Below are 72,089 nucleotides of genomic sequence, written 5' to 3'. Positions count from 1 at the left end.
TAATGAAGTTATGGGTTTATTTTAATTAACAAATTTGTTTATAATTTCATATTTTGCGAAAATATTTAGAAGTTAAATGTTAATTGGATAGAACCGAAATCAAATCGAAACCGGTCCGGTGTGACGGATTGGTCATGGTTTGATTTTATATATGTAATGGTTCGGTTACGATTCTTATTTTTTCGAAACCTTTAAAAATAGTTCAATTACTGGATTCTTATAGAATCGGACCAATCCGAACCATTGACACCTCTACTTTTATCCTCCACAATTAATCAAAGTAAAAACAATTATCACATGTACCAACAAAATAAAAATAGTAATGAAATCTTCTTTTGACAAGGTACAAGTAGCAACTTCTTTTGTTAATTTTTTTTAATTATTTATATACATATATACATAAATTTAAAATAAAAATTATGCCCCCTCACGTGTGGGCCCTGGTAGCCCTCGCCCAGGGCCGACTCAGTTGTAATATAATATGATCCGTTTATATAATTATGGTATTAAGATATTATTTTAAATTATAATATATTATGATAATATATTATAGTATAACATATAGTTATATAAAAATATAATATATAGTAATATATCTTATATGCTATTGTATTATATTATATCATTAATATATTATGATGTTATAATAATATTTTAAATTATTCATTATTGTTATTATTATTATTATTATTATTATTATTATTATTATATTGCAATTATTTTAAAAATCTCTCGGTTATAATGTATTTAGTTAAAAGTTATAAGAAGAAACTGATAATTTCAAAAAAAAATTAAAATAGTAAAAATAAAATAAAATTAAAAAATGATAATTAAATTTACAACTTGCTACGACAAGTTAAAATGCTGCAGATTACTAGTGGCATGATTTCAATCTCTAGGGATCCAAAGTTAATGGTACCACAACAACCATAGAATTTTCCAAATTAAATCATTTTTTATTATATGGCCGGTCTACTAGCATTTTAGCAATAATTATTTTTTAATTTTTTTCATATAATAAAATCATTTAAATTTTATTTAATGCATTACATGTTGAATGTATACGAGATATTAACTCTTATCTCATGATTGTTAAAAATAAAGATTTTGAGAATTTTTGATTATCGAAAATGTTATATTTCTTGGCAACATAACATTTGTCCGATGCAACTCTCCAAATAATCTTCTTTAAATAATCTTCTTTTGCATGTTTGTGTTAAGCAAATTTGACGTGGGCTGGAAAATAAATTTGAAACTTCAAGTACTATATATTATTATTTGTAGAATTTTTTTAAGTAAATGTTTGGGTTTTTAATTAATTAATTAATTAAAAGAGCTTGTAAGAGTGCCACGTTGAGGAGATTGGAAAATAGTCTCCACGCTCTCCACCACTAAATTGGATACAGTTTATTGGATAGAAGTGCATACACCGATAAATTTAACATTGATTGCCTCATGCACTATATTTATAATGTGGAAGTCACTTTTGATGTTCTTAATATTATTATGGATATTAATTAACTGTCTGACTTTATATTAATAATATACAATTGAAATTAATTGGTTTTGTCGTTTTCAACAAGTGATTAACTTCTAAAAATAAATTTTATAATTATGATGATAACTTAAAAATTGGAAATGAGGTAATAATTAAACTTAATTGTAAACAAAAATAAGAAAAGCCCATTAATGGAGATTGAACCCTGAAGTCAACTCAGCTCTCCACCAACCATTTGCAGTTGAAATATAATGAATTAAAGAGAACAGGTTAGGCACAACTGAAGCCTGTCATTGATAGAAAAAGAAAGCAAATCGATTATTAGAAGGGTTGATGAGAAGTCCCATAAATTAATTACCTTTTAATATATATTTGTATTTTCATACATACAAGATACACATGTCATGCCAAGATAGAGGTATTTGTTTACAAGATAATTGTTTTTTATTTATTTATTTTTTCTGAATCAGGGAAAGAACGTAATTCAAAGATGAGAGGGGAGAGTTCAGAGATGATAAATGACAAGGTAGCCGGCAAACGAAGGAGGTAGAGTTGACTACTGCAGGAGCGAAAACAAATAATTAAGGAAGGATATATAACGAATCTAAGGAACTTAAAATTTTTTCCACCCATTGGAATATCTGTTTGTCCACTTGTTGACTAATTAATTAAGCCAATAAAATAAAATAAAATCTAGCTATGGCAATTTATAGAACTGTCTGTGTCCTCCTCAGGCCACAATGTCAATGCTGCCTACGGATAGCATATTCTATAAATGAGAGAGTTGAAATCCAGCAGACTATGAATATTATTATATTCTTCTCTGCCTTTATATATCAACCCGTTTCCCTTCCTTCTCCGGCGAGCTAGGCTTACAACTTCTTCTTTTTCTGCTTCTTCTTCTTGTTCATCTTCTTCCCAATTTCTCTCTGTCCTTCCCTGTGATTCCCGTGCTTCTGTTTTTCTTCTTCTTCTTCTTCTTCTTCACTTTCGTCCCGTTACCATAATAAGAAAACAGTCTATGAATTTGCAACTGACGCTATGAGCAACACTATGACTCCTAGGACGAAAGTCATGTTTCACTTGGACTATGACAGGGGTTAACACAGACCCATATATGTATATATATTTATAGCAATGGATCTGAGAGGTGTTGCGTGTGGTTTTTGAGCTCAACATCAATCTTATTATCTTCTAATTTTGGTCCTGTTTTTTGTACAACACTTCGTTTGAAATGGATGTGATTGACGGGAAAGCTAAGAAAGGGCTGATCGTCCAGACATGGGAACGGTGCAGATCGATCGGCCGCGGCGGCCCTCTCCCCCCTGCCGTGATGACGAAAAGCCGGTCGTGGCCTCGCAGCAGCATCCCGGCGGAGGACGAAAGGCGTTTGGGGAAACAGCGGGTGGCTCCGGAAGGATGTTTCTCCGTCTACGTCGGGCCGCAGAAACAAAGGTTTACGATCAAGACGAAGTACGCCAACCACCCTCTCTTCACCGCGCTTCTGGAAGAAGCAGAATCGGAGTATGGGCACAACAGTGAAGGGCCTCTTGAGCTGCCGTGTGAGGTTGACCATTTCTGCGAGATCTTGGTGGAGATGAAGAACTCCCGCGAGGTCCGGCGGGGCTGCAACTTCGCCAAAACTCGCAGCTCCTCCTATCGCCTTCTCAGTCCTTCGAGGTTGGTGGCGCGCGCCATGAATAGGTCTTAGTTTTGAGCAAGCATGCCGCATGCGTGTAGTTTCTCTTTAAAATAGCTTGCTCTGTGCCATGGATGGTTTCTGAACTTCCAAATCTTGTGAATATGTGAGAAGGGGAAGAAGATGAGCCGATTTGACAGAAGCTCTTTATGATCATAACAGAAGTATATTGTCAACCGTGTTTAATCATGGATGTTAAAATGATATTATAACCGTGTCATGATATTATTTGTATCTTGTTTTTAGATAATAGTATTCATTGTTTTTAATTTTTAAACCATTTACTGATAAATATATTTTATTTAATTGACTAATAGACTTATTTAAAAATTAAAAATAATGTTTAATAAATACATTTTATTTAAAAACAAAATAAATTTATTACATCTTAACTATTACTCTTAAAAAATAATGATTAATTTTATCTTATTATTATTATTAGGGACAATTATATTCTGAAATGCAAATCAACCTTATATATAGGAATTAGGCATCTTTTTAACATCTTAATCCTGACACCCTTTTCAATATACTTAATTATATTGTGATTAGTCACATTACTATACTTACCCTCTTGAGAATAATATTCTACTACTAACAATTTATTTATTTTCAAACCCATCATTTACTATCTATTATTTGATTGATTAATCCTTTATATTGGAATGGGTAAAGAGTCAAATATATTGACAATTCTTCCTGGGAAGATAAATCGAGAAAATTTTAAATTAGATCTTTGCAATTTATTCATCCCTTGTTTAATATATCTTGGGGTTTGTAATGATAACTTAATATATCTGTTATATGCATTTCCCGCATCACCCCGCATGGGCCAGACTCGATCCGATAGATCGGCCCAATCACCCAAGGCCAAGAAGGCCCGGACGATCTCGTTAAGGAAGGTCCAGCCCCCACCAAAGATCCGGAACTCGTAAAGCGAGCATATGGCGAGTTCCCGGTAATCCCCCAACGAGCTCGGAGCAATCGACTAACGAGCTCCTGAAATATCCTTCAGATCGCTGGACCATCCAGGTCGCTCGCCCAAAACCTCCAACTCGCATGAGTCGCAAAGCTGCTGAGAAGTCAGAGGTAGGGTCCGATCACTTTATCTGTAACAGCCCATGCCCCTCGTAATGAGGATCCCACTCCCGGTCTTGCGAAGGGGGTAAGAACTGTCTGTCCCCCATTATACAAACACTGTATTTTTATATATTATCTAGATTGTAAAAGCCCCTCAAGATAAATGGAAATCAAAGAGACCATGAGGGGCAAGAAAGACAAAAAAGAATAATCAGATACCGCCACTCTGGGAGAATAATCAGAGGGCGGCCGTGGATTAGGCATCGTTCTGGCCGAACCACGTAAAAGATTCTAGTGTACACGCTTGGAACTTTGGGGGGAGGGGTTTTCTTCCTTCCTTCTCGGTATTTTTGGATTGACTCACCGCGGCCCAAAACGAATCACGGTCGGCCGAAATCAAACGTCGACATTTTGGCGCTAGAGGAAGGGGCCGCTCTGATCAATAGCCATGGCTAGAGGAAGGCATACTAGAAGTTCCGAGGCGGCGGTCGACCCACCTGAAAATCACCACGACCGACCACGAGACTTACCACCAAATGGAGGACCCGTTGCCCCGACAGCCGATACTCCTTTGCCGCCGCCCGCCGAAGACGCTCCCGGCATACCACCACGGGTCCCTGTCCAGCCTACTGTCCAAATCACTGGGACAGGGACGATCCGGGACTGGCAGCAGCGCCAGGAAGCATTGGAGAATACGGTAATGCAACTCGCTGACGCGGTCAGAATTCTGGCCCAAGCTCAAGCACGGGCTGTCCACGACCCACCGGCGTCGCCTCGCAGGGTCCGCCAACCGCGGGAGGAGAGACACCCGCCCCCGGAAGAAGATATCGGGGATAACTATCCGTCCCCAATTCACCGCTCCCCAGTCCGAGAAAGAAGCAGGCGATCGCAAGCCCAGCAATCAGTAGGACCGGACTCAACTGTGGAAGAGCTGTATCAAAGGGTGCGACAGCTGGAAGAACGACAAGGAGTCCGCAGCCAGAATAATGGCCGTGGGGATAGGACGCCGTTCGCCAGAGAAATTGAGCTCGAACCCCTGCCCCGGAGGTTTAAGGTCCCGAGCATGCCACAATATAATGGGGACAGCGACCCCTATGATTACCTGGATGCGTACAACGTGCAAATGGATCTACAGACAACCAGCTCACTGGCTAAATGTCGCGCCTTCCCAGCAATCTTAGGAGACATCCCCCGGGCTTGGTTCAGGAGCCTTCCGCCTCGTAGCATCAACAGCTGGGAAGAGTGCCAACAGAGGTTCCTTAACCAATACAGGGCTCTAAGGAGGCAGCTCGCGCCACCTTGCCACCTAGCCACCGTATTCCAGAAAGCAAACGAGCCATTAAGGGATTACATCGCCAGGTTCAGGCGCGAGGTGAGCAACGTCGAAGATCCCTCGGACGAAAGTATCCTAACGGCGATCTCCGCCGGCCTCCGAAAAGACGGAAAGCTCTACGAGAGCATCTACAGAACCCCGGTCAAAGACCTGGGGGAATTCTATGAACGAGCTTCCAAGGAAATCCGATGGGAAGACGCCTTCGGGACGAAGAAGCCCGTCGGGTCGAGAGAAGAAGCTGGGGGCTCCAGCCAGAATAAGAGAAGGCACAACGGAGACGCCGGAAGAGAAGCTCGGGGGGAGCGCTCGAGCAATGAAGTGTTCAAGCGAGCTCGGAAGGCAGAGGGAGATGAGCGACCTCATAGATCACAGCGCTTTGACAGCTACTGTGCCCTGTCAGACCCCCAAGAAAGGATCTTCGCCATCGAAAGGAACAAAGAGGAATTCGGGAAGCCCAACCCGTTAAGAACCCCAAACAAATTTCGAAACAAAGAAAAATTTTGCGCGTACCACAATGAGGCGGGTCACAACACCTCGGAATGCTGGGCCCTAAGGGACGCCATCGAAGATCTGATAAGAAGAGGTCGCTTGAAAGATTACGTGGTGCGGCCGACTAATCAACCAAGCCAGCCGCCGGTACAGCAGCAGCCTCCCACCGATGATGACCAATCACCAGCTGTACGAACCATCTACACAATCCATGGCGGGCCCCACCTCGCTGGATCCTCCCACAAATCCCGCGATAAATACATACGAGAGGCCAACCATGTCTTGCTAGCGAGATCGGGCGAACAGCCGGTTCCCGCGAAGCGGCCTAGGGGTAACCCAATCCCAGAGAAGATGTTTTTCTCAGAAGAAGACGCCAGAGACGTCCATTGGCCGCACAACGACGCACTCGTTATACGAGCCCAGGTCGGCAACTCCGAAGTGCGAAGGATAATGGTGGACACGGGCAGCTCGGTAAATGTAATATACAGAGCGTGCTTCGATCAGATGGGTTTGGGACCGGAACAGTTGAGTTCGTCCCCAGAGCCACTCTATGGGTTCACGGGAGACGCAGTGATTCCTGTCGGTCGGATCAGCCTTCCCCTCACCATCGGGGATGCGGACCGCCAGGCCACTACTTTGGCAGAATTCCTAATAATTGACTGCCCCTCAGCATATAACGTCGTACTCGGAAGGCCGGCGATGAACGACCTGGATCTAGTCACCTCAACCAGGTCGCTTACGGTGAAATTCCCGACCCCCGACGGTGTAGGGTGTGTACGAGGCGAGCAGCACCTCGCAAGACGTTGCTATGAGGACGCCCTGAAAATGGGAGCGAAGGGAAAGAAAGTGAATATCATCGCAAAAGTCGGCCCGCGATCAACCGGCCGATGGGAGGACCTGGATCCAAGCGAGGTCGACTGCGAAAAGCCCACCGGTCCCATGGAAGAGCTCGAAGATATCTCAGTCGGCGAGGCAGATGAGGAAAGGCACCTCAAGCTAGGCAAGAGTCTAGCCCCCGAGGTAAAATCCCAACTTACAGATTTCCTTAAAGCTAACCTTGATGTATTCGCATGGAACCACGAAGATATGGTGGGAATCGCCCCAGAAGTCATGTCACACAGGCTCAACGTAGATCCAGGCTACAGGCCAGTGCGCCAGAAGAGGAGGCCAATGACTCCGGAGCGTTATACCGCTCTTAAAGAAGAAGTGGACAAACTCTTGGCGAATAATTTCATCTAGGAAGCCCACTATCCGGTCTGGGTGGCCAACCCGGTCCTAGTAAAAAAGAAAAACGGGAAGTGGAGGACCTGCATCGACTTCACCGACCTGAACAAGGCCTGTCCTAAAGACAGCTTTCCCCTCCCCAGAATCGATCAGCTCGTGGATGCAACGGCTGGTCACCGCCTCCTCAGTTTCATGGATGCCTATTCAGGCTACAACCAAATCCCCATGAACCCCACGGACCAAGAGCACACCTCGTTCATAACCGACCGGGGGCTCTATTGTTACAAGGTCATGCCCTTTGGATTGAAGAATGCTGGCGCGACCTACCAGAGGCTGGTCAATACGATGTTCGAAACACTGATCGGAAAAACCATGGAAGTATACGTTGACGACATGCTGGTAAAATCCGAGCAAGTGACGGACCACGTTTCCGATCTAAGAGAAACGTTTGGAGTCCTCAAGAAATATCAGATGAAGCTCAACCCGCTCAAGTGCGCCTTCGGTGTAGCCTCTGGAAAATTTCTTGGGTTTATGGTAAACAACAGAGGCATTGAAGCCAACCCAGACAAAATTAAGGCTCTGCTCGACATGAGGTCGCCCATAAGAAAGAAGGAGGTGCAAAGCCTCAATGGTCAGGTCGCGGCTCTGAGCCGTTTCATTTCAAAGGCAACTGACAAGTGTGCCCCGTTCTTCGAGCTTCTAAAAAAGGAGAAAGACTTCAGATGGATAGAAGAATGCGAGTTCGCATTCCAACAACTAAAGGAGTACATGGGACGGGCCCCACTGCTCGCCAAACCTAAGGAGGGAGAGAGGTTGACCTTGTACTTAGGAGTATCCCAACAGGCTCTCAGCGCGGCCCTCGTTCGGGGGGAAGAAGGGGTGCAGCACCCCATTTATTACGTCTCCAAAAGCCTAATCGATGCAGAAACAAGGTACGCACCAATCGAAAAATTGGCTTACTGTCTAATAGTGGCATCAAGGAAGCTGCGACCCTATTTTCAAGCTCATGAGATCGAAGTCCTGACCAAATACCCATTGAAACAAATCCTCCAAAAATCGGATACCTCAGGGCGTTTACTAAAATGGTCTATCGAGCTCGCTCAGTTCGACATAAAGTACAAACCAAGGACGGCGATAAAGGGTCAAGCGTTGGCAGACTTCATTGCCGAGTTTACTGGGCCAATTGACGAGGAGCCGGAAAACCTGAAAGGACCGTCCTGGGAACTATACGTCGATGGATCATCGAACGAACAAGGAGCGGGAGCCGGGGTTTGCTAATAAGCCCCGAAGGTCACAAAATCCTCTACGCCCTGAGGTTCGGTTTTTTAGCCACCAATAATGAATCCGAGTATGAAGCCTTGTTAGCAGGACTCCGCCTGGCAAAGGAAATACGAGCTGAATTCTTGGAGATCTTCAGCGACTCTCAACTGGTTGTCAACCAGGTGCGGGGAGAATACCAGGCCAGAGACACGAAGATGGCAGCATACTTACAGAAGGCACGCGAACTTTTGGCCACTTTCGAAAAATATGAAATGCATCAAATCCCCCGTTCCCAGAACTCTCATGCGGACGCTCTGGCTCGCCTAGCAACTGCCCGGGACGCAGAATTCTTGGGGGACATACTTGTCGATTTTTTGGCCACCCCGAGCACAGAACAACGAGATGAAACGCTACTGATCACGGTGCCCCAAAACTCATGGATGACCCCCATCTTGGAGTATCTGCAAGACGGGAAACTACCGGAAGACAAGCTGGAAGCACGTCGCCTGCGAGCTCGAGCCGCCCGATATTGCATCTACGATGAAAGACTGTACAAGAGGGGATTCTCAGCCCCACTCCTGAGGTGCATTGACGGCACCGATTGCCAGTTTGTGCTAGAAGAAATTCATGCAGGCCATTGCGGTAATCACGCAGGGGCACTCTCTCTGGCACAAAAGGCCCTCCGACAGGGGTTTTATTGGCCCACCGTGAAGCAAGATGCCATAGAGACGGTCAAGAAGTGCGAGAAGTGCCAAAGGTTCGCCAAGGTTCCGCGAGCTCCGCCGGCCTACCTGCAGCAGATGAGCAGCCCTTGGCCCTTTGCCATTTGGGGCATGGATCTAATCGGGCCGCTGCCCACGGCTCGCGGAGGATGCAAACATGCCATAGTGGCAGTTGACTACTTCACCAAATGGGCAGAGGCCAAAGAGCTCGCACAGATCACCAGCGCGAAGACACAAGCTTTTACATGGGATAACATAATCTGCAGATTCGGAGTGCCACAGCAAATAGTAACGGACAACGGAACCCAATTCACCAGCGAGCAATTCATCCAATTCTGCGAGTCAATGGGGATTCAAAAGAGTTTCACCGCCGTTGATCACCCCCAGGCCAATGGGCAGGTCGAAGCAGTCGACAAAATAATCAAGCAGACCCTGAAGACAAAGCTTGAGGCTAGAAAGGGGGCCTGGGTGGATGAACTGCAAATAGTGCTATGGACCTATCGAACAACAGCCCGAAGCAGCACTGGAGAAACCCCATTCTCAATGGCGTATGGGTCGGAGGCCATGATCCCCGCTGAGAATAAAGTGGCCAGCCACTGAAGGGCCACCTTCAGCTCAGATCACAATAACGAGCTACTGGCGGCTAATCTGGACCTGCTCGAGGAATCAAGAGACGTAGCTCGCGTGAGGATCGCCATTTATCAACAAAGAGTGGCACGATACTATAACAGGAAGGTCCGAATCCGACGTTACAACGTCGGAGATCCGGTACTACGCCTAGTACTGCCAGGAGCACGGGCGGCAAGCGATGGCACCTTAGGTCCTAACTGGGAAGGTCCATTTATCATCAAAGAAAATTTGAATAACGGAGCATATCATCTGGCAAACATGGACGGTCTCCCTCTCCCACGAGCTTGGAACGCAGAACACCTTCGTCCTTACTTCAGATAAATGTAATCGTTCTTGCCTATGCTCCGTCTTTTTCATTACGAATGACTTTCATGATTCTGGTCAGAATTTATGAACTTTCATTGCACTTTATTCTTATTGGTATTCGATTGAATGCCCCCGTAACGAGGGGTCGAGAAGCCATGGTTTGCGAGCTGAGGCCTAAATAACCTAGCCGCGGCGCTACGGTCAACGGCTTAACCGAGCATTCACCTTGGTCCCTCCCTCAAGTCGTGGTTTGCGAGCTGAGAACCAATCATCTTGACTTTATGTCATGGTTTGGAACCTACTGAGCAACCACTTCCACAAGTAACCCCGAGCTTGGGTTCGCTAGCCGAGGTCCTTTTATCTTGGCTTAAAGCCATGGTCTGCGACCTACCTGGGTGTTCCCTCTCAGTTCAAATAAAACTTGTAGAAGCCACTGGGTGTTAGCTGAGGACGTAACGCGACCTACCTGGACACATATCCCGGCCGTACAAGTCAAACAAAATAACAAGCCATGGTGTGTTAGCTGGGGTCACTCTATGACCCGCCTGAACATATAACTTAGTGCTACAGGCTGCGCTTTCACTAGCTGGGGTCCTCCTATCTTGGCTTAAAGCCATGTTCTGCGACCTACCTGAGTGTTCGCTCCCAATTTATTGAAAACTTATTAAAGCCTCAACATGTCGGCCGAGGCCATGACATAATCTCGTACCCTAGCAAACTTTGCGTATTGGACCCTATCAGCTGAGGTTCGTCTTAACTTGGCTAAAAATAAAGCATTCGCGACCTATCAGGCACACGCCCTATAACGAGCTTCTCAGCCACCACATGTTAGACAAGATCACAAGGCCATCCGACTTTACATATATCTCGGGAAGGCTCTCGTTATTTCGTCAAAATATGCCGAACGGGATTTCCTGGAAACTGCCTAAGTATGAGTGTTCGCGCTGATTATTACAACTATCATCAACGAGCTAGTTAAAGAGCGTTAGTCTACGAGCTGATAAAACTCCGGATCTACCTGGACCTATGTTCGAACAGTTTATTATCAAAAGTTCCTTATCAGTGGACCTTTCAAAAATACGGGAGCTTTGTTGAAGAAATTTTCAAGTTATACCATGAAGAAGTTACTTTCAAGTCATGATTCAAGAATCGTCATGCCAAAACCTCGTCAGAGATAACTTGAATTCGCGAAGAAATCTGAGGCAACGTGCACAAAATGCCAATTTTTATTATGAGATGAAGCTCACATTACAAAAAAAATATATATATATATATATATATACATGTGGGAATCCTAGCTAAGAGGGGCGTTCGGCTCTGCAGAATCAACCTCGACAGGGCGAGCTTCAGTAGGTATGGTCGGCTGGAGATCGACCTCGACAGTCCCGGCTGGGCAAACCTCGTCAACCTCCACAGGAGGCTCCTTGGCAGTCTCACCAGGCTGAGCCGCGGTGACCCCGGATAGCTCGGCCCCAACCTAAGGAGCTTGCGCTGCGACCAAAAACGAGTCAAGGGGACTGGCATCATCAGCATCCTCCGCGGCCTCGGCAGCATACCGAGCCACCTCCTCGACAGCCTGCGCACCGAAGAAGGAGAAATCCATCTCAGGATGGTTCACCCAAGGGTGTACAGAAATGCCGAGCAGGTGTCGGATCTGGTCTCCCTACGAGCCGCGTCCATCCGCTCTCCGACCTCCGCCCTTATATCGTCAATGGTCCTCTTGGCAAGCTCCTCGCATCGGACGGCACGATCATCCGCCAGTGTCCGCTCCTCCTTCGCCGCCCTAAGCTCTGCCTCGGTTGATTTCAGTCGCTCCTCAGCCCTCCGCAACTCCGCCTTCGCTCCATTTAGCTCGCCGGTGAGCCCGGAGTTGGCTTGCTCCCACATGTTCTTCGACCTGCGAAGCTCCTCGTTGAGATCTTTATTCTTCTGGATCTCCATCCTTAGACGCGTCAAGCAACCCTCCACCTCCTTTTGAGTGGCAAGAAGCTCGACCTGGAGATCTCTCTTCTCGTCCGAGAGCTTCGTTATTTCGGCCTTTTGGGCGTTCTTCTCGTCCTCAAGCTTCGCAATTTCGGCCTGACGGGACATGCTCACCGACTGAAGCTGCTCCTCAAAATCTTTGTACTGAGCTCGGAGCTTCACGGCAGCAAGAGAAGTCTGCAAAAGAAGAAATGTTAGCTCATTAAAAAAGTAGGTTAAGAAACCAAGGTACGAAGAATTCCTACTTACCACCAGGCTGTGACGGGCGACAAAATCACAAAGGGGGATTCCCTTTAACTTCGGGTCGTCGAGGGGCTTGGAGTTCGGACCCAAGAAATCGGGCACGGAATCCAGGAGGGGACCAACAAAGACCCCTCCTGGCAGGGCCTCCACGGCCAGCTCCTTCTCACGGACCCTGACCCGTTTAGCCCTGATATCCTCCCCCTGTTGCAGCTGGTCCGATCTCCGTTTCGAGCTGGCAGCAGGAGCGTCTCGAACCTCCACTGCGACCTCCTTCCCACGGGCTCCACTCGAACCATGGTCTCGGGAGGCAGGGGGTCGATGCCCCAGCTGCAGATGAGCTTGCTTTGACTGTTGGGGCTGACGGGGCAGTGTTCTTTGCCGCTGCTCCTGCTGCCCCCCCCCGCGACTGTTGGGTTTGCTGCTGCTGAGGGCATGATTGCGGCTGCGGCTGCTCCGACCTGCCATCCCGCGAGCTATAGCTCGGGGTGATGGAGGACGTAGTGCTCAACCTCGCCCTATGACGCTTCGGTTGGAGGAGCTCGAGATCAACCATATTATGGTCTTGGTCGGCTTCCCCTCTTGAACTGTTTGTCTCAGCGAGCTGTAAGCCGGAAGGGAGAATCTCCGCACCCAAGTCCCTGAAATGATCTCCCTCGATAGTCTCGGTGCCAAGAGGAGGGGCGAGCTCGTATTCGCGAAGTAGCTCGTCCGAAAGTTCAAGAATCTCCGAGCTCGACTCCGCAGCCACAAGTTTGCCAAGGATATCAGTCTCCTCGGTCGATAAAATCGGTTTCTTCCCCCCAAAATCTGCATCAAAGCATGAGCAAGTTAAAACAAGCACTCTCTGAACAAAGGAAAGATTTATGAGAGCTCGTATTCTCTTACCAGGGGTCAGTGCGAAGCTACAATTCCTAAGTAGAGAAAGGGAAGGGCAAGACACGAAGAACCAACTGGACTTGTAATCGCCCACGTTGGACTTCCCCTTTGCTTTACCCTGAGGAAGGGCGGCCTTGTACGGAGAAGGACGAGCCGCCAGGTAATACAGCCCGTCCTTGGCGTTTTTGAAAGAAAATAAAAATCTTATCAGTTTTGGCGAAGGGAGAGGAAGTTTATTTATAAGGAATAAAACGGCCAAAGAAATAAGTTGGGCATACGAATTCGGTGTTAGTTGGAAGGGGGCGAGCTTGACGTCGTTCAAGAGGGCGATAAGGTACGGAGCTATTGGGAACCTAAAGCCAGACTCGAGGTGTTGGGGGCTAATAGCTATGAAATTGGCTGGCGGGTAGGCTGCATGGGAGCTCGATGCAGGGATGTATATTCGGCAGGTCCTGGGGAGACGAAACTCCTGAGCACAAGTCATCACCTCGTGAAGCTTGGCCTTGGACGAGAATCTCTTGAAGACCGCAAGATCAGTACTCCCACCAGCGATCTGATCTTGAACCTTCAGCTCAGTTTCCCGAGAGGTCGGGACGGCGACCTCCCTGCACCCCGAGCTCGCACCCCCAAGATTTTGGCCCTCCATAATGAGACAATCTTCGGAGCTCGAAGTGTCGTTTTCTCCTACGATATAATTGCAGCGCTTTTGACCTGAATTTCCACGGTGTTGGTCGGACATCTACAAAGGAAAAGAGAGAACAGTCAGGTCGCAAGTCGCGAACCAGACCTCAAGAAACTAGAAGAAAAACCCTAAAACGTCCCCTAGGTCTTCCAGGCCTAGCGCTTCGCAAAAAGGGTACCGCCTAGGGCGGAGGGGCTGCAGCCGCAAGCCCGGTGTTCCATGAAAAGCTAATCCTAAGGTCATTGGACCCAAAGGCCCAGCAAACGACAAACCGAATCGTGCCGTTTCTCCAAAAATGAGAACGACATCGATCGACGAAGCCAGAGAAACCACCGACGGCTAACCAACGGTGGACGGCCTCACAAGAAGAAGAAGAAAGTCACGACAAACTTACCTAAAAGCTGCGCTTGACGACTGAATGGGGACTCGTACCAAGCACCGGACGAGAACGGCAGACGTCTGAAAGCACGGCGATAACGGAGGCCTCGAGAGAGGAAAGAGAAAGCAGGGAGGCAAAGGTTTGAGGGAGTTTCAAAATAGCGTGAAAGAAGAAGCGGGTGGACACTCCCCACTATTTATACTGACGGCCTGGTCCATCCCAACCGTCGGATCGAATGATGACTTATCACATGCTCCGCATCCAGCGGCCGCACAACAGCTTGTGGGTCCCACGAGTGTAATCATGCGCAGAAATGGGGAGGGGGCGCGCATTAAATGCGCTGCCGACAAAGCGTGCTGCGTGGAACGACGAGACTTAAGGTGATTGGACAGAAGTCGGAGGGATGGAAGAACAGCTGGCACGCGTAGTTCCCAGCACGAAGATCGTGCCGCGAACTGGGGGGCTTATGTTATATGCATTTCCCGCATCACCCCGCATGGGCCAGACTCGGTCCGATAGACCGGCCCAATCACCCAAGGCCAAGAAGGCCCGGACGACCTCGTCAAGGAAGGTCCAGCCCCCACCAAAGATCCGGAACTCGTAAAGCGAGCATATGGCGAGTTCCCGGTAATCCCCCAACGAGCTCGGAGCAATCGACTAACGAGCTCCTGAAATATCCTCCAGATCGCTGGACCATCCAGGTCGCTCGCCCAAAACCTCCAACTCGCATGAGTCGCAAAGCTGTTGAAAAGTCAGAGGTAGGGTCCGATCACTTTATCTGTAACAGCCCATGCCCCTCGTAATGAGGATCCCACTCCCGGTCTTGCGAAAGGGGTAAGAACTATCTGTCCCCCATTATACAAACACTGTATTTTTATATATTATCTAGATTGTAAAAGCCTCTCAAGATAAATGGAAATCAAAGAGACCATGAGGGGCAAGAAAGACAAAAAAGAATAATCAGATACCGCCACTCCGGGAGAATAATCAGAGGGCGGCCGTGGATTAGGCATCGTTCTGGCCGAACCACGTAAAAGATTCTGGTGTACACGCTTGGAACTTTGGGGGAGGGGTTTTCTTCCTTCCTTCTCGGTATTTTTGGATTGACTCACCGCGGCCCAAAACGAATCACGGTCGGCCGAAATCAAACGTCGACAATATCTAACATACGACCATTAACTAAAATATTTTTATGATTAATTAATTGGCGAGTTTTGAGAGAAGTCAAAGCCATACCTAATTGAAAAAAAATATTATCGAAACGTATTTTAAGTAATTATAATAAGACCTAACATGTTGACTTCTTGGCTTTTCGGTCAATACAAACATATTTAAGTAATTATTGTTCTCTAAAATCACAATGAAAATGCAATTTTTGTTTTTCTTCTAATATGATATGGAGATTTTTTTCCAACAATCCAATTAGTTCTCTCGCTGAAAAAACATTAGACATTCATTATTTTGAAACCAACACTATTCTACTCACAACAATCCAATTAGTTCCCTTGGTGAAAAAAGATTAGATATTCCATATTTTGAAACCAACACTTTTGATGTTATTTGACTTACAATAATTTTTATATGCCCATTATGGATCTGCAACTTTTGGGATCGATAATAGTTTTAGGTTTTATTAACCAAAGTAACATGACTTTGCATTAATGTGATTTTGGAATCCCCACGGAATAGAATATGTAAATGTATATCCTATATAGAATAGATATAATATTCTATCTAAAATTAATATTATTAATATAAATATAGAATATGATATATAAAGTTAGAATGTATATAATATAGAATTTTCTTTTTTTTTATCTCTTTCATAGATTTGAATTTAATAATTATAAATAGATGATATGGATTAAAATATTGAAGTGTCATAAAAATAATTTCAAATGAATTTAAAAACAAAAACAAATATCTAAATATAATAATATTGATGATCTAATTAATCATATAGAAATGTAAATAATATATTGTTGTGAATAATAAAATCGTGATAAATAAATAAAAATTATATATTATACTCTATGTATCATTATATTAATTGTTATGTTCTATAATATTCAATATTTATTTGAAATTATTTTCTATATTTATATTAATTCTGAATTGAATAGCTAAAAATGAAAATATTTGAATAATTAATAGCTAAGATTCCAATGGTTTATTGAATTCCTATGCATGTCAAATTTCTATTATGTGAGTATGCTTAACTTAAAGGTTAGAGCATCACATTACGTTCTAGAATTGTATGTGAGATTTTTCTCTCATATCGCTCTTTTCTTACATGCATAATGAAAATAATACATGGAATAAAAAAAATGAGAATATTTGCATATTATTAATTGAGTAGGGCTAAGATTTTCATAAGAAATTTCTAGCCAACCTTTCTGCAAAAGGTCTTTTCTTAACATCAAGCGTGTTGGTATCAAATAGAAATGATAACTCCAACAATTTCTTTGTTCTGAACGCATCCTAATTTAGAGAAATTAGTCATTTTAATAGCCTTCGATCGTTATGCAGATATCCAAAATACAAATGAGATAGATGTTTGTTGTTACAACTATTCTTGTTAGTCCTAAAGGGCCACTAACATACTAATCAAAAAGACAATTGTCGCCCCTAGAGCATAGGTCGAGCAGTCGAACAAGCGATATACTGAGTTCACATTAGTAGGTCGTGAGTTTGATCTTCGTCCTGCCCAATAAAGCAAAACCTTACACCTACAATTTACTTTCTCTGTCGGAATCAGGGGCACAAGCGGAGGGGGCCGCGCAAGGACGGTCATCCCAAAAAGACAATTGTCACGGTTGAATGATGAAATGAATTTGGAATTTATTAACATTTTCTAAAAAAGATACCATTAATAATCTCATGGATATGGAAACCATTAAAAAAATGCCAAATAATTTATTATCTACTATTTGAAGTATTTGAAATAAAGTAAAGAAATACCATTCAAGCAGTATTTTCAAAGGGGTTGCAAAGGGATCTACTAGTTCACCAATCATTAATGGTTCTAGAATCGCTAAATCTACATTACTTGTAATAGTATCTAGAATTATTACTGAAAAAATATATAAAAGATCATTGGGCCATGCTGGCTCTCCATAATAATTATGACCCATCTCTTTAGCCAATTTAGCTCTTAATACAAGATCATTCAAGTCAGTTTTGTTAGTTATTGGGATAGGATTTCAATCCTTTTTTCTTTATCATTCTTGAAAAAGAAAATCAAATCATTAGTGCTAATAACTCAAGTTGGATAACTCTCAAATATATCAAGGAAAATATTTAGGCATTTCATTTATTGAGTGGTTTTTAAACCCTTTTCCTTTTTGTAGATGATTTGGAAGATATAATCGGGAGACATGTATGGTTCCTTTGCATGGGCTCGACACACACTTATATGGTCTAAAAAAGCTTGTCTTATAGTTTAGGTATTTTATCTATTTGTGGTTTCATTGCCACTTATTCTATTAAGTTTTACGAATTTATTGGACCAAAAGATTTTCAAGCGTAAGCATTTACTTTTTTAGTTTGAGACCAACACATCTTGGGGCTAATGTAGGATCCAGTCAAGGACCTATTGATTTAGTTAAATATCTAATGCATTCCTCGACCTAAGAAGTCATTTTTGGAGGAGAAACTATATGTTTTTAGGATTTGCATGCTCCATGGTTAGAACCTCTGTGGGGTCCAAATGGGTTGGACTTGAGTAAACTGAAAAAAGACATATAACTTTGACAAAATTGATGTTTCGTAAAATATATGACCCATGCTCCTACCTTAAATAATACATTTTGTAATATCTCATATCGAGCGATAAGAATCATCAGAACAATTTAGCTTGATGAACCTACGCGAATTCCTCAGGGGTCACCCATTCCTGAGCTTCCCCAACTCAAGCATACTTAACCCAGGAGTTCTTTGTCTACATTCAGCTCAACAGGTATTTAGCTGGTGTTATTTTCTTCCTTACTTATTCTTGATATATACTACCATTTTCTGAACTTTTAGAATATTACACATTTGATTTTTTTGATATGTATAATAACTGTATTTTTGGGAACTATTTTAGCTCTCGCTGAAAATGACATTTAGAAGGGTTTCCCGTATTTTACAATGTCTTAGGTATACAATGGATCTGAGAGGTGTTGCGTATGGTTTTTGAGCTCAACATCGATCTTATTATCTTAATTTTGGTCCTGTGTTTTTTGTACAATACTTCGTTTGAAATGGATGTGATTGACGGGAAAGCTAAGAAAGGGCTGATCGTCCAGACATGGGAACGGTGCAGATCGATCGGCCGCGGCGGCCCTCTCCCCCCTGCCGTGATGACGAAAAGCCGGTCGTGGCCTCGCAGCAGCATCCCGGCGGAGGACGAAAGGCGTTTGGGGAAACAGCGGGTGGCTCCGGAAGGATGTTTCTCCGTCTACGTCGGGCCGCAGAAACAAAGGTTTACGATCAAGACGAAGTACGCCAACCACCCTCTCTTCACCGCGCTTCTGGAAGAAGCAGAATCGGAGTATGGGCACAACAGTGAAGGGCCTCTTGAGCTGCCGTGTGAGGTTAACCATTTCTGCGAGATCTTGGTGGAGATGAAGAACTCCCGCGAGGTCCGGCGGGGCTGCAACTTCGCCAAAACTCGCAGCTCCTCCTATCACGTTCTCAGTCCTTCGCGGTTGGTCGCGCGCGCCATGAATAGGTTTTAGTTTTGAGCAAGCATGCGTGTAATTTCTCTTTAAAATAGCTTGTTCTGTGCCATGGATGGTTTCTGAACTTCCAAATCTTGTGAGAAGGGGAAGAAGATGAGCCGATTTGACAGAAGCTCTGTATGATCATAACAGAAGTATATTGTCAACCGTGTTTAATCATGGATGTTAAAATGATATTATAACCGTGTCATGATATTATTTGTATCTTGTTTTTAGATAATAGTATTCATTGTTTTTAATTTTTAAACCATTTACTGATAAATATATTTTATTTAATTGACTAATAGACTTATTTAAAAATTAAAAATAATGTTTAATAAATACATTTTATTTAAAAACAAAATAAATTTATTACATCTTAACTATTACTCTAAAAAAATAATGATTAATTTTATCTTATTATTATTATTAGGGACAATTATATTCTGAAATGCAAATCAACCTTATATGAATTAGGCATCTTTTTAACATCTTAATCCTGACACCCTTTTCAATATACTTAATTATATTGTGATTTGTCACATTACTATACTTACCCTCTTGAGAATAACATTCTACTAGTAACAATTTATTTATTTTCAAACCCATCATTTACTATCTATTATTTGATTGATTAATCCTTTATATTGGAATGGGTAAAGAGTCAAATATTTTGACAATTTTTCGTGAGGAGATAAATTGAGAAAATTTTAAATTAGATCTTTGCAATTTATTCATCCCTTGTTTACTATATATTGGGGTTTGTAATGATAACTTAATATATCTAACATACGACCATTAACTAAAATATTTTTATGATTAACTAATTGGCGAGTTTTGAGAGAAGTCGAAGCCATACCTAACTGAAAAATGATGTTATCCAAACGCATTTCAAGTAATTATAATAAGACCTGACATGTTGACTGCTTGGCTTTTCGGACAATACAAACATATTTAAGTAATTATCGTTCTCTAAAATCATAATGAAAATGGAATTTTTGTTTTTCTTCTAAAGATATGATATTGAGATTTTTTTCCAACAATCCAATTAGTTCTTTTGGTGAAAAAACATTAGACATTTCATATTTTGAAACCAACACTATTCTACTCACAACAATCCAACTAGTTCTCTTGGTGAAAAAATGTTAGACATTCCATATTTTGAAACCAACATTATTTGACGCACAATAATTTTTATATGCCCATTATGGATCTGCAACCTTTGAGATCGATAATAGTTTTAGGTTTTATTAACCAAAGTAACATGATTTTGCATTAATATGATTTTGGAATCCCCATGGAATAGAATATGTAAATGTATATCCTGTATAGAATAGATATAATATTCTATCTAAAATTAATATTATTAATATAAATATAGAATATGATATATAAAGTTCGAATGTATATAATATAGAATTTTTTTTATCTCTTTCATAGATTTTAATTTAATAATTATAAATAGATGATATGGATTAAAATATCGAAGTGTAATAAAAATAATTTCAAATGAATTTAAAAATAAAAACAAATATCTAAATATAATAATATTGATGATCTAATTAATCATATAGAAATGTAAATAATATATTGTTGTGAATAATAAAATTGTGATAAATAAATCAAAATTATATATTATACTCTATGCATCATTATATTAATTGTTATGTTCTATAATATTCAGTATTTATTTGAAATTATTTTCTATATTTATATCAATTTTCAATTGAATAGCTAAAAATGAAAATATTTGAATAATTAATAGTTAAGATTCCAATGGTTTATTGAATTCTATGCATGTCAAATTTCTATTATGTGAGTCCACTTAGCTTAAAGGTTATAGGATCACATTACGTTCTAGAATCGTACGTGAGATTTTTCTCTCATACCGCTCCTTTCTTATGTGCATAATGAGAACAATACATGGAATAAAAAAATGAGAATATTTGCATTATTAATTGAGCAGGGCTAATGTTTTCACAAAAAAATTCTAGCCAACCTTTCTGCAAAATATATTTTCTTAACATCAAGCGTGTTGGTACCAAGTAGAAATGATAACTGCAACAATTTCTTTGTTCTGAACACATCCTAATTTAGAGGAATTAGTCACTTTAATAGCCTTCGATCCTTATGTACTAATGAGATGGATGTTTGTTGTTACAACTATTCTTATTAGTCCTAAAGGGCCACTAACATATCAATTAAAAAGACAATTGTCGTCCCTAAGGCATAGGTCGAGCAGTCGGACAAGCGATATGCTGAGTTCACATTAGTAAGTTGTGAGTTTGATATATGCCCTGTCTAATAAGGCACAATCTTACACCTATAATTTACTTTCTCTGTCGGAATCGAGGGCATGAGCGGCGGGGCCGCGCAAGGGCAGTCATCCCAGAAAGACAATTGTTACTGTTGGGTGACGAAATGAATTTGGAATTTATTAACATTTTCTAAAAAAGATACCATTAATAATCTCACAGATATGGAAACCATTAAAAAAATGCCAAATAATTTATTAGGTACTATTTGAAGTATTTGAAATAAAGTAAAGAAATACTATTCAAGTAATATTTTCAAAGGGGCTGCAAGGGGATCTACTAGTTCACCAATCATTAATGGTTCTAGAATCGCTAAATCTACATTACGTGCAATAGTATCTAGAATTACTATTGAAAAAATATATAAAAAATCATTAGGCCATGCTGGCTCTCCATAATAATTATGACCCATCCCTTTAGCCAATTTAGCTCTTAATACAAGATCATTCAAGTCAATTTTGTTAGTTATTGCGATAGGACTTCAATCCTTTTTTCTTTATCATTCTTGAAAAAGAAAATCAAATCATCAGTTCTCATAACTCAAGTTGGATAACTCTCAAATATATCAAAGGAAAATATTTAGGCATTTCATTTATTGAGTGGTCTTTAAACCTGTTTCCTTTTTGTAGATGATTTGGAAGATATAATTGGGAGACATGTATGGTTCCTTTGCATGGGCTCGACGCACACTTATATGGTCTAAAAAAGCTTACTTGTCTTATGTTTAGGTATTTTATCTATTTGTGGTTTCATTGCCACTTATCCTATTAAGTTTTACGAATTTATTAGACCAAAAGCTTTTCAAGCTCAAGCATTTACTTCTCTAGTTCGAGACCAACATCTTGGGGCTAATGTAGGATCCACTCAAGGACTTACCAGTTTAGGTAAATATCTAATGCATTCCTCGACCTAAGAAGTCATTTTTGGAGGAGAAACTATGTGTTTTTAAGATTTGCATGCTCCATGGTTAGAACCTCTAAGGGGTCCAAATGGGTTGGACTTGAGTACACTGAAAAAAGACATACAACCTTGGCAAAATCGATGTTTCGTAAAATATATGACTCATGCTCCTACCTTATATAATACATTTTGTAACATCCTGTATCGAGTGATAAAAAGGATCGGAACAACTTATCTTGATGAGCCTACGCGAACTTCTCAGGGGGTCACCAATCCTTGAACTTCCTTAGCTCAAGCACACTTAATCTGAGAGTTTTTTGCCTACATTTAACTCAAAAGGTATCCAGCTGATGTTGTTTCATTCCTTACTTATCCTCAATATATAGTACAATTTTCTGGGCTCTTGGGATATTATACATTTAATTTTTTTTATAAGTATAATAACATTATTTTTGGGAACTACTTTAGCTCTTGCTCAAAATGACATTGAGAAAGGTTTAGCGTATTTTACAAGGTCTCAGGTATACAATGTTAGCTCTATGTATGAGGTCTTATCAAAATTCATTATTTCATTTAATTATTCATGGTTATTCAAAAACATTATTATTTTTAGGATCTAGATAAGTTATTTATTCAAATAGTGTTTGTTAAAATGAGTAAGATAAGGTTCTATTAATATAAATTATTTGTAAAATTTAAAATAAGATAAGAAATCACGTGACTTCTTTTTAGAAAATTTAATAAATACAATAAAAAATATTTTTATCCGAAATACTTTCCATATCTCATCTTTTTCAATCTATATATTAGTTAACAAACGTTACCTCAATGAAAACTATTATTGGATATTCTCAAGATAAAAGTCATAATATTATTTTCATATGGGGTTTAACAAAACATGTGCCAAATACAAAAACTATTTTTTTATTGGGTACGCCATCTCTTTGTGATATTCGACCCTTTGCTTCACTACAAAAAATTCATAATTTAATGACGGATTTAGCGACGAAAATTTTTTGTCTCTAATTAGAAATGAAAATTTTGTAGCCAAATTTTTTAATTTTTTTAGATTTAGCGATGAAATTAGCAACGAAATATTTCGTCACTAAATAATTAAAAAAAATTATTTTTTTATTTTTTAGCTACGGGGTGACCCCGTCGCTAAATTTTTTATTTTTATTTAATTTATTTTGTAGTTTTATTTATTTTATTTTTTATTTTTTAGCGACGAGTGTAATCCCGTCGCTAAATTATGAATTTCTATTTATTTTATTTTTTTATTTTTTAGCAATGGGTGTGACCCCGTCGCTAAATTTTATATTTTTTATTTATTTTATTTTTATTTTTTAGCGATGGGGTGACTCCGTCACTAAATTTTATATTTTTTATTTATTTTATTTTTATTTTTTATTTTTTAGCAACGAGCGTGACCCCATCGCTAAATTTTGCATTATTTATTTATTTTTTAGCGACGAGGTGATTCCGTCACTAAATTTTGTATTTTTTATTTATTTTATTTTTAATTTTTAGCTATGAGATTGCTCTGTTGCTAAATTTTGTATTTTTATTTATTTTATTTTTCATTTTTTGGGGATGGGCGTGACCCATTGCTAAATTTTTGTATTATTTATTTTTTTTATTTTTATTTTTTAACGACAGGTGTGATCCCTTTATTTTTTAGCGATGAGTGTGATCCAGTTGCTAAATTTGAATTTTTTATTTAATTAAATTAATATTATTTAGTGACGAAATATTTCATCGCTAAATAATAAAAAAATTAAATAAGTAATAAAAATAAAATATATAATTAATAATTAAAAACTAAATTTTATTCGAGACTTGTTGCTAAATAATTAAAAAAATTAAATAATAATTAAAAATTTTAATATTAAATGCATATTTTATGTATTTTATTTACAAACCAAAATATGTAAATTAATATGATATTGTAAAACTTATAATAACAAAAATGTATTAAACTAATTTTTAATCAAATAAAATTTAAATATTTAAGAGATTAATTAATTACAACATTTAAGTGGTACATTAATTGAGTTAAAATTTACAAGATTTATTTTTTAAGTTTTAATTTATGAATTTAAAAAATTTAAAATTTAAAATCTTAATTTTAAATAAAATTAAAATGGCTGGCAGCTAAATGTAGTATATATTTAATATGTGCAAAGTATATATTAAGGAGGCTTGCAGCTCGAACAGTCGCGCACGCGCATGCGCACAAGGGACTTAGGATCGAAATTGAGGGCACTTGGCGCGTAGCGGTCACGCCACCTGGCGCCCGCAAGGCAGGGGTGAGCGCATGTCTACCCAGCTTGCCATAATTTTTTTTTAAAAAATAAAATTCAGTGACGAAAACGGTTCTGTTGCTAATTCTAATTTATTTTAATTTTTTTAGTATTTTATTTTTAATATTTATTCAGCGACGGAAAGTTTTTCGTCGCTAAAATAATATTTATTTTTTAATTAATATTTATTTTTTATTATTTTTAATCATCAACGAAAATTTCCGTCGCTGATTTGTCCCGTCATTATATTTCGTCTCTAAAATTTAGCGACGGGAAGCTGCCCAATTGCTAAATCCATCGTTAAAAAATTTAGCGACGGATTTTGATGTTTTAGCGATGGATATTTCTGTCGCTAAATACCGTTTTTCTTGTAGTGCTTGTTTTTTATCCAAATATGAGATTCTTAATGACATTGGTTATATTATGTTATAATTGTATAGTAATGACATCACACATCCAAGAGAAGCGTGAATTAGGTGATTAAAAATTTATTCGAACTTTGAAAATCTTTTGTTAGAAATAAGGTTTTAGTGAGTTAAAAGGAGAAAATATGAAATCTCAAAATCAATGCTTGAAGAATGTAAAGTAAGAGATATAAATGACATATGGATTTATAGTGGTTTGGCTAAACGAAACCTAATCCACTACTTTAGCTTCTCACTGATGATTTTCAAATAATTCACTAAAACTTTCTATCAAACTCGGTAAACCATCTAGCATAAATCACTAGGAATTACAAACCTCATACTTGGACAAGTAGGCACTCTAGCAACATCCGCTGGCAAAGAAGTACACTCTGAGGTGTTGCTCTTTGGGCCCTCAGGTTCAGTGTTCAAACCCTGGTAAAGGGGAAAGCTCAGCAGTCAAAGCGATCTTGAAAGTTGAAAACTGCTTGCCACCCTCACGTTTGCGGCGGGGCTAAGGATCGAACAGGCTGCTGAGTCCTCTGATTTAAATCTTTTGCTAATATTGTGGGGCCAAACAACGGGAAGCGCTCGTGATAGTGCGTTAACAAAAAAAAAAAAAAACAAGGTAGGAAATGCAAACCTCTTACTTATACTAAACCCTTTAGTTCACAAGTTAAGAAAATACAAGAGTTGAACAAGAGAGAGAATCTAAGAGTAGACACTCTTAGTTACAATGACCTCTCAAAGTAAACACAAAACTTGAAATCAAATGATACAAATTAAGTACAAAGCCTTTTGAGAGAAAAATAAAGTACAAATAATTTTGAGATGTATGAATACAATAAGCAATCTCAACTCAACTCATTCCCATCCATTTTTTTTTTCTCAAGTTCTCCCATTAGTTGTATTTATAGGCTACACAAAAACTTGAAGCAAAATTAGCTGTTAGAGACAAAACTAGTCGACAATATATAAGAAATGGTCGACTGGGTTTAAAAATGGTCAACCGAAAATGATGTAGTAGCGGTTGACCGCACACAGCTGAGAGCTTGCAAAAAAACAGTTGTCATACTTAAAATATGGTCGACATTTTAAGAGAAAACAATCGACATGCTTGGAAAAATGGTCAACCATTTTTTAAAAACGGTTGACATATTAGCCTTCAAAATTAAAACATGAATTTAATATTCAAATGCAATATGGCTAATTTTGATATAAAAAAGATTATTTTGACAATAAAAACATATTTTTCAAAACCAAATGCCATTAAGAATATTGAACACAAGATTTTTGGCATACGATGAAATTGATTTTCATGAAAACTTAATTTTCATTTTGATGCTTGAAAAGAAAATTAAACGCACCAAACAAATTTCAACATAAAATCAATATTTGTTTTTCATCATCAAAACTATATCAAAGGCAAAATAACATATTCACCAATTTTCGCAATAATAACTTGGTTCACAATAGGATTAATTGTATTTCATATATTTTGAATCTATTTTCTTTTTTTTGAAGGACATTTATTCTTGTATAATTAATATAGTTATTTAAAAGTTAACAACTCCAATTCATTCCACACAGGGTCGGCTCAAGGGTTGGTGGGGTCTTAGGTTGTTCAGCGGCCGACGTCGCGTCGATGACCCCCTATCTCTTTCTTTCTCGCCAGTCGCCATCTTGGGTCTATGTGAACCTTAACTAGTGATCATGTGTTTGTCGCTGTCTCTTTCCCATCAGCAATCGCGTCCCGTCAGCATCTGTCATCTCCTTTCGTATTCGTCGGTTGGTCAGTGTTCCCTTTTCCTAGTCTTGGGTGGTTGCATCCTCCTGAAGCAATGAAGCTTCTCACAAACATTCATGGTAGCAATCCCAGTCTAAAATTATTTTATTCAGGACATAGACTTAAATTGAAATGCATCTTCCATCATTGATTGCATGGAGTTGGGCAAGCTCTTACAAGAAATCAGCAGCGAGTTGGGGTTAGGTGTAATATCCTGAAATTTGAAAATAAATAATAATTATTCAATCGGTGTTTGAGGACATTATTGAATATTTGGGAATTTAAGAGGAAATATATTTAATTATGTGGTTTTGAGGAAAATAAGGAATTAAAGGTAATTAATTAAATTATTTGAAAATAGTTAATAATTAATAATTATTGTATTTGTGGTGATTATTGAATATTTGTGGGCTAAAAAGAAATATTAATTTATTTGGATATTTGGAGATTTAAGAAAAATGTTTATTTATGTTATTTTGAGAAAATAATTATTTATTGGAGAGTACTTAGGAAAATAATAAAATAAATTATTTTAATATAATTTCTGGAGAATTCAGGGTATAACTATAATAAAAGGAATTGGAGTTTGGGGGCGTATGTGCAATTAATGAAAATCTGGGGTGTTGAACGCGATTTGCGAAAGTGGCTGCAAATCACTTTAAATTTAATGCGCGGTATATATATGTTGAAGGCGAGCGCGGGCGCGAGCGGTCGCGCACAAGGGCAACCAGGCAGGGGATGCGGGATCAAACCCACGGGCGTGCGCGTGAGGCTAAGAGAAATTTGCTGATTTTTCAGCAAATTCCTCCCCGAAATGACGTCGTTTCAGGGAGCCTTCAGCGGCTGCCCCTGCAGCCGCCATGTGGCCTCTCCCCAGCCGCCCATTTTGCTCTCTTTTTAAGCCCAGTTCGGGCGTCCCAAAACAGCAACAAACAGCAAGAAAATTTGAAGAAGAAGAAGCTCACGTGCAGTGGGAAAATGGTGGAATTTGGGAGAAAATTTGAGTTTAAATGCAGTATAATTGAGTTTTAATTAACCAGGTAAGTAAAGAATTATGTATTATTCATTTTGTCTGATTAGAATTTAATTTTGGGTCCAATTTTATTAATTTTAGGAGTTTATTCTATTTTTCAACGTGTATTATTTTGGTGGTGTTTGAGCATGAAATCACTGTAATCGGCTTAAATGAGGCAAGTTCCCTCTAACCTTGCGATTTCTTTTCATTTTGTAAACCTATTGTCTTCCCTCAATTCGTTTTGGTTTCGCGTATTAATTATACGAACGAGGATTTTAATAAAGTGATTTAATGTAAAATAAATATGAGACTTATTGGGATTTTATTTATGGTGAGCCTACGTGGGATTTTAGAAGGCTAAATTATTTATATTACACGGTTAGATTTAATTAATGTGAGTCATAGTTTTATTAATCGCTATTAAACGTTTTACTTCGCAGCAGGAGTGCAAGAAAGGCAAGAATCAATCGTGTAAAGGCAAGCTCCTAACTCTCTCATCTTGTTTTTTAATTCCTGTGAGAGACTCCGTGGTTTCTCGTATTTTACGCCTTCCCTTACTCTAATTCGGCGCCTAACATTATTTATTGAGATATTATTCAATTGTTTTAATTTAAATTAAATCTGAGACTTCTAGAATTTTTTTTGTTTAGTGCCTATGGGGGTTTGTACCGCCCCCATTCCTTTCAGAATGATGCCGAACCCAGCTTGAGGACTAGATTCCTAGACGTGGGGGTTTATTTACGGTTTTCACGGGTTTATTTATGGTTCAGTTAGAGCTATCGAGCAGTGGGGCAGGGGGTCGACTGTTTGGTGACGTTGGGGTAGACTATTGTACGGCCCTGAAGTAGACCGTCGGGTGGACACTCTTAATCACTGGCCATTGACCGGTGCCGAGCACTGCTGACTAGCTCTGCTAGTATGTGATTTACTGTACGATTAATTTCATTATATTACTGTTCATGATTTGATATGCACATGGGTACGGGATGCATCTTGGGATATTCATTTATTGAGTATGCTTGGACACAGACATTTTAGCTTGGTTAGGTTGCATCCAACAAGAGCATATGCATCGCATGTGGTTTACTATGTGGGCGAAGCATGACCTGATGCCTGGATGTATGGGTGCCAGTGTATCGCGTTGATACTCATTACGCCATTGCATTTTTATGTGCATTGCATGGTTACTAGTAGTTATTAGTTCTCGGACGGGAGGACCGTTCCAAGGGAGCCTATGGCTCGGGTGTCGGGAGTACCGACACGGACACATTGGTGGCAGGAGCTGTAACACCCCAAATTTCTTGAACGTGTTATAACTTAGGATTTCGGGAATATAAAAATTTTTCATATCACAATAGCTGTCATACATTATACAATATCCCAAAAACCCTAATTTTCACCTTCTCAACTTAACAAACCCAATAATCGAATAGCTAAGACAGGCGTTAAAATCTGGAATGCGGAAGCTAGATCGAACCTGATATGGTTCTCAACCATAATACTTTATTTATTATAAAATTGTTCAAGACGTCTACAAAATGTATTACATCATCTCTCGCAAATGATAACTGAATATTTTAAACATATCCAAAATTACATAGGTTCGCACATAAGCAAGAATATGCTAAACATACAATGGCAGTAAATTAAACTTATTCTTCAGCTACCTCATTTCCCTTAGAGCCGCACGTCGAACCTGGAACGTTTGAATATTCTAGGGACATAGTCCAATTAGAAGATGAATCTTCCAGTGAGAAACTCCAAAAAAACAGTTTATATCGATGCATGATCAGGTATAAAATATATGAAAAGACAACGAGAACTATTTCGAAGTGCCTCGTGAACATGTCAGCCTCCTTCAACGAGAACTTTCTCAATGGCACACGCATAGCGCCTCTCAGGAGGTCCCTAACCATGTCACTTCGGCCCAACCTAATAGAACTCATGCAAGCACCACATCCGTTATTCCCTAGACTCACGATTTTCCCCACGAGAGCTTTCTCGATGGCGCACGCATAGCGCCTCTCAGGGGATATCCGACTTTTTCCCTCGACCAACAACAAATAGGTACAACAGTATGACCACACAAATTTTATAAATGCAATAGTTAAAAAGCCAACAGCATATATTTTTTAGAAAAATATAGTTCATATATGTAGCATGATTTCACGTAAGAGAATAACAAGAGTTTATGTACAGGAACTTTACAAAACACATCTCATGTAATAGAAGTCTTTCATAAGAAAATAAAAATAGAATTTGGAGTATAGGAGTCTCACCTTATTCGTTTATCTCTTAAACGGTATAATTTCACAGCAAACGACCTAAGTTTCTATAGAAAACATACGTTTTGGTAAACCTAATCTTAAATATTTTTATATAGGGTTGAAGGGTATTAAATTAGGGGTATAACTAGAAAATTTAAAGAAAAATAGACTCCTCACGCGCCCCAAGAGGTCGGCCACGCGCCTTCACGCGTAGCCATTTTCCGGCGGGTGTAACTCACGCGTGGGCACCAGAATTCGGACAGCAACGCTTCATTTTCATATTTCAGCCATATCTCCCTTGTTTTAACTCCGATTCGACCCCCGTTTGAACCTACGCGGCCCTCTCTTCCCCCTTTACAGGATTATCAAAAAAAAATGGACTTACCTTACTTTTTTGCTGACTGATTTTGGCAAACTCCGGCGAAGACTCGCAACTCCGACGAGGCTCGTTCTCCACCGCTTCTGCACCGCTTTCTTCCCGCCTTCTTACCGAACTCCCTTCTTTCTCTCTAGAGAAAGCTCCTCCTCTTAGAGTGCTTCACTCCTCAAATTTGGTTAGAATGATTTGAGAAAAACCCATGGTGCATTTTTATAGATTTCTTCAACCAATCACATTATACCACTTGTCACAATCTTAGCCATGGACTCCAAAGACTCAAACCTATAATTGAATGGCTTTTGAAATCCAAAGCTAGAATGAATTCAACTTTTGAAATCCAAGTTAAAACCCCAAACTTTTTTCAAATAACACTTTGGCCCTTATTTCAAGTCCTCAACTTCAATATTTTACCACATAAGCTCTTAATTTTATCCTTATTTCGTTTGGATAATTCTCTAATTACAATTACACCCTCAAACATCAAATTTATCGAGATACTTAAAATCCAAAAATTAATAACTCAAAATTATTCAATATATATGATTTTTCGGAAGTCCCTTACCATCATTCGGTCTTTTTAGGCTACAACTTAGCTTAACCGTATACCATTTCTGATTTGATTTCTTTCAGCGTCATAAATCTCGTCTCGAGATGCTCGTAAAAAATATACCTTTAACCTTAGGTATCTAAGCTCTAGGGTACTCCCTACGACTGATTCGGTCACTTGTTACCATTTCAAGCATATTTTTTGATATTTTAAACTCACTTAAAATACGTGGCATCTTTACGAAAATATGGGGTATTATAGGAGTACTGACCCGGGATGACACACACAGGTTGTTGGAGGTATTTGTTACCATCCAAGGCGGTGGCAGGTTGGTATGGGACTTGGGTGTCGTGTGTCTTGTGTGGGCCCCAAAGACTGGTATGTGCTTTTATTATGTTATACTATTGTGTTGTGGCGTCTCATGGCTTGTGTGTACTTGTGGGTTGGTGTTCTGGGGGAAGTTTACTGGTTTTGTGCAGCCTTCAGCCTTTCTTTTCTTATGCTTGCTGAGTCTCTCGACTTACTTTATTTTTCCATCATTCTAGGTAGTAGCAGCATGGGCCATGGCAAAGGAGTCAGCTTTTAGTGGCAGAGTCGGTATGGTGTACAGGCAGTCCTGCTAGTCCCTATCAACTCTGATGTTTGAATAAGATTTATTCTATTATTTTGTACCATGCCAGGTCTTTCCTCGAGTCTCATGTATGTCGGCACAGGAGTCTGTGTTTATTTATTTATCATGTGACCGCTATGTTAGCGAGGTACCCGTAGTACATGCATGTGTTTAGTTTCGCTTCCGTTGTTCTTATTTTTGTGTATGCATGCCAAGGTGGTTTTTGTCTTGTGTCTCATTTTTCTCTTCCGTAAGCGCTCCCGTTTGGGTAGTCCGAGCGGTTGGGATATCTGGGCGGGGGTGCTTACATTGGGCATTGTTTAGCATCCAAAGAAGATGGTCGAACACCACCACCTCACATCTCACCAAGGCATAATAGTCTGTTGGAATTTTAGAGACATTGGTAGCTATGAAGTTAACGAACAAAAGCTGTAGAAAGAAAAACATGAATGTGAAGGTTGTAACCTCATATTTTTATTCACATCATTATACCTTTAAATAGGCAATACATGTCAACTGAATAACAAGAAAATAGGATTTACTGCTAGACTTAAATTTAAAAACAACGAAATTATCTCAATCTACTAAATCAGTAAATAGAATCAAAGACCCAATCATAACTGACAATTTTGACTCAGCAACTTTGAATCAATATTCAACATTCCTCCTTGATTCAAAGTTGCAAAACTTCAACTTTTTATGGAGCAATTCTCTCCAGATTTCTTCCGAATTGTGAAGCACTTCTCTTCACTTCTTGATGCACTTCTCATCACAATCAATACTTCCTTCAAATGTTGAAAAAAAAAACTCAATTCAGTTTCATAGAGCACTTCTCTCCAAAAAATTCTTCTTAATGTACTTCTCACGAACTAGAAGAGTGTTTCCTCTTCAATTGCCCCTTCAACCGCCTTCACTGTATTTGCTTATTCTTTCATGTTAAATCTGTAATCCTTTTTCAAATGCCCAAATCTTTTACACTGGAAGCATTGAGGCTTCCTCTTGTGCCAACAATCTTTCTCTTCATGACCAAGCTTTTTGCAATAGTCACATTTTGGAATTTTTCCTTTCTTCTTTGACAATGAACTCTTGGCAAGATAAGCTCCCTCCACCGTCTTTTCACTTTCTTCATTTCTCATCATCCTTCTTTGCTCCTGAGCTTGCAAGGCACTGATTAATTCTACCAATGTAATTTGGCTAATGTCCCTTGAATCTTCAAGAGAAGAGATTTTTGCCTCAAACTTCTCAAGTAGGCTTATCAAGACTTTCTCTACGATCCTGCTGTTAGGTAGCTCTTCTCCCGTAAGTCTAATTTTATTTACCACTGTCATTAGTTTTTTAGAGAACTCTTGGATTGTATCATTTTCATTCATTCTAAGAATCTCAAAATTTCTTTTGAGATTCAACACTTGTATTCTCTTCATTCAAGCATTCCCTTGATATAGCTCTTTCAATACATCCCTTGCTTCTTTAGCCGTTTCACAAGCCATGATTCTTGAGAAAATTGATTCGAAAATAGCAGCGTGTAATTGAGATAAAGCCCTCGGAGCTTTAGCTTCTGCTTCTTCATGAGCTATGATTTAATTGAGCGTAGGATTGTTGCCAAGCGGAGATATCTCCCTTTCACTTTCGACCCACTGCCATAAACTGAGACCTCTCAAATGAGCTTTCATTTTGACAACCCATACTTGATAATTTTCTCCATAAAAAACTGGTGGTGAAAGAGATAATGTGTTGGTGGAAGCCATAGACATAAAGAAGGCATTGATGGGTTCTCTCACACAGGCCCCTTATGATCATTGAATGCTCTGATACCACTGTTGGAATTTTAGAGACATTGGTAGCTATGAAGTTAACGAACAAAAGCTGTATAAAGAAAAACGTGAATGTAAAGGTTGTAACTTCATTATTTTTATTTACATCATCATGCCTTTAAATAGGCAATACATGTCAACTGAATAACAAGAAAATAGGATTTACTGCTGGACTTAAATTTAAAAATAATGAAATTATCTCAACCCACTAAATCAGTAAACAGAATCAAAGACCTAATCATAACTGACAATTTTGACTCAGCAACTTTGAATCAATATTCAACATAGTCATCTTCACCATTTTTGGAACACCCCGTTTCCAAGTGTGTTATAACTTAGGACAATTCTGGGATAATAATTCTTTTGATTCAAAGCTACGACTAAACCACATCATTGCTCATATTCATTCCAAAATTTTCATTCATCTATCTCGAATGAGAATTATCATAAACATCAAATGTAGAAGTTAGAATCGAAGCTTAACTTTAACATTAATCAATAAAAAGGTTATACATCACCACTCTTCAAAACGTTCAGAATTCAAAGTAATAAAACTTAAATATATAGGCAACATGAACGCATAACCATTACATCATGCACTTTAACTAAGTGCCATTATATGCCTCTTTCATCCTCGTTTCTACTACAATCTCCATTTAGAACGTTTGAATATTCCAGAGGTAAATCTTACGTTAGATGCTGAATCATCTAAGTAAGGGTACATCATTCAATGCACATGTATGTATGCAATGAAACATATCATCATTACTCTATATTTGGGTTGATTGCACCCAACTGTTGCCCTACATTTTTACAGTCTCACTGTCAGACCGAGGTGTATGGGTGCACCTTTAGTATAGCAGCAACGCTAATTCCTAATCCCAAACCTATGTGACGTATGACTGAAAATCTTATCGTGCACATATGCATATTTGATCATCAGAAAATGTAAATCCACTTTACGTGATGCATAACATACTAAGACATGACAACATGATATCAAGAACGTTTGCATGAAATTGGGTTTATTTTGGTAGGACCATTTATATCGAACGTATCTTAGAATATTTTGATTCTTATGACAGGCTTCTAACGTGTTCAATTTGAAACCTCAACGTACCCTTGACTTAGCCTCTCAATTTTTTTCAGTTTACATGCCCTAACCTCAAATCGCACATTGACCTTGATTGATGTGCCGAGACTTAAAATCTCACTCTTGACCAAATCTTAATGCATCAATGATTCCTGATCATTACATTTAATCCCGAACTTCAATGTTCTATTTTTCTTAAATTTCTCATAATTTTCTCCCATTTTTCCTTGATAAATCAAAACTAAATATTCCTCAAATATTTTTCTATAACAATTCATAAAATAATTTTTCTAATTTTCTAAAAAATTTTACTTACCTCGATAAATCCCCTTTAACCTTTTTGGTATACATATTTTTTCTTGAACTACGTGTCTCAAGTAACTTTCATGGTCAAATTTCTTGAAAACTTAATAAATCTCCATTTCCTATTTTTTCAGAATTTTTTGAAAATATTTCCCATTTTTCTTTTCTTTATTTTTTTCTTTTTCCTTTTTTTCTTCTTTTTCTTTTTCCCTGCTCTTCCTACGCGCGAACAATCTTGCTGCCAACCCTCTGTGCGCGCTAGCCACCGCCCACCATCCTCGCTGGCCTCCTCTGACTTCATCGGTCATCGTCCCAGCAGCCATCATCGCAGCTACTCTAACAGCTACTGATGCTGCCCAGCTACAGCAAGCTCGTGGCTATGGCCACAACTTGCTGTTGCGGCCTGCCCTGGTCGCCTCCGGCCACCCTTGCAGTTGCCTTCGACCTCTAGCATTGGCTCCCAACTCTCTCTCGATCTCTCAGCCATTTTGCTCGTTGCTATGGCCGCCCTTGCTTGCTGCCTTTGGTTCCTTCCATTTCTTCTCCTTCTTTTCAAATCCCTCAATCTCTCATTTTATAACCATCTCCTCCGCCTCAAGCCTGCTTTGCCCTTCCCTCTTAGCATGCAAATCTCTCTACTGGCAGCCATGAATCTTGTAGGGCATGGAGCTATAGAGGCATGGCCATTGCATGCATAGACACGCATAGATATATATATATATAATTATATATTTTTCACTATAATAATAGAGAAATTACACTTTTAAATCTCAAATTCTATCTCTATTTCACTTGGGCAATTATCTAATTGCAATTACATCCTCAAATATCAAATTAATTTGCATTACGATACCAAAAATTCAAAATTAATAATTCAAGACTTACTTGATAAGGACATTTTCGTCCTTGCGCTCTTATCGGACCTTTATTTCATCCTGAAATCACTTCAGGGTTGAACCTTATGTAAAACTGGAGTCCTTTCAAGGTTCCATTTACTACTCAAAAGTCTCTTACGACAATTCGATTTTTCAACCTGAAATACTGTAACGTCCCGTGAAACGTTATTTAATTTAATTATTAGTTATTGGGCTATTTAATTTAAGGGGAATAATAATATATATTGTTGGTATTAATAATAATAATTTATATAGTTTTAAGGAAATAGGAAATTAGGTTAATTAATTATTTTATTCTGGAATATTTAAGGGAATAGGAAAAAAAATTGAAATAAATTAAATTGTGTGATTTTTGAAAGTTTTGGGTGTTAATGTAAATATAAAATGGGGCATATGCGTGAATTCCAAAAGATGGGGGGCGCTGGTGTGATATCCGAAAAATGGGCCAATGGTCATTTTAAATTAATTGGGGTGCAGTATATGTTTGAAGGCAACGTGTGGCGCGGGTGGTTCGCGCGCGAACGAGCGTGGGCTCGATCGTGAGATTAAATTCGTGTGAGGGGGGCTGCGTGCACGCGAGGTTGATTTTATTCATCCTCTAGGCGTCCGAAACAACGCTGTTTCGCTTGAGGCAGTGGCCTCCCAATGGCTTCCACGTGGCTTCTTCTCATCCGCTTTTTTTTGCATGAATTTAAGCCCGAATTCGGGCACTTTTGCTACAATAGAAGCAACAAACAAATTGGAAAATGGCAACGTGCGCAGGGACGAAAATTGGAAGATTTTGGTGTGGAAGTCAAGATTAAATCAGGTTTAATCGAAGTTTTAATTAGCCAGATAAGTAGAGAAACTAGTAATAATTATTCTATACGGTTGTAATTTCGTTTAGAGGCCAATTTTATTAATTTTAGCAAATTATTGGGGTGTTGCAGTTTGTATAATTTTTATCGCTTTGGGACAGAACAAGGCTAAGGATATCTTCGTTAAGGCAAGTTCTTTATTCCTTCTGTGACGTTCCTTTTGTTGTCAATTTCTTTACCCTCCCTTCATCTATTTCGGCCCGTTTATTAATTATGGGATTATGAGTTGTTTGATTTTAAATTTAATTTAATAAGTTGGCTTTGAAGATTTTGTTTGTTGGTTGCCTACAGGGGTTTGCGCCACCCCCATGCCTGTGGGAATGATGCCGAACTCACTCGAGGATTAGGTTCGTAGATGTGCGGGTATTATTATGAAATCTCGGTTGTTAATAGGCTTGAGCTATTGAGCAGTGGGCGCATGGGTTGACTGTTTAGTGACTTCGGAGTGGCTATCGTATGGTCCTTCTTAGGTAGTCGGCTGGACACTCTTAGCCACTAACCGCCGATCAGTGCCAAGCACTGCTGACTAGCTCTGTCGTTTTGTGGTTATAGCATAACTTGTTATAGTTTATTTCTATTGTATGGTTTGGTATGCATATGGGTATGGGCTGCATGTTGGGGTTTTCATGATCTGGTTATGCTTGGCCACAGATATCTTAGTATTGTTAGTTGCATCTGGCACGGGTATATGCATCGTGTGTGATTTACTATGTGGGCAAAGCATCTGCCTGATGCCTTGATGTATGAGCGTCAATGTATCTAGTTGATGCTTACTACGCCTTACATTTTATGTGCGCATTGCATGGTTACGATATGTACAAAGGTCTTGGACTAGAGTACCGTTCCGAGGAAACTTAGGGCTCGGTTATTCAGAGGCTCGGGTGTCGGGAGTACCGACCCGAGGAGTGTGCACAGGTTTCTGGAAGACTTATGTTGCCTGTTAGGGTAGCAGTAGGTTGGTATGGGACTTGGACCGGGTGTCTTATGTGGGCCCCAAGAACTGGTATGTTCTTTCATTATGCTATGCTATTGTGTGGTAATGTCTCATGGCTTGCGTGTATGTGTGGGACGGTGTTTGGGGTGATCTCCTCTTCTATTAATTTATAGCTTTTTTTTTTTTTTTTTTTTATAAACTTGCTAAGTCTTGCGACTTACCTTACTTTCCATTATTCTAGATAAGGGTAAAGTAAAAGTCGAGGGTGAGAATCGTGCCTAGCAGCCAGCCGTGTCGGTATGGTGTACAGTAAGCCTTCCCCGTAGTCTCTGATGTTTTGATGGGATGTTGATCCCTTTATTTTTTACTGTGTCGGGTCATTCCTTGTATTTTCTTTTTGTTGGCAAAGGTGTCTGTATGTATTTATATGTTATGAGACCACTGTTCCAGCGGGGTGCTCGTGTGCGTGCATGTATATAGTTTTGCTTTCGCTATTTTATTTCTTATATATATGCATGCCAGGGTAATTTCTCGTTTCTTGTTCCATTCTTATCCTTATCATAAGCGCTCCCCATTCGGTTAGTTCGGGTGGTTGGAATATCCGGGCGGGGGTGCTTACAAATATGGTTATACAGAAAATTGTTTCGATTCTGATTTCTTTTAATACCATAAACTCTATCTCAAGATGCATACAATGTTATTTTCTATAGACATTTACACTCTAGAACATTCCCTGTAGTTGATTCGGTATCTTATAACTACGAGAAATTATATTATAATCCCAATTTATTTAAAAAATTTACTTACAACTCAAGTCAAATTATACTTGAGTCGTCTAAAAAAATCTGGTATATTACAATTTCAACGTGATTAATATTATTATATTCCATGAGAGCATTCAATAAGGAATGGTTCAAGTGTCTAGGTCGACCATCAATTTTTTTGGCCGCCATCCCCCTTTTGGGGTCCTTAGGCATAGACTTTAATGGCCTATGCGATAAGCCTGTTTGATCTCACATTGAGTTGTCTAAAGATTAGAATGTGATTATTAAGAACTACACTTAATAATGTGATAACTCATAATAATTAAGAAATATTTTGAGTTGATTGAATGTTTAAATCATAGGTGAATTTAAATTGCACTTTTTAGAAAAAGAATGAGTGAAATTAGTGTTAGAATTTTTGAAAACTCAATTCTAAAATCAACCCATAGTATGGATTCATATCAAAATTGAACCCATCCAAATTTATCTAGATCAAATTCATATACGTTTGATTTTCGAACCCTTTCCAGTTGATTAATTTTTATAATATATTATCGTTGTCTTATTTTTTATCCTCTTTATTCTTTTCCATTTTTCTCCGTTGTTCTTCTTCTTATATCCCCCCAATTGAATTTTAAAGAAATAGGGGAGTTGCTATTTTAAATTGGTGATTTGCTTTTTACTTTATTTAAACTTAATTTAATGCGTTTAATTAAGATTATAAATGCAAAAGTATATTGTATTGATTTATAACAAATGAAGTTGACAATTAAAATGGGTGCAGAAAGTGTGTGGATGAAGAATTAAAAGCAAAAAAAAAAAAAAAATTAAAATATACTAAGAATTCGGACAAACAATTGAAACTATTGAGAGCGGCAATTCACCCTCGTTCTCATATATATCTTAAAATTTTGGACTGCCACCAATTTTGCCGCCACCATTATTAGGTTTTATCTTCAAATACATAGAAAACAGCAACATATGTGACGTGGACTTTCTTTAAAAAAATCTGTACAGGTGGCCAAACTTAATTGGGTTCTCACGATGACATGGACTCTGAATTTTCTGGAAGAATCAACACCCATCTACTAGACTCTGTATTCTTCCCGATCCTCCTCCTGTGATATCTCCCGAAACTTCTGGATTCCCCTGTTCCTCTTCTATGATATGAATCGTCTTCTATAAACGATGTCCACTGGAGCTCAGCTCAACAACGCCCAATCCGATCGCATCAGTGAAGCAAATCAATCTTGTTAGTACGATGGACAGCCCATTCTATGGAAGTTACTGGAACCAACCTTCAGGCCCTGGGTACCGGAACCAGCCGTTGAGGAGGCAGGCGACGAAATCGGGGGCGTCGCCGAAGGTGGTTTCGATACCTGTTCGCTTCGTGGAGTCGGAGGCTACACGTTCGGCATCGGCGTCGAAGATCCAGAAGGTGTTCAGGGGGTTCATAGTGAGGAAGAGCGTGAAGAAGATCGCCTCCATCAGGCGAGAGGTTGAGGCGGTTGAGCGGACAATTTCGCAGAGCGACAATGTGGAGCGGATCCGTAGGGACGCTAGGGAGCGATTGAGAGTGAACGAGATGCTCATGTCTCTGCTTTTCAAGTTGGATTCGATTCGCGGAGTTGATCCAGGCGTTAGGGATTACAGAAAGGCGGTGATCAAGAAGGCGATAGCGTTACAGGAAAGAGTCGACAACATTGTTGCCGAAAATCAAGCTGTGAGCGGCGTTGAAAATAGGGATGGTTCTGAGTCTGAGGGTCTCGCTGGAGCTGCAAACGATTCGGCCGAGTCTCCTGGTAGTATTTCACATGATGGAAACCAAGCCTCAGAAATTAAGGATTTGGCAGAGTCTCGAGCCGATACCGGTAATCAAACCCTAGAAATTGAAGGTAAGGCATCTGGCTTCGAAGATTACCCGGATGCTTCGAATAATAATAATCAAAACTCAGAAACCAAAGATTTGGTCGAAGTCCAAGCCGGATCTGCTTCTATCAATCAAAGACCATTGCTTGAAGTTAATGCATCTGATTGCGAAGACCGCTCTAATGTTTCGAGTAGTAAAGTCTCAGAAATTAAAGAAACGTCTGGATGTGACTCCGATTGTCCAGAGAAACCGTTGTATTATCCTGATGATCCCGCGCCTCTTTGCGGTGAATGCGAGGCAACGTCCGAAAATTATGATTGTAGCTCTGTAGACTTGCCTTCTGAAGCATGTGAAAAAATGGACGCTAATAGAGCAGGAGAGGGTTGTGGTGTGAAGATGGAAGTGGAACCTTGCATCGTCAAGGATATCGTCGAAGATCAGAATGCGTCCTTGCCGGTGAGTGAATCCATGGAAGAAAGCCTGGAAACAAGCGCGAGGGAATACTTTGCTGATCGTCAAGAAGATTATGCAGTGGTCGCAGCAGGAGGGAGAGAGGACAACAAGAGGAACCGTGAGGTGCTGCTGGAGAGGATGATGGAGGACAACGAGAAGATGATGAGTTTGATGACTCAGTTGTTTGAGAGGAACGAGTTGCAGACCCGGATGCTGAGTTCGTTGACTCAGAGGGTTGAGCAGCTGGAGAAGGCGTTCATTTGTGACAGACTGAGGAGGAAGAAGAAGAGGCATGCGGCAACTGGAACGACTACTGATGGCTTGGCATCAAACCCAGATCAGGAGAATTGTGGGAAGAGATAAAAATGATAAATTCCGTGTGTAGAATTGGAAGTTGTAATCAATCTGGCTGCTCTGCTTGTTTGTCTTTGTATTGTGAGTAATCAATCATTCCCTGGTTTCAGGTGAATTGTGAATTTGTTTGTGCCAAACTTCGGGAGTCATTTCTGAAGATTTACGTGCTTTGTTGTAGATCATGGAACTTTCCCGATAGCAAATTAGCAACGAACAAGTATGTAATTTCTTCCCTCTTGAAGATCTTGGAGTTTATCATTGTTTTGTTAGAGATCTTATATCAAGTTTGAGTGCACATGATTCGTTGCTAATGTTCATGTTCAGAACCTCCTTTGTTCGTTAGACCCTTGTGTGCCTGTCATCCTTTACAAAAGAAAGCTTATTGTTCTCTTTGACCATTAGTTGGAGAACATCTCTTCTTACATGTATAGAACTAGTAATTATACTACAATATCTTTTCGCTTTCCGTTCTCTTGTTCTTGGTAAAATCTCTTGCTTATTTTTGGGGCACATTTATATAATAATAAATCTTAGAACACTACTTTTCCAAAAGGAATGTGTAGTCGCGAAGATCCTCTTAAATTACTAATTATGACACATATTATAAAATTATTCTTGTTTCATTCCAATTTTTAATTTTTTTAACGGGACAGATGGAGAAGTGATCCATTTTTGTCTCATATGCCTACTGAAAAAAAGAACCCATGATTATGACTGAAATTCTTCTTTCTCAACATCAGTCCCTTTCTAGGCATAAGTATACTCGGATTATCGAGAATATTATGTTAAATAAGAGTCCCCCAACAAATCTAATTGACCCATATATATATATAAATTAAGTAAAACTCTACTTAAAAGATAACAATCGTGATTTCAAAAAATAATTTCACTCAGTGTTTTCATGGTTTGAATCTTGACTTAATTCAAACTTTTCCCCACCCCAACACTACTCAAGCTACCTCTTGAAATTAATGTAAATGGGTCTTTAATAAACTATATTTAATTTCATTTATTATTAAAATAATCACAAAGTTAAACATATAAAAATAAGATTGATTGAAACCCCATGGGCATTTCTACTCGCGTCATGCCACCCATTTTCTCTAACTCAAGTGTTTTTAACGTGACGGTCAGTGTTCATGTGATCAACATGATTTCCAAGAGACAATGAACTCTGTGGATGGATGCAAACGCCCTTCTCTCGGTCTTGGTTCTTTTAAGTAATGAGTATGTTTTCCATTCCGCCACCCCCCTTTTATCTTACCTTATGTGGCTGGCTGTCTTAATTTATGTTTCAAAATAAAGGTATGTTAGCAATGTATTATATATGCTGGTGATTCAAAAAGGGTTATCTCTACTCTATCTGGGCATTGAATCGATATGTCATCAAAGCATAAGCCTGGAAATAATTTCAATATTGTGGATGACATTCAGCTCCCAGCAGCAGTAGAAGATTAACAGATTTGATAGTTAATTGTTTATTGATGGCTCCATGTCCATGGTTTCAGTGAAGTAGCGTGTGGGGGTGCGGTAGTAGATATCTAGATAGTACGAAAATGAAAAACGATACGTTTTGAAATGAAATGAAAATGCTGAAACGTCATTTTTTAAAAAAAGTAGAAAACGAAAACGTGGGTAAATTGTAAATTTTAAAAATATAGGAGAAATTTTGTAAATATAATTTTTAATATAATAAATTATAAAAAATAATTTAAATATAAAAATTTACTTTGTAGTATGTAATGTGCCATAAAATTAATTTAATTTTGACGTAAATAAATTAAAAATAAAATACCAAACAAAAATTAAACAAAAACATAAAACACAAAAAAAAAATAAAAATGCATACAACTCCAAGGCTTCAACCAAACATGTGCCCAATTGGCTATCTGCCATTCGCGTATTGCTTATTCTTGCAATCCAATGGGCGACACCGATGCTGACGCATACTGAGGGGGTTCTGCCAAAGAAGAAAAAAAAGAAAAAGAAGAGAGAGGAAAACTGATGGGGGTTCGGCTGGCCTTGGAGATGCATGGGACATGGCTATTGTTGCAGGAACCAGAATAGAGAGGGAAACTAAAAGGGGGTTCGGCTAGGGTGTGGCCACTGTTGCAAGAACTAAAAACGCGTTTCGCCTAAAATGTGTTTTCATTTAATTTGAGCAAATTGCGAAACGATCCCCAAATATTTTACAATTTACAGAAATGGGCTGAAAGTCGTTTCGAGCCTTCTTTATTGTTTTCGAAACGAAAAATGGTTCAGAAACGTCGAAACGGCATCTCAAACGCATTTCCGTGCAACTTAGGTCGACATTCTTTCATGCTTTCTGGTCTGATAAAAATATCTTATTTTTTTATTTTGGCATAAAAAGTAATTTACATAATTTTTTTTTGCTATTATTGTTGTCTTGTATGCCAAAAAACAATTATATTATTAAAGATCCCATTTAATGTCAAGGGGGTGTGGTACAGTTGGTTGTCGCGTCAATTTCACACACTGAAGTCTCCGGTTAAGAGCCCGGGCGTCGCCAGCCATGATTTTTACCCCGTCCCCAAAATTTGAGCGACGGATCCAATGAGAATTGACAAATTACGCTTCGATCTCTCCGCCAAACTTTTTCTTATTCACACTATAGCATCAATTTTGAGCGAATATTCCATTTTAGGACGAACGGCAGATATTTGTCATTTACGAAAATGCCCAATCGCTTTTACGCCTTTCACCTGCGTTTCTCTTCCTGCGCGGCTCACACCAAACCACTGAATATACTTAACCAAAGTCGCGAACAGAAAGTTGAGAAGCTGAATAGAAGCGATGGCGGTTCCGTTTACAGCTCTGGTAAGCAAAACCTAAACCCTAAATCTATGATCCATCGTTCTTTTTCTCCTCCTGCTTCGCATTTTTGCTCCCGTATTTCTATCCATTTGACGGATTTCTCTTCGTAGTCGAACGTTGGCTCCTTCTCAGGCCCAGGATCGCGAAGCCTCTCCCAGGTCAATCTCATTACTCCGTCGTGTAATTTTACACAGATTCGAGCTCCGAAGATGCTGTCCTCGTCGTCATCGAGCTTATTCTCGAATTCGTTGCGTGTCGTTCCACTCGCTTACTTGTCTCGTACTTCATCCCCGAGGAGAGCCAGCGGTCTCTGCTCAGTTCGGGCCAGTGCTGAGGTCAGTTTGTGTTCTTTTGTCTTAGCTGTGGTGGTATGCGTTTTGGGTGCTTAGTAAGCGGACTAGAAAAATGCTGATTGTTTGGGGAAGAGCGAGGAACTCCAGGGTGTTGTTTTGTAATGCTCGGCTCAGCTTCCAGAACGAGCATTTGCGTGTTCTTTATGCTGAAAATTATGGAAATCAGCCTGGCTTCAATTTTTGAACTAAAATTATTGCTGCAGCAGCCTTTTAGAAGGCTGTGTTTGGTTCTTGGGGAAGGGAAAGGGGATGTAGGGGAAAGTGAAAAGGAGAGAAAATGTAGAAAGGTGATTATTTTCCCATGTTTGGATTTACAAAGAAAAGAAAGAAAAATGAGAAGAAAACGCAGGAAAGTGGGAGAAAATAGTAAGGTACTGAATTCCCCAAAAGAGAACAGAAAGGAAAAAGAGAAAATCATAAGGTAGTGGTAGTTTTGTCTTGAGAAGTGGACGAAAATGAGAGGAAATTGATAATAATTAGGCCTTGTTTCTGTTTACATTTTCCGTCCAAAGCCCTGAATCTTTTGTATTTCTGTAATTTTTCTTTTGTATTCTGTTTGTGGATAGGGCTGTATAATTTTCTTTGTGATATTGCTCCCTTTATTGCATTCTTCCCTAGTTCTGCATTACATAGATTTTTAGCGTGTGGAGCTGCATACTTGTTGACATTCCCTTGTGCTCATTCTTGAACCTGGATTTTGAATGGGGAAACAAACTTAATTTGAGAAAGTTGTTTTCCTATGCTTGGTTTTCTTCAAAAAGGGAGAAGAAAGATGGGGAAAAAGTTGATCGCAAGTTTTCGAGTTTGAGTAGAGAGACTTTGATTGCAAGTTTTCGAGTTGAGTGGAGAGACCCCCGCCCCCACTCGCCCCCCCTACACTTGGTTTTCTTCAAAAAAAGAGAAGAAAAATGGGGAAAAAGTTGATCGCAAGTTTTCGAGTTGAGTAGAGAGAACCCCCCCCCCCCCCAAGGCCCCAAGGATGTTCTATTTCCTTTTCATTTCTTTAAAACTGATACAAACTTTGTCAACCTCCAATAACTTGCATTTACATGATATGTTTGTATCTGATTTCAGGTTGCAGAATTGCAGTCCAAAATAACCAACAAAGTATATTTTGATATTAGCATCGGGAATCCAGTGGGGAAGCTTGCTGGGAGGATTGTGATAGGATTGTACGGAGATGATGTACCCCAAACTGTAGAAAACTTCCGTGCTCTTTGCACAGGTTATGCATCATGGTTGTAATATGTACTACTTATGTTTTATCGTGTCTTTATTTTCTTTAAATCACTAGAGTAGCCGACCCCACATAGTGGGATAAAGGCTTGGTATGTTGTTGTAATGGAGGTTTAAAGGTCTCTTTATTTTTGTTATTCTTAAATCAGGAGAGAAAGGATTTGGCTACAAAGGCTCTGCATTCCATCGCGTCATCAAGGACTTCATGATTCAAGGAGGAGACTTTGATAAAGGAAATGTAGGTTCTTGTTTCTTTTCCATTGTTTGTTAGGTGATATCTTATATCAAGTTTGATTGCACATTATTTCTTGTTAATATTAATGTTAATGTTGAGAACCTCCTTTTGTAAATTGACACTTATGTGCCTGTCAACCATTTTAAAAGAAAGCCTATTGTTTTCCTTGACTATTAGTTGGAGAAACTGCACCTCTTCTTGCATTCATAGAGACAATTAATTTTGCTAATAGATCTTTTCATTTTCAGTTCTCTTGTTCTTTCCAATGAATGACCTGCCCCGTTCTATGTCTCTTAACTTTGTGACATTTCCATATTCAAAATTGGTTGTGTGTGTGTGTGTAGATCATAGTTCTGAAAGGCGCGAGGCACAAAGGGTCCTAGAGTCTGAGGCGTGAGGCGCACGAGGCAAGGCGCACCTTTTAGAAAAAAAACTCAAAATCTTGTAAAATCATAAAAAAATATCAAATTATCAATAATAACACATGCATATTATTAATGATTCATTATCTTCAAATTCTAAGCTAACTACATCAAAATTCATTCATTCATCATGCAAAGTTCTAAACAAACATATAAACACTACAAGTTCACAATCAAGAAAATGTTTTCATTTTGAAAAATGCTATTTTTTTAAGTCTGGAAGATTAGCGCATTATAAAGAGACATATAAGAAAATGTTTTCATTTTGAAAAACTATCTCCCGATATTTTGATAACTAATATTCATTGTTGTTAAAATGATTTTTAATGATTTTTTTGTAGGTATGTATTTTGGGGGTGGTAAAATCGCTAAATCCCGAGTTTGTACTAAAACCAAAATTCTATTTTCTTATTGTTATGGATTTTGATTTTTTAGATATTTTTACTGAATCCAAATGGGGGGTACTTTCTTATTTACATTTATGTATTAAAGTAAATGAAAGCTAAAATATAAATAAAAGAAAATGTGGACATTTACTTAAACTAAAGAAATGTAAATATATTGTAGTGTATACATGCTGGAACTGAGAAGAGCGGGAGGAATTGGGCTGCCCAGGTTTTAATTGAAACCTGGGTTTCATGAGGCACGCCTCTTGCCTCAGTGCCTCACCGTGCAAGGCGAGAGCCTCATTGAAATCGCCTCGCCTCAGCCCAGGCGAGGCGCTGAACTGGCACCTTAAGGCGCCTTGCTCCTAGGCACGCACCATTAACAACTATGGTGTAGATAGATGTCTCCTTTTCTTGTTTATTTTTTGGGCACATTTGGTCTTATATGATTTATTATAAGACCATTGGATAAATTATAAGACCTCTGGATTAATCTTAGGACACTGCTTTCCCATAAGGAATGTATATTCCCAATACAAGAGTGCAACTTAGGATCCTATAAGTTACTAGTTATGGCATATATTAAAAAGTTATTCTTGTTTCATTTGAGTTTTTTAAGATGGAAGTGCTATTTTTGTCTTCTAAACATCACATACCTTCTTTCTTTTTCTTTTCTAAGTATGCAACATATGCCTACTAAAACAAGAACATGTTACTAGTTATGGCATATATTATAAAATTCTTATTGTTTAATTGCGATTTTTTATTTTTTTAACTTGCGTTCTTTCCTGTTAAAGTAGTGCCATGTTGTCATGATCCTAGGGTTTACCTAGGGGTTAGAATGGAATTTAAGAAGGAACTGAGGGAAAATTAGGCAGAATGGAGGGAGCATCGGATAGAACAGAGGGAGATATTCAGCATAATTAAGGGAGAATGCAGACAGAATGGAGAAAGAGAGAGTGATCAGAGGGAAATGAGAGACGTCAAAACACTTGAGAAGGAAATCAGAATTCATTTATTATTCATTATTCATCTATATCCCATTCTCTAACTAATCTAGCCTATTTATAGGCTTTACAATTGAAGGTACTAATAGCTACAACAGACGTGTACAACCAAAAAAAGTACATATAATACATGATGACTACCTTATTCTTGGGGATCCCTGGGGTCATGACAATTCCCCTCTCCTTGGGAGAGTTCTAGGCCCCAAGAACTTACAGCGACTGACCACTGTTCTCTTCATCCAATCCCTGCTTTCTCTATTCGATTTATTCTTCTTCTCTTCTTCCTTTCTTTCTTTCTCCTTTTAAGCCTTTTCCTCTCTTCTCTTATGTTCTGTTGCTTTTGCTTTTCCTACAAACATAAAATGTAGATCTCAAGGTTCGCCATTTCAAAGCTCCCTTCTCCAACGTCAAAACTTCCGAACCAGATGGTGGCAGCAACCTTCTCTTCCATCATCTTCCAAACCATATGGCTGTTCTTCTGTTTGCTCAGTTTCAATTGTTCCCTTTCTGGTAAAACCGGCCCCAGAATCTGGTCCTGTTCCAAACCATATCCTTAAGGACCTTCTTTCTCAAAACCATCCTTCCCTCAGACTCCAGCTTTTTTCTTTGGTCCAAGTCCCTGTTGAATGTCTGTCCATGCTCATCAGCCTTAGTATCAGTTTCCTTAGAGCCAATATAAGATTGTTCCGGTCTAGATTGTTCCATCAAAACTTCTTTAACTGCATTTGGACGGTTGTAAACATGCTGGCTGCTCTTAAGATAACTTTTAGGCTGCAGATTATGCTTTCTGTAAATCACTTCCAGTGCCAATTCTTACAGACTAGCCTTCTCAGCCGCATGTTGTACTGCGGCAGGATGCATCATTTTCACAGTAGACCTTAGCTCATCTTTAAGACCATGGATGAAGTTCGATACAAAATAAGATTCAGTCAAGGTCTGATGGGAATTGAGCGTCAGAGATCTCAATTCCTCAAACCTGACTTGATAATCTGTAACAGATCCTTCTTGTTTTAGTTTATTGAACTCTTCGTTGCATCTCTCATCTACAATCTGATTTAAGGGAGGAGAATATTCCTTAGAAAAACATTTAGCCAGAATACTAACTTGAAATTTCTGTGACAATAGAATCAAAAAGTCGTTTAGCTTTCTATTGAGGACAGCAAATTGTCCCTGGATTCCTGTGTCTGTTGCTCCCCCCAGAAACTGCTTCCAAGAGTCACCTAAACCTCAATTCAGCAACCTTGAATCCACCTCTATCACAGTCAAAATAGAGAAATCAGCAGTCTTTTTTAAGGATCGATTCGCTATAAGCAGATTTCCTGCGAATCGATTGGCTTAGATACAGCCTCTTGATAATTCGCTCCCTGAGATTTCGATCAATTCCGTTGCTGCTAGGAATAGCCTAACAAATTGATTGACTTCTGCAGCTCTGAATCGCTAGAATTACAGTGGATTAGAATCACCCCTGAAACTGATTATAGGAGTTGCCTAGATCTACAGATTGCAGCTAACAGAATTCACCAAAATTGCAGTCAAAAGTTGCCTAGCTCTGCTTTGCTTTCAATTCTGAGCCGAGAACTGCTTTGCTCACTCTCGGTTATGATCAGTCTTTGATTCCTTCAGAATCGGATCAGAAACGACTGCTGGTATTTGTCTATCAACAGCCATGACAATTGTCAGGTCCCATGCTTCCTTCAATTTGCTCTGTTGCTTGGAATTGCGCCAAGAATCGTTGGTCTGTTCTGCCTTCAAAAGTCACCTGAATCAGCTATTGAAATTTCCAGAATCACAGCCGAGAATCGTCGGCTCTGGTACCATTTGTCATAATCCTAGGGTTTAGAATGGTATTTAGGAAGGAACTGAGGGAAAATTAGTCAGAATTGAGGGAGCCTCGGACAGAACAGAGGGAGATATTCAGCAGAATTAGAGAAGAATGCAGACAGAGCGGAGAAAGAGAGAGTGATCAGAGGGAAACGAGAGAGATCAGAACATTTGAGGAGGAAATCAGAATTCAATTATTTTTCATCTATATCCCATTTCCTAACTAATCTAGCCTATTTATAGGCTTTACAATTGAAGGTACTAACAGCTACAGTAGCAGAGTACATCCAAAAGTAGTACATATAGTACATAATGACTACTTTATCCTTGGGGATCCTTGGGGTGACACATGTTCATTTTCTACGTCATGTACCAGCTGCTTTATTTAATTATCTGTTTTTAATAAGTACGCATCATTTGCCTACTGAAACAAGAATCCTTATTGTTTTGTTTTGAGAGAGAATTGTTCAATAGAGTGCTTACTACACTATGAATAGTGGGATCTTTTGGCTGCTTGTTTCATGAACTTGGAAATTGAATCTGTTGGACAGCGTGCAGCACACTCTTAAGGTTTTGTGTCATGATAAGTGCATTGTATAATGTATAGAAACAGCTTACTCATGCTTTTTTTTTTTTTTAATCTTTTCACATTTAAAACTTTCTTGCACATGAATATCTAGCCAGATGATGGGCATATATGTAGAAGGTTAGGGCATAGAAAGCGCGCCTCAGGTGCTTGATGCAAAACCTCACCCTCAAGGGATTTACCCAAGGAGACTTGCACTTTCCACAACTACCATGAGGCAATTTTGCCTTGCCTCAACTACGCCTTTTAAAATTATGGCCCCTACATAACACTTGTTTCTTCACCTTCATTGAATAATGTTGAGAAGTATTAATCTCCCCTTGTTTAATAGTACCTTTTGATTTTCATATTTTTTGCAATACACTTGGCTTGGATTCCCTTCTCTCTCTTTTTTTCTTTTTTTTCTCTCTCTTGCATTAGTTAGTTTATATGTCTCTTTCCCTATCTTTTATGTCAAGCCATTGGTATGAATTTGTATAAACTTCTAACTTTGCTTCTATAACCTCCTTTCCTCTTTTTTGGCCTAAACATACCCTCTAGGTTTTCTTCATTACGACATTTATGTAAAGTTTTTAAACTAGCTCTTTTAGTTTTGAATTTTTTGGGGAAAGAAAGGACTTTGGGTGGGAGGGGTATCCCTTCATTCCACTATGAAGTCTGTGTTTCTTTTTTTATTTGTGACTATTCCTTTTGACTCTCTTAGAGCCAGTTTTGCTATATTTTGAATAACAATAGCCATTTCAATTAACATTTGGTTAGCCTCTACTTCTAACCAAATATGTGTGTGTGTGTGAATGGAATCATAGGCACTATATGGAGAACCTCTTTTGGATATCATTTTTCCTTTGTACGAGTTTACCTTGACAATCCCAGGAAAAGTTATTGGTGTTGTGCTAGTTTAATTCGCAATGTCTATCTTCAAGCTGTTTACTTTTTCTGGACTCCTGGTTAAAAATGTAATGTTCTCCTGGTTGCTGTTTTAGTTGATTGGGTTGGATTTAACACTAAGACTGGTGGGGCCCTGGGGTAGGTTGTTCACTTCTGAATCATAAGGATTATGTATCCTTTTAGTAGTTGAAAGAAATAATAAGGCTAAAATTTTTAACTAATTCAAAAAGTCTGGTAAAAATTTAAAATTGTATCAGCAAAAAAAAAATAATAATAATAAAGTAAATAAAAAATAAAATTGCTCGTTCTGTTACATTTTTTGATTTTGAAAATTTTTCATGATACTACTGCTAGCTGGATTATGGCAAAGTAAACCCTATCAAAGCATATTTATGTGAATGAATATATTTTGCAGCAGTGTATCAGTGCTTGTATAACTAAAAAATGACCCATTATTTCTTTCACATCTTCCTAAAAGCTCAACTGTCCAATCAAGTGTGATTTTCATTTACCTAGAAACTCCACCACACTCTAGGAATGGATGAAATTGAAGAATGTAAATACTATGCTGTTCTGATTACATTGTCCATCTTTGCATTGTAGTCTTGTCATTTTTAAAATTTGAGGATTACACAAAAGAGCTAATGGCTGTTGGTTTGAAAATGGGTTTTGGTTGGTTGGTTGGTCATTCATGCATACACCCCTGTATATGAACCCCACAATATACATATATATTTATACCTGCAGCATTACATCTTTTTGTGGACAGCTATAACAAAAAAGTAATGAATTGTGATGTAGCATTGATTACCCTTTTGATAATGGGTTGAGAAAGCTTGGTAGAATCTTACTATCAAATCACAATCTTTAAGTTTTTGAAATTCACATAAGTGGATCACTTTTGCATAATATTAAACTGTTTTGAATCAGTACATTTTAGCCCCATTTATTTGTTTGCATCTCTAAAATATACATAACCTATGGCTTAGAAGTAACCTTACTCCCACCAAACTGCAGTGCTTTATAAAGAAATGATAAATTATGTTTCCATTTCTTGTTTATGAATTTCAAAATTGAATATGTTGGATAGTATTGCACCGGACACTGTTCTTAGGTTTTGTTGCCATCTATAAATGCATTGCTTTATAAAGAAGTGACCTTACCCTCGCCAAACTGCAGTGCTTTATAAAGAAATGATAAATTACGTTTCCACTGGTTGATTATAAACTTTCAGAATTGAATATGACGGTGTCTGCACCATATACTGTTCTTAGGTTTTGTTACCATCTATAAATGCATTGCCTTAAGTGTAGGTATAGGGCTTGCTCTTATTTATTTCTTTTTTAAGAGTAACTCTTATTCTGAATATGTAGCTAGATGAAATGTAATTTAAAATCTATTACTTATACTAGTGTTATTAAAGGCTTAAGGCACAAAAAGGTGTTGGGAGCCTAGGGTGCAAGGCAAGGTGCGCGTTTGATGGAACTAGGCGTATGCTAAGTAAAAAAAAAAAAGAAAAATATTTATCCTAATTGAAGAATAAGGTATAAAATTGGTCATAACTCTTAATAACATATTCAAAAACATGTTATCAAAGAAATTAAAAAAATCAATATATACTAATGAAAAGAACAATAAAAAATGCCAAAAGATGCAATCTAAAAGTTTTTAAGTCAGCTTAAATTAAATCTTAAAATAATTTATAGGTCTTAAATCTTAATCAAGATTAACTAATTATGAATTTTAAATAATCTTAAAATCATCCTCATCATCAAGATCAAACATTTCCATACTTTCATCATTAGAAACATCATCTCTAATATCTTCTTTCACGTCATCTTCCTCTCCATCGTCATCTGGTTTAAATTCAATTGAAGTATTTGAAGTAGTAGCCCTTTTACTTATTGTCAAATTTGTAGTTGAAGTAATAAATTTAAACTCTAAATAGTTAAAAATTAAATAAAGTAATAAATAGTAAAATAAAACCCTAAAAAACAGTTAAAAAAAATCCAGGCGCACCTAAGCCCAAGGTGCCTTGGGCCTAGGTGCTTGGGTGCGCCTTCATGGTCTGCGCCTACCTGGAAGCCTTTCAGGTGCCCAAGGTGCGCCTAGGCGTGCCTTTAATAACACTGATTTATACATATTGGATTCTACACCTGCAACTCCAAGCCCTTGCCGAGCTTCTTGACAAGCTGAGCTCAAGTCCATACATTTACTCACCGAGCTGAGCCTGAGCTCGGCGAAGTTTGGTTCAGCTCGATTGCAACCCTATTTCAGAAGATAATTAAAGAGACGTACCCAGTGCATGAGGCTCTTCGCTCTACAAGGGTCGGGGGAGGGTCATGTTTATCCACAACCTTCTCCTTGCTTTTTTACAAAGGTACATTTTACAACTTGAACCAATTGCTTTCTGGTCACTAAGGTGCAACCTTTCCATTGCTATCTTGTGGCCCTCATCTGGGAAAGATAATTGCTTAAGAATTTTTTGTAGATTACGTGCTGGATCAAATCAAGATGAAAATGTCTGGAAATATAGAATCCTGGATCTTTCTGCCTTCATCTGGGGATTTATTTTCTTTCCTTTTTTTCTGTATGGCTTTTGTTTAATTTCTCTTTTCTTCTGGTTGAAAATGTTTTGTTTTCCATTTTGCACAGGTGGGGTGTGTGTGTGTGCGCGCACGTATATATATTCTTATGCTCTGTCCTGCTTTCTTGTTCGTTAAATATCTTGTGGTGGTTGACCAGTCAAGTAATCTTCATTTTGAACTTCTCCTACAGGGAACTGGTGGTAAAAGTATATATGGCCAAACCTTCAAAGATGAGAATTTTAAATGTAAGTCAATCCATCTTACTTATATGTCCAATTTTCAGGAGGTTCAGTTCAGCCACTCAGAGGACACACTTAAGATTTTGTTTTTGATTGATTGGTAAATGGACCCACTTATAAAATTGCTTAATAGCTATAGATAAAAGAAATGAGAAAATATGAGTAAATTTAATTTTGAGGATGCCTTCTGCTTTGAGTTAACTCTTAACTGCTTCCAGATCATATTTGACTTTGACATCATCTCACGTTACTTGGTTTGCCATATTATGTCTAATTTGCAGGAAGTTGAGTAATGGACCCCACCTACGATTTTGGCAAATGCACCTATCTATAGTATTCCTGAATAGCTTAAAAAAAAATGATAAAATTTAACTTGATGCATTTTTAGGACCACCTTATGCTTAGAAAAGTTGTAACTTCTTTCTATTCATATTTGTTTTTGACACCGTACAATGTTGTATTTCTAATTTTTGGTTTGCCGTATTATGTCCAATTTGCAAGTGGTTGAGTTCGCCCATTCAATGGACCCACCTAATAATTTCTTTTCTTGATTGGTAAATGAACACACCTACGTTTTTCCTCATTGTTAAAGATTACAAAAAAGGAGTGACTAAAATATAAATGAATTGATTTTTGTGGGCATCTTGTGCGTTGAAAGAAAGCTCTTAACTACTTCCAAATCACATTTGTGTTTGCTGCCATATCATGTCGGTTTTGTTTTCTTTAACCATAATTCTTCCCTAGTCAAACATAGTAAACGAACTTGTTCATATTGAAATTTTGCAGTGTCTCACGTTGGAACTGGAGTTGTTAGCATGGCAAATGCAGGACCAAACACCAACGGAAGCCAATTCTTTATATGCACTGTTAAGGTACCTGGAAATATATCTGTTGTAATCATCAATTTGTTCTGTAAGAAAATATTTGCCCAATTAATTTCTGTGAATCAAAGTGTGCTTGATTTAATTTGAATATTGATGAAGACAAGGTTTAATGTTATCAAATCTCATAGGTTTACAAAATATCATATCTCATGGCGTGCCAATCATTTCTACTTATGGCTTTATTTTTTATAAGATCTTTATAATTCATATTGTACCTAACAGCCTCGTATGAAGTTTTCCCCTGTCTTCCGCTACTTCTTTTTCTAAAAACTTGTTCATTTCATCCGCCTTTTTTCCAAGGAGTCTTTATTTGTTTTTTTCTTATGTGAACGAGCTATTTAACTGTCTACCTAATTTTGATCTCATTACAAGTTACTTCATTTTTAATTTTATCCTTCCTTGAATGGAAAATCTCATAGGGTCTATAACAAAAACTATCTGAATGCACCACTGTTGTCCTGGCGTCATGTGTGCTTAATTTTCGTGTTTTTATTTGTGTGTGTGTGGTGAATGACAGACACCGTGGCTAGACCAAAGGCATGTGGTGTTTGGGCAAGTTTTGGAGGGCATGGACATTGTGAAGTTGATTGAATCGCAGGAGACGGACAGAGGTGACCGTCCTAGAAAGAGGGTCGTCATCAGCGACTGCGGCGAGCTTCCTGTGGCCTAAGGTGAGGTGGAAGCTGGTCTCGGCGAATTTTCGTTATTTTCCTTCTATCTTCTTGTGGCGGGCAGTCTTCCCGATCTATAGAGCGTTTTTGAGCAGGCAGGCTTTTTATACCCAAGTTTCTTATTTGATTGGTGGTTGTATTACTCGTGGTGAAAGATGATATCCAAAAGTTTGAACCAACCATGGTGGTGTTAAACTAAACTAGTACTACTACTGATATGGTGATGTATTTCCACACAAAGCTCGTGTCCCATAGCAGGGAACTTCTGAAAGAGTAGTCTGTTTCTTAACTTGATTTGTATTGTTTTCTGTCAATTACTAACGAATTGCATTGTGGTTAGAGGATAACGATAATTTGATGTTTAGCTGTGGAAGCAGCAGCCTCTGCTCTAAACCTGAAATGGTAAAGAGGAAGGTAGGGTAAAAATAAAGACAAACTAACTAATCACTTGGTATTTGAATATAATAATAAATTTATATTGTAAGAGTGGCTTGAATGAAGTAGCGAGTGACTTGCCTTTGAAAGGAACAAAATGGTTAGGGGTACAGATGAGTGTTTTATGAGGATCCTTTGATGTTCAAGTTCGGTGAAAGGCAAAGAGTAAATAGAATCATAGTAATATTAGAGTTTGGAGCATATTTTTATTAGAGGAGTTTTCTATTTATAGATAGCTTATTTTTGCTTCGGTATATCGGTTATGGTCGGTTATTATGCTAATCGGTTCGATTTTTTGGGCAATTATATCGGTTCAATTTTTGGTTTGGTTATTAAAAATTTAAATTCTGTTAGTTCGGTTTCGATTATTTCGGTTAGTGAATAGGTTCGGTCGATTTGGTTCGATTTTATGTCTAAGTTCGGTTCAATTCGGTTAGGTATTTTGGCTCGGTTTGATTTGATTATAATCGAATGCACACCTCTAGTCATTGGTTTCGACTGTGGAGGTAAATCAGTTTTAGCCGGTGGGGTCTGTTGCCCAAGTCTTTTGATGGCTGTGGGCTTTTTTCTTTGTGTTTGAGCTGATGTGTGCTCACTTTCTTAGACACACTATAATGGTAAGTGTTTTTCTTTTTACTCTTTGGAGAAGTTAACAAATTTTTTTTTTTTTAAAATGAAAACAAGAAATCAAGAACATTATTTTGTTTTTCATTCTAAAATTGTAAAAATAAGGATAAGACAATGAAGAACTGAAAGCTAAGGTAAAATATTAAATGAGGGAAAATATCATCGCCAACAAACTTTTATTGGGAAAATTTTATTCGTAATTCGTGAAATTGCTCTTCACAGTCTATCTCGTGCAAAATTTTTCACTAATTTTAAAATTTTAATTTTAGCCCCCACAGTCTACTATCTCTTCCAACCATCCTTGATCGCCATCTCACCTCTCTTTTTCTCTCCCGCACCATACACACACAAACACATACGTATATATATATATACACACGGACGACAGCCATGACTGTCGACTCATCACCATTAGCCCCCCTCCCCTCCACACTTACTCTCTTTCTTTGTATAATGGCCGCGAGCCGTAGCAGAGATAAGAGAGAGAGTGGGTCGGCTGCCATGGCCGACCCCCTCACATATATATATATATACACACACAGCATGGCAACGACCATAGAACCTAGCTCAGCACACACCTATATATATATATATACACACACACACACGAAAGCATGGTTGCAGCCATGGCAACCGCGACCATCAAAAACCTCTGCACCTCGCGGTGCGTAAGATCCTCAAACCTTCGCACCGCGAGGTGCGGAGGTTTCTAAAACCTCTGCCCCGACCCCTCCCCACCCTAGCGACGATGGTAGCATCGCTGCCTTTGTCTGCTGCGATAGTGGCATCGCCCTGAGTCGAGGAATGCTGGGTTCCCCGACTGTTGCCATGGCTAGGTTTCATGGTTGCGACCATGCGTGTGTGTATATATATATGTGTGTGTGGATTGGTCATGGTTGATCCATTCTCTCTCTCTGTGACGGTCGCTAGGTGGGTCGGTTTTCATTGTCAAATCATGTGTGTGTATATATATGTGTGTGCGAATTGGCCATGACAATCGACTCCTCTCTCTTCTCTTTGTTACAGTTGTGGGGTTAAAATTGAAATTTTAGAATCAATGGAGCATTTTACATGTGGTGGAATGTGAAGAGCAATTTCAAGAGCCGTGGATAGTATTTCTCCTTTTATTGGGCATCTGTACTGACATGGCATGATAATGACAAGACAAAGTCATGTATTTAGGATCTTTAATATATGACATGATTTTGGATAAAATTTAAGACCAAATTGATTGTATATTATTTGAACTTTTTAAGTCTTTTGAATCAGATATTTTATGCATTTTTTTTTCTAAAATTGTTAGAATAGCCTTTACAAACTGACATTTATTAAACTAAAATGAACTTTAACCCAATAGATAGATATTAGAATAATTTAAAGTTAAATTTTAATTTAACAAAGTCGTTGCTGTCATGACAATTTTAACAAAAATATAAAAAAAAAATTGCTCAATAAAAACAAAAATATAAAATGTGCGGAGGCCAAAGTTGATGAGGTGTCAGTGTAAAAAATATTGAGATAAAAAAATAAAATCTGAAGAAAAAGGGGTGAAACGATGTAGGAGAAGTGGTCCAAACTCCAATTCAGCTTTTGCCTTTGCGCCACTAAAAGAGGATAAATCACACAAAAGAAAGCAACTTTATCTGGCAATTTTAAGGTATTTTAATTACACCGTACCATTTCTTTGTGTAATATTGAATTTTTTTTATTTTTATATTATATAATTTTTCCTTATTATATGTTTTAAAATATATACGCACTTATGTCACTTACTCTTATTTTTTAGGAAAATTAAAATGTCCTCGTCTATTGATCTCTCCTCTCTCTTCATTGTTGTCGTTGTAACTATTGCCTTGTTGTTACCTTCACCTCATCGTCTTGTTGTCGTTATTTCGTCGATCGTCGTTGCATATTTCTTTCGTTGAGAATACAGCGGTGATCGGTGAGATGATAAGGAAATGATGATTGCATCGATCGTTATGAAAAAAAAAAAAAAAAAAAAACAATGAACAATGACACTTTGTAAATTTAAAAAGTGGGTGAAGGGATTTTAATTTTTTGGTCCCATGGATCATTCTTTTTGCCAATCTCTTGGACGGACGGTCCCTTTTTAGGGTATAGCAGCAAGTAAAGGGGCGGGGGGGGTAATCCTGTTTTTTACCACTGCCAACTTGCCAAAGCTGACAATGACAACACAACCACTACTAGTACTACTGCTACTAGCAGTACGGAGGGAGGAGGGTGGCGCAGTTGGTTCGAGGAGGATCTGTTTGGATGTGATTTTGGCACGTGACAGATTGTGGACCACCTCAAGTTGTTGCGGGCCTGCTTTCACACCCTCAGGCTGGCCCACACCGAAAGCGACGCTGCCACTTGTACCGGCGGCTGGGTAGCTTCTGTACCCATACTCATCGGGCTAATGCTGATATGTATGATATTATAAGCCAATCCTGTACAGAAGGACCAAAAAGAGACCACTTTGACCTACCCTATCTATCTATCTATATATGTATTCTATAAATATACTCGCATATAATTATTAACTTATATAGTAAGTACCATGTGACGTGAGTGTGTGATAATATAATTTTATGATTATATATTAAGAATTTCTCCTACAAAGTTTTAGTAGTCCTTTTATTAATTCCAAAATTTTGATACCTTTTTGTTGAGCATCAAATTGGGTTATGTATTGAGCACTTAATAAAAAAGGCAATATTATCTCCTTAGTTCCAAATTTAGCCTACCCACCCACCCACCCACCCACAACTATATGTTATTTATCAATGTGATGCATAATATAAGTCTTCTTTAATCCTCCACTTCTGTGGCTGGTTGTTTCTCTCTCTCACTCGCATGGCTTTTTTCTCTTTTAATTCAATACACAAATTATTGTTAAGCGATGTTGATGAATTACCTTTATCCGTGTCATTTTAATAAAATATTGATAAGTATAAATCGTAAATTAAAAATTTTCACTACCTCTTTTAGTATGAATATTTTTATAATTATATATATTAAAATATTTTTTAATTAATAAACATATTTAAGAATTAAAAAAATAATAAATACATATTAATTACTAAAGACAAAACGCATTTACTATATATTTATATACACATAAATGGTGCCAAAACACCTATTAGTATTGTTATTATTTTAAAAAGGAACGTTCCTCGAAGTGGATGGAATTTTAACAGTGCTTGCAGAGCAATTGGTTGGTATTGATGGGTGGGTTTGTTTGTGATGTGATATATCAATATGGAAAGAAGGGAAGTCCATTTCAACTGAAGGGGTAAAGGGTCAATGACACAATCATACTGCAGTCACTGAATTGAAAAGACAGGAGTCACTGAATCCAAAGATCTTGAGATTCGAATCTCCTTGCCCCATAAATGTGGTCCTACCCAGAAAGACCCTTTTTCGAAACAGACCTTCCCACCCGGTAAAAGTAAATTTATGTAAAATAAAAATACCGCATCATTCAAAAAGAAAATGTTATTGTTGTACCTTTATGTATATCTTAGACTACACAAAGGTGTATCAATGACAAAAATATCCCTCTGAGGCGCATAGAGGCGAGTGAGGCGCAAGGTATTTTTGTCATTGATACACTTTGTGTAATCCAAGATGTACAAAAATGATATACATGTAACATTCAAAAAGACTATTTTTTAAGGTGTCCCAGAACAAACAAACTATGCACATCCTGTATGTACAAGTTTTTCTATCAATTCAGAGGGAAGCAACAGGTGAAATTTACACTTTGGGATGATGAAACTTTACGTGCTTTTGATATCAAATCAAACCCCAACCCTACGCAACCGAATTGAGCTAAAACTGGACGTCTTCCTAAAGACTGCAGTTTATCCCACCACCAGGCACCAGGTAAAACTAGTATTCACAGGTATGTTGGCAGAGATAGAAGCTAGTTGTTGGTCTAAGAACAAGACTTTATCAGGCCCAGGTTGTAGAGAAACTTCTCTGATCTCGATCGAAAGAGATTACCCAAAGAGAATCTCCCGGTCTGCTGCGGTGGTGAATTTGAGTAAGTGTCGTCGTCCTTGACATGAAGCACGGTCAGGCCTATCTCTTTTCGAACAGCCTCGATGGTTTCAGTCTTAACAGCGCTTCCAGAAGCATCGGTCACATAGAAAACGTTCACAGCTTGGGACTCCCTGGTTGTGACCTCTGCCCGAGCGACCGACAAACCGTTTTCTCTAAATATGCGAGTTACATCGGATAGAAGGCCGACTCTGTCTTCACCGCAGAGTTCCAGTCTTATGCCCTGTATTATAATGAATATAGACATTGTAAACAACATAACAATGCATGCATCTAACCATAATTCAAAAGCCATGCTGCAAACCATATCAACCCATCTTCTCCTATGTGTTACCTCAGATGTCCGCCTCTTAATGGCCGCCTCCAAACAGTTAATTACCCGTTCCCTCTCTGGTTCAGAACTAATTGGGCATCCATCCATATGCCGGATGTAGTACTCCTATATAGAAGAGAGAATAGAACAAGAAAACACAATTAAGATTCAAGATATAAACTGAATTGCCGGATGCATTGGTCTTGCTTGTTCAATATGCTTTTTGTCTCCATCAAGAGGAAGAAACAAATAAGTCCCAACCAAAAAATAATCCGTCGGTTACTCATTTTGATTACTCCTGATCCTGAATTCCTAGAAAAATAGGGCATCTTCTTTTACTTGAAAACCAACATTTGCAGCAATAAAATGATTTAGAAAAAGAAGGAAAGCAAAGAAAAGGAGATGTAACTCCAAGGGCATTGGGAAGCACCTGATAAGCCTCCAGTCCTTCAGCAATGATAGTTCCATGGAATACAACATACTGCATATCTGTTAATGTAAACACTGTATCAAAGATTAGCTTGGGTCGATCTGGACACCGCAAGTTCACAACAGTGTATCCTTTGTCTTCACAATTCTCAACAGTCACCATGGGAGTGCTACGGTCGCTCGTGGATCCACTCAAATAATCGGTATCATAATCGCGATCGGCGTACATCATTTGATGCAACCTTCTTCCAGTATGAGTGGACCCCACAGAGACAGCAGTGTTTGCACCGCGCCTATCTCTATCCCCTTTCAGTACATAAAGGAGAAGTCGTTTGATCTTGGCTAGTCGATCAGGATCATCAATAGGTAGTCCACTCATTTCATCTGTGATATAAACAACTGAAGCCATTCTTGAATTGTGGGTCCAGACTTCTGCAGCTACCACGTTACATTTCAGATCAGCAAGAACTGCAAAAACCTCTGAAAGCAAACCCGGTCGGTCTCTTCCAGTCAATTCAATGGTCGTGTGCTCCATGGCAGCTTGGACACCAACAGACCTTTTCAAAGAGCGGAAGCTGCGCCCTTTTGGTCCCAGTGACTGACAGATAAACGTAACCATTAATGTGGCTCCGGAAATCACATGGTTGCATATGGTGTGTTCCAAGTTGCATAACCAAAACACGAATACAGAATGAAATGCAATCACTAATTTGTCTTTTGTCTGGTCTTTTTGTTTCTTGGTCTCCACAAGTTTCTTTAGTGCAGTAGACTTGTAAGTTAGACAACCACATGGCCCTTCGCCAACAAAGGTAAGAGTACAACAACATGTTTGAGCTGTTTATGTACTACATATGATTTGACCAATCATGCCCGTCTCACCACATTAACATCATTTACCAAGATGGATCATAAATATAGTCTGGGATTTCAAAAGTAGTGTGGCACTGAAAGGGTGAAATTCAAAACAACTTTGATACAAGGTTAATCCAAGAAATGGCTTACCTGAATTTCTTTATAAATTTCCCAGGTATCTGTTAATTTATCAATACTCTTCGTTTCGATTTTTTTTTTTAGTTTTTCAAGCATTTACTAACCCGATTAACAATAATGTCAAGTTTCTACAAGGACAAAATGGGGGGGGGGGGGGGGGGGGGGGGGGGGGGGAGAAAACACCATTCAAGCTTCTTTTTTTATTTTTTAGCGAGTAAAAAGGGGCTACTAGTAGAAGCGGGGGGACTCTATGTGCAGGAAAAGCAGGACTAACCTCTTCCCTCACCTATGAGGTTAGGCTCGGCGAGGTGGTTCTACAATAGATAACCTGCTCTTGCTATATGCCCAAGATCTGTCCAAGGAACCAACAGGGCCCCTTGAACCACATGGTGGGGACCACACACCCGGTGGAGGAGAGCTTAGATTCACAGGACTCAGAACAGGGAGTCCTAGTCATGGGCTCTCCAATGCTGGAAACTCCTTTCGGCTACCACCGCAATGGTAACACCATTCAAGCATTCAATGCAGCGAGAGTGAGAATGTTGACCCGATCGTTTATGAAGGATTAAATGATGTTTCTTAGTAATAAGCAGCCGACAAAAAACAACGAAATCTGTATTCAGGATTGTTCCGGCAACACAAAAGCCGAGACAAATTCATCGAGATAATCATATTATCCTCTCAAGCAAGGTTAAGCAGGGAATGGACAGTTTAATTTTGGAGTTGTACCTGTTGAACACGCTCAGCAACACCATCTCCAGAGAGCTTATTCCCATGTTGATCAGTGACATGAAACACTGCCATTCACAACAAGAAAACCAATCGCAGTTTCCATACATAAATTCCCGGAAAATTCAGTGAGAAAATAGCGATTCAAGTGTAAAAATCTAACCGTCCATAAACCATCCCCCATCTGAAGAAATGTAAGCCCGTCTAATCATCAGATTCATGTCAGTGAGAACCTGAACCACCTCTAGCAAGCTCCCTCGCTTGTTTGCACTATCAACCTGCCAAAAATCCGAACAACAAGAACACACACTTCAAACACCGAGCAATCCTCTACCATCAATCAACCAATTCAAGGGAATCCAAATCTAATTACCTTGATTAGGGTGGCTTTCCTGTCGGACTCATTATCAACGGTAACCCTACAAGTCCCAGATCCAATAATCAACATTCAATTCAATCTAACAGAGCCGGTAGTCAAAAGTCTAAATTCCATCAATCGATTCGAAAGACAAGCAATTGAGAGAAGAATTGGAGTACCTCGGCGGGTTGACGCGCAGCATGAGCTTCTCGAATTCGTCGTCGACATTAAGAGAAGAAGACCAGCAATCCATTGGAAGAACACCACAAGAAAATCAAGAGAGAGAAAGAGAGAGAGAGAGAGAGAGAGAGGTGAGTAGTAGGAAATTGTGGGCGTGTGTGGTGTTGTGGTTGAGTTTGAGTTTGAGTTTGAGGTGAAGGCCGCAATGGCAATGGCAATGGAGTCCAGTTGGAAAGTGGAAATTCTGGTGGCAGCCTGGCTGCCTGCCTCTTAAGGCTGACGAAGAGGCTTTTGTTTTACAAATGGGAAATGGCGTGGCCGCTCCAGCCTACCAATTTCGGCTTTGTCTTGCTCCTCCCATGGCCCCCACTTCTCCCGTTCACACCTTCTAGGGTTTTTTTTTTTTTTTTCTTCCTATTTTTAATTTTATTCCTATATTAAAAATAAATAAATCTTGCCACCAAGATGGCCGTCGAGCAAGAGTCGTGCTCGAATGAGAATCAGAGTTCTAAATGTCGGTTTGTTGTGTCCCATGTAAAATTTGTCACTTCAAAAAAAATTTTGCATGAGTCATTCACCATTATTAAATGAATTTTAATAAAAAATTAACAGTGATATCATTAATTAACCGCCAAGGATTATTTACAATAATTTAGATACCTCTTACATATAACGTGAGTAGATAAGTGTTAAACAGAGTCCACACAATTTGTCTCGTGAACGAGATGTAAATTGAGTAATACTTTTTCTGCACATGAAGAATATGAGCAACAAATCGTCACGATTTGGAGGGCCAAGGCATGAGTTAGGTAAGGCTTATCATGCATATGAACACGATGAGTAACAAAGTGTTGAGCCAATTTTACACAATCTACCCTTGTGCGTTGTGGCACAAGTTGGGTGAGGCTTATATTACTCGTGCTTTTCGCGTGCAATAAAGTGCTAAACCAACTCTATAAAGCCTGTTTTTGTGGGTTGAGCACGAGTTTAGTAAGGCTCATCTTGCACATGAGCAACAAAGTATTTAACTAGTTTTACACAACTTGATCTCATAGGTAGAGATAAGAGTTACATGAAGTTTATTTTGTACGCTTAATCTTAAAAATATTTGTTCTTAGTAAAATTAGTCTTTTAACTTTATAAAATGGTCGATAACTACGTCAAAGTAAACTATATATCCTAAAAAGTATAAAATTCTATTATAACTTTTAAACAAAAAAATTCTTCAATTTAATAAGATTTAGACTTATAATAATAATAAGAAATCTTACTCTTGTTCTCATCGTACTTGAACATTCCGTAAAGATATTAGGACAAGTCAAGAGAAAGTTAATACTAGGGTTTAGGAGAGAATAATAACAAAAGAGAATTTACAAACGAATGAATTCATCAAATTTAATGACGTGTATAATCCGTGCATTAATTAATTCAAAATATATTTAAACAATTTGGGATTAGAAACTTTTTGAGAAAATAATAAAAAGCTATATATTTATCCCTTTATCATTCGGTTTCATTTGCTTCAACTTAAATATTTTACTTTAAATTTTAATTTTAATACAAAATACTACTAATATTTCTTTTGTTTTAAAAATATATATGTTTTTACACATTTTTTTGAGAAGAAAATACTTTTTCTTAAAAAGATTTAATACAAAAACTTAATTTCCATTTAAATAATTTTATTACCTCCACAATCACACCTCGTCAAGAGCTATATAGAAAATTAAAATTTAAAATTTGAGCAACATATCTCGTATGTTATTTGAGAAATCACCTACCTTTATTGTGTAAAATTTAAAAATATCTTATCTAGGGTTTATCAACAATATATAATTTAGATAACTCTTTCATATATATAACAAAAGTAACAAAAGATTAATTAACCCATACAACCTGACCTAAAAATGTTGATATTTGGTTTAATAAATATTACCCCCTCCAACTATCATTGTCCATCACTTAACCCCTTTACTAAAGTTGGTAAAAGTCCCCTTTCCCAAATATATTTGGAATCCCTACTTTACCCCTTTCTCAAATGAGTAGCACTCCTCTATGCATGCGAGCACATGATAACACTAAAATGATCCTTTATTGAGAAAGAGGACAAAACTTCAAATACTATTACTATGAACTAACTAATTATTGCTCCCTAAGCCTATTGTTATTCCAACCTATATTGTTATCAATATTGTTTCACTTAGTCTATATGTATCATGTCAAAAAGAAATTAGCATAAAATAATAATTATTCTATTCTATAAGATGGAATTGTTATGTCACATCTCAGTTGGCAAATGAAGAATAAATGATATATCGATGTCATTTCAGTGAATCACGAGTTTAAACCTTAGACTTCTAGAAGCATATTTCGTTTTTTACCTTTTTCACAAGAATTAAAGGCTATGCGTTGGGGGGGTGCAAAGGAGGGTGATCCCAAAATAAGGTTATTATTAATAGTACCACCTAGTATTTTCTCACATGGTACCAAATATAATTTGTCCCGTTATTAAATCCCTACAAGAAGAAGTCTATTTTGCAAGTAAATTGTCCTTTCCTATTGCAGTTATTACATGCAACAAGGAGGAATGAATTGAAAGGGGAGTTCCTCCTAGCTAGGATTAAAGATTGAAAATTTACATACCCCCAATTGAGAGCATTCCCCCATCTTAATTAAGGGCAAGCTCAATGCATATTAACTATGAATTTTTTAAAATATTTTCATTAAAACTGGTTTAGATTTTGGTTAAAAATGCTTTATGTTGCCTAGAAAAAATTAACAAAATATATATAATTAATGAATAAATTAAAATTTAAAATGAAGCCAAAATCTAAATATCCCTATCTAGAGGTGTGTAGACTTTGTGGATCTTGATTTGTAAGTTAACAATGTTATGAACATTTTAGAATCAGAAATGGACACATGTTTATGTTATTGATACTTGTTATTTTGGCTTAAAATGAAGTTTCTAATGTATGGTTCTATCCTAAACTATATATATATTTTTTTAAAAAATTAAAAGGCTATTCTCTTCGTGGTTTAGTTTTTAGTTTTCAGTTTTAAATTCATTTTTAATTTTGTATTGTGAGTGTTTATTTTGAGATTGCTGAAAAAATATTTTTTTTTTTGTCTATAGCGTTTTTTATATTTTGAAAATTTTGAATGTGTTTGTAATTAAAATAATTAAAATAACTTTTTGTTATTTTGAATTTTCTTTATAATTTTTTTTCTTGTTTTAAAAAATTTATTTTTGAAAATATAAAAGTAAATATGTTTTTACGGCTTTGAAAATTTGAAAACTGAAAACGATATGAAAATATTAAAGAGATCAGGGCCTAAGATGTTGAATTTTTAGTGCAATTAAATTAGAAAAAAAAATTCTATATGATGGTTAAGTAAATCTGGTTTCTAGTAAATTTAGTTTTATGTCTTTGGATTTTTGTAGAAAAAGATATGCCTAATTTGGTAACAATTGGATAGTGTAATATCTCGATCAAACTAGTTAATTTAAAGTCAAATTCAAGAAGTCAAACCTTAATAAAATCAAATGATTTTTGGGTATCCCATCAAGTGAGCTTTCTAATAATGTATGACTTTAAAAAAAAGTCAAATACCTAAAATACAAAAGTGTTACAGCAAAAACGAAATTGTGAACAACTAACTTTATGTAATTTTTTAAGGGGTCAAGCGATATTATTTGAAGTTGATATTTTTATAGAAGTTCATCTTATGAATGTTATAGTTGTAAAATTTGTATGAATATTAATGACGACTTGGATATTTTTAAATATTTGATTTCGATGGGATATTAAAAATGAACTACATTAAAGAATAATCTTGGGAGCCTCTTAAGCATAAGGGCATATCGAAAATGACCCAAAAAGGATATGAAATAATAAAATCATTGAATTCGATTTAAACGTATTTAAATGAGTTAAAATTTTGATTATCACCCTTAATTATAATTTTAAAATAAATAATTATATTTTAAAATGAATTAAAGATGAAATTCTCTAGTGATCAATGGTACGAACTTATTTAAGCAAATAAAGATAAGTTAAAGGGATTTATTAGAACAATTAAAGAAGAAGAAATTAATTATAATTATTTTTTAAGAAAATTCCTCAATTTTTGATTTAGTAACACCATGGGAGAGGGGATGTCACACTTTGCCACTCTCCATGATATTTTAGTGGGGAGGGGACAATGCTACTTAGCCTCTAATTGATTGATATTATTTTGAAGTCTACCGAACGTGATCCATGCTGAAGGAAGAGAAGAAAAATTCTTGTTTTCAGGGATCCCTACGAAAACTGGCTAGGATTAGGTAGGGGTAGGGCATGGTTGACAAGGGCCGAGCCTCCCTGCCCTAATAGAAACTAAAACAAAAAAATAAATAAATAAGCAGCCCTTTGGGGGGCTCCAAATCTTACCCATAAGATTTCGGCTGAACTTTTCCCAGACCAATAGGCTTTGAAGTACACATTTGACCTAACTTTGCCCTCATGGGAATCCTTTCAGGGCCAACAACAAGATTTTGTTGTCCTTGCTTGGCCTGCTTTAGGGACTCCAATCTGTTAAAAAGGACACCTACCCTTATGCCCTCCTACACTCATCATTTTTAAGAACGAATATTTGGTGTTACTGTAAAATTAATGTTCTTACAAAAGACAATATTTTTTTTAGAAATTAATTTTATGTAATTTCAAAAATTATATTTTCTACATATACTTTTTTTTTTTCCTTTGTTTCTTTTGTTGACAGTTTTCAGGGTTAATTAGGGCTTGTTTAATTCAATTTATTTATTGTATTTTCATGTGTTTATTTTGTTGTCAAATTTTTATTTTTAGTGTTTATTTTATTAATTAATATTCCATCCTCCCCTACTGTTTACTGTTCCTCTGATGCGCCACCAAGTAATAGTATCCACTCGCCGCCTCAATCCTCATCAATCATCATCACATCATTTCTTGTCCTTTCCCAGAATCAACCTTAAAATTAACAATTCATACTTCAAAAAACATCAATTCTCTTAAACAAAAACAAATTGTTAGAATTATCTGAGAAGAAACCTCTGGAAAAGAACCTTTCAATTACTTAAAACAGTAAATAAGAGGGTAGATGAAAAGGCAGGCACACTTAGCCCCAATATATGTATATATATATATATAGAATTAATAGTCAAATAAGGCTATTATCCCTATTATTCTATCCACGAACAAATTAAGAGAGGATCAATATAGACTTTAACCTCTCTTAATCTCAATCTCTAGATCCATTCCTAAAAATAAGGTGTCAAAAATAAGAACGAAAGGATATATTGACTATGAAACACATCAATTTACTTAAATATATTCTTAACCCACATAAAAAAAAATAAAAACACTACACTCAAATAGTCGTAGGTATCACTAATCATATAATTAATTAATATTATTATGGTTAATAGTGTGAATGGAATCCAACTTACATTAATTCCCTCCAAACATTTAAACAAAACTTATTAATTGGGCAGCATCAACACTCACTCCATGTCAGCTAAACGTCACATATCCATTAAAACAAAGCGAATCTGGAAAGGTAAACAGGCACGCTATCCCTTTGCTTTGGATGTGTTTTATTTTATTTGTTTATTTGGGATTGGGAAGAGAAGAATATATTAGTGGAAGGTCAAAGGCAAGGTTGATTGGACGGTATGGCTGTTGGAAGAGGACAACCCCAGCTCTACCTTCCGCATCTTTTCTCGTGTAATTATAATGTATATTATTATTAATATAGTATTAGGGGCGGCGCTGCGGCAGATGGGCATATATAGGGCAAAAATCAAAACCCACCCTAGGGTTTTAAGAAACTGAAAAGACATCCTTATATTATTGAAAATTTATATTTTTCATCTTGGGATGATTTTCTAACGTTCAAGCCTTCATAATTATATTGAAGGAGATAAATTATGAAATGTGTCTTGAAAAGGATAAGGTTCAAACTCGCAATTCATTGAAATAAAACTGATATATCACGACCCATTCTTTATCATCTGAGCTATATCTCGAGAAGGCATTTATATTTTTCTTCTTGTAAATTAATAGATGTAGAATAGATGATTCTTTCTTAAAATTTGGTGACAATTGAATCTACTAAAGTATTCTTACAAGACTTACATGAATGACTACAACAAATAAATAAAATAATTAGAACAAATAAAAATAATGAAATGGAAAAAATAAAGAAATTTGATTAATAAATTTTTAGCTACTTAATTTTTTTTTTCATTTCGAATTTGCATATGTACTGATATTTGAATGTTAGGTATATATTATTCTAAATTTTTACGTATACTTATGCAAGTCAATATGATATTATTCCAACTAAAAGTGACTTTTTTAGGTGAATTATATGATATACTCTTGGCAAATTCTAAATGTATTAGTTTGATTGTATTAATTAAACACGTGAAAAATTTCGTTCTCGGTGATGGATTAAATGGGGTTGATATATGCAAAGTATTTATCAAACTTCTTTGAGAAGATGATAAAGTGGAGGTTGTGACAAATATGCAATTTTTAAGAATTTTTAAATAGACGTGGTTTCGAAATTGTGGAGGCTGACATAGAATAAACACCTATTCAAGTTCAAAAACTTGTCCTTTAGTTATATACTATTTTTTTTTTTTCTAATTTTTGCAAGTATATGGGTATACAAATATATTTGTACGGTGATGTTGGAATGTCGATTTTGTATGGGTGTCTATGGGAAAAAAAATAAAATACGTGGGTTTAATTTTCTATTTTTTTAAAAAAATTAGCTATCAAAAATTTTACTATCAACCTATGTATGTTACTTGTTATATTTGTCAATTTTTAAAATTGTATATTTGTTAATCACACCGTGAGTATATGTATATTAATTTTACAGTTTACATTTTTCAACTATACCAAAGTAGGGTTTTTGTTTTAGATCCAAATAATTGTATTTTTTTCACAAAATATTTGTTTTACTACACCTCTTACTAATATGTGATTGAATGTAACTCTATTTTTGATTTTGTATGTATAATGAATTTAATTTCGCTCTGTTAAAATATTTGTATATAATTATAAAATCGTTTACTTAATTTCTTTTTTATTTTCTATTTTTTATTTTGAATTTAAATGTGTACTTGATTTCTTAATTACTCCATGCTATTCAGGCGCACGTGGCCAGGTCTTCCAAAAAGACAATTTTGCTATCATGCCCTTACACTTTTGACTTTTGATAGGGTGACAAATATGAATTTTCAATATTACAAGGGTGTCCTGCAATTTCTTGTGGTTTTTGATTTTTGCCCCCATATATATGATTTGGAACAGGGCTCCAGTCCAATGAGCAGTAGCAGGGCAACTGTAATGATGCCCCACTAAGTATCTTATCATGCACATGACTCGCACGTGGCAGAGCATAGCCGCAGGTAAAATATGTTTGGAATTGGAACAAACAACCATCCATCCAACCAAATAGTTTTCTTTTTTCATTAAAAAAATATAATTTTCTTTTCGCTAATAAATAAAATATAATACAACTAGTTAACCTAACACCCCACTCATTTAATCATATAACTTGCTTAATAAAATGAATTGTGATGTACGAAATTATTATGTTATTTACGTCGGCTAACATAACAATTGTCCGATGTTTAAAGTCCAACTTATCTTAAAAAGTATATGGATAAACCTTGTTGGCCCTATTAATTTGTAGAGAATAAAGGATGCCATTGGTTGGCCATCCTTTGAAAAATCAGAGATTATTGAGAGAGAAATTAGAGCTTATTTCCTAGAGAATCCTACAAATGACAGAGACTATCATCCAAGATAAAACCCTTCTCTCAAGTATAATAAAAGCCATGAATCCAAACCCTTCAAAGATATCTCCATAATATGCAAGGTCTTAAAAATTCTTTAAAACCACATGTGGGGTCACTTTAAAAATAGTCTCGGGCTTGTGTTAACATCATTTTAGAATTCACATTTGGTTCACTCTCATCAAACCCATTAGGTGTTCCATAAATTGGGCCTGACTTCAAACCGACAGTTCACATTTCTTTAATTTCAACAAGCCCAAACCTAAGGGTACCCTTACAGCACCTAGGCCCAACCTCATTAGTCTCTCTGTGGCCTAAATATGAATGCGATATAAGCCCAAATCATCTCTAACAGCTAAAGTGTGACTTTTACCATGCTTTCTTTTCTTGGTAATATATATATATATATTCCATTTTGAAAAAGCATATTCCAAATGATTATGTGAAGATGGTTGTCATTGTAACATGGACATGGTAGCTAATAAGACTATTCTTCAACAAAGCGACAACCTGGAGAGATGGCGTGAAAGTTTTGTTATCATGTCCGGAATTGGAAGCATATGTCTTTGTTCTGATCGCGTCACGAAAGAACAACTTTACCATAAAAAGTGATCAATTTGATATATCCTACCCTTAAAAGGTGGGATGGTAATCCAAAGGAATTTTCTAGTTACTGTTAAGAGGAGAGGCTTCCTCCTCCACAACAGTTTTCAAATGGCAAACTAATGCATCTTTCTATTAATCTAATAATAATAAAATAAAGATAAAACAGTAGGAAGGAAAATGGATGATCCTAAGGGTAAGGCTGCCCCAACCTTCCATTCCATTCCCAGATTCTATACTTCGCATATCATTCATCTTCCTATCCTGATCTCCACCACCCCCCGTCGCTTCAAGTTTAACTAAAACAAGTCTCGTGTAACCACCTAATAAGCAAAATCCTACGTATCGACCCATACGGTGTAAAGCCACACAGCATGCATGCATGCTCGCTACTGCTGTTCTAGACC

General features: G+C 37.8%; 6 protein-coding genes across 7 annotated transcripts in view; 4 read left to right on the top strand and 2 right to left on the bottom strand.

The window, feature by feature from the left end:
* Positions 1–2,347: 2,347 nt before the first annotated feature.
* On the top strand, positions 2,348–3,436 carry LOC127810292 (auxin-responsive protein SAUR32-like). The gene has a single exon (XM_052349680.1). The coding sequence runs from the start codon at positions 2,733–2,735 to the stop codon at positions 3,207–3,209; it is 477 nt and encodes a 158-aa protein (XP_052205640.1). The 5' UTR covers positions 2,348–2,732; the 3' UTR covers positions 3,210–3,436.
* A 15,138-nt stretch (positions 3,437–18,574) lies between these two features.
* LOC127810450 (auxin-responsive protein SAUR32-like) lies at positions 18,575–19,348 on the top strand. Its single transcript, XM_052349952.1, has one exon. The coding sequence runs from the start codon at positions 18,649–18,651 to the stop codon at positions 19,123–19,125; it is 477 nt and encodes a 158-aa protein (XP_052205912.1). The 5' UTR covers positions 18,575–18,648; the 3' UTR covers positions 19,126–19,348.
* A 20,204-nt stretch (positions 19,349–39,552) lies between these two features.
* Positions 39,553–40,977, top strand: LOC127809249 (BAG family molecular chaperone regulator 6-like). The gene has a single exon (XM_052348011.1). The coding sequence runs from the start codon at positions 39,553–39,555 to the stop codon at positions 40,975–40,977; it is 1,425 nt and encodes a 474-aa protein (XP_052203971.1).
* A 2,675-nt stretch (positions 40,978–43,652) lies between these two features.
* Positions 43,653–55,408, top strand: LOC127810485 (photosynthetic NDH subunit of lumenal location 5, chloroplastic). Its single transcript, XM_052350000.1, has 7 exons — positions 43,653–43,806; positions 43,914–44,138; positions 45,231–45,381; positions 45,542–45,630; positions 53,516–53,570; positions 54,351–54,436; positions 54,966–55,408. Exons 1-7 carry the CDS (start codon positions 43,783–43,785, stop codon positions 55,116–55,118), a joined length of 783 nt encoding a protein of 260 aa, XP_052205960.1. The 5' UTR covers positions 43,653–43,782; the 3' UTR covers positions 55,119–55,408.
* A 4,487-nt stretch (positions 55,409–59,895) lies between these two features.
* LOC127809108 (ACT domain-containing protein ACR4-like) lies at positions 59,896–63,528 on the bottom strand. Its single transcript, XM_052347784.1, has 7 exons — positions 63,245–63,528; positions 63,081–63,126; positions 62,871–62,985; positions 62,708–62,775; positions 60,990–61,586; positions 60,581–60,685; positions 59,896–60,469 (listed from the first exon to the last, which is right to left on the bottom strand). The coding sequence occupies exons 1-7, from the start codon at positions 63,316–63,318 to the stop codon at positions 60,122–60,124; spliced, it is 1,353 nt and encodes a 450-aa protein (XP_052203744.1). The 5' UTR covers positions 63,319–63,528; the 3' UTR covers positions 59,896–60,121.
* An 8,146-nt stretch (positions 63,529–71,674) lies between these two features.
* LOC127810518 (glucose-6-phosphate 1-dehydrogenase, chloroplastic-like) overlaps positions 71,675–72,089 on the bottom strand; it is a 4,537-nt gene continuing 4,122 nt past the window's right edge. For both annotated transcript variants that reach the window (XM_052350047.1, XM_052350048.1), the window contains exon 10: positions 71,675–72,089. This exon is cut by the window's right edge and continues 235 nt beyond it. In XM_052350047.1, the coding sequence (XP_052206007.1) occupies positions 72,072–72,089 (18 nt within the window). In that variant the 3' untranslated portion in view covers positions 71,675–72,071.

The sequence above is a fragment of the Diospyros lotus genome, chromosome 9 (genome assembly GCF_014633365.1).
Source record: "Diospyros lotus cultivar Yz01 chromosome 9, ASM1463336v1, whole genome shotgun sequence".
NCBI lineage: Eukaryota > Viridiplantae > Streptophyta > Magnoliopsida > Ericales > Ebenaceae > Diospyros > Diospyros lotus.
The sequence above is the reverse complement of the archived record's forward strand: the minus strand, read 5'-3'. Positions and strand labels throughout refer to the sequence as shown.

What these genes read in the sequence shown, in the direction of transcription:
- LOC127809249 (XM_052348011.1), top strand. Translation starts at nt 39,553, where the DNA reads ATGGACAGCCCATTCTATGGAAGTTACTGGAACCAACCTTCAGGCCCT.
- LOC127809108 (XM_052347784.1), bottom strand. Translation starts at nt 63,318, where the DNA reads ATGGATTGCTGGTCTTCTTCTCTTAATGTCGACGACGAATTCGAGAAG. An exon ending in GGAAAGCCACCCTAATCAAG is followed by an intron (nt 62,986 to 63,080) that starts GTAATTAGATTT and finishes GATTTTTGGCAG; the next exon opens with GTTGATAGTGCAAACAAGCG. An exon ending in TGGGGGATGGTTTATGGACG is followed by an intron (nt 62,776 to 62,870) that starts GTTAGATTTTTA and finishes TGTGAATGGCAG; the next exon opens with TGTTTCATGTCACTGATCAA.
- LOC127810292 (XM_052349680.1), top strand. Translation starts at nt 2,733, where the DNA reads ATGGATGTGATTGACGGGAAAGCTAAGAAAGGGCTGATCGTCCAGACA.
- LOC127810450 (XM_052349952.1), top strand. Translation starts at nt 18,649, where the DNA reads ATGGATGTGATTGACGGGAAAGCTAAGAAAGGGCTGATCGTCCAGACA.
- LOC127810485 (XM_052350000.1), top strand. Translation starts at nt 43,783, where the DNA reads ATGGCGGTTCCGTTTACAGCTCTG. An exon ending in CGGTTCCGTTTACAGCTCTG is followed by an intron (nt 43,807 to 43,913) that starts GTAAGCAAAACC and finishes TTCTCTTCGTAG; the next exon opens with TCGAACGTTGGCTCCTTCTC. An exon ending in TCTTTATATGCACTGTTAAG is followed by an intron (nt 54,437 to 54,965) that starts GTACCTGGAAAT and finishes GGTGAATGACAG; the next exon opens with ACACCGTGGCTAGACCAAAG.